We start from the raw sequence: 72,089 nt of genomic DNA on the forward strand, positions 1-72,089 counted from the left end.
ATCACAAATTATCTTACAAGTCTTGGACAGCATAAATGAATGCCAAAAGTACAATGAATTCCTTGTTTACTCAACCAGTCTGCATTAGAACACACAATGGATCTTAAGAAAGACTGATTCAAGGGCTCAGTTTCAACATACAAATTAATACCACAAGGTGCAGAAAAACCCATGTCAACCTAAACATACTAGCACTGTGGTGTTTTTTTATTACCACTAAAAAGTTGTGAATTTTTATACATTCAACAGAATTAAACAAATCGTATACTAGAACTTGGATACTAATGAATGACAGGATGCTACTTTTTCTGAGGGAGCAGTACACAAGTACTACAGGCATATATCTGACTGTGTGGGAGATTCCAAAGACCGAGCAGCCTGTAACGTTTTTAGACGCACATACTATGGTAATGTGTCAATTCTACGGGAGTTCATAAGACTGATTTAAAACAGCTCTAGGAGTAAACCAATGCAGATGTGTCTTGTTAAACAAATTAATTGTTTAAATGTTTTAAAAGCTGAAGTTTAATTTAGACCAATATGGTATAAATGGTCTAACTGGAGTTTAAAAAAAAAAAAAAACACACCTCAATACCAAAATAGTAATCGAAAATCAGTGTAATGTTGCAACTGACCCTACTAGTTCATCTCCCCAATGCTTTAATTTTTTTTCAGCAATGGTACCTCACAATACGATTTCGGATGATTTTGTGGTCAGAGTACTCGGCTAATTTAGTAAAAAAAAAATGTCAGTGTCTATTGCAAGCTAACAAATCTTTGAAAAAAAAGTAGATTTATAACTAACTTCACCACAGCATGCAAATAAACAATGAAGTAGTGTGACTGAAGCAGTCTTCGGCAGACAGATATTTGCAGATTTGTGTACATTGCAGAAGAATTTATGGTTCAACGTAAGAAAATACTACTGTTGACATCAAACAACTGAATCGATGTCCAACGTTTCATCTGCTTCACTGCTTAGCAAGTGTGTCAGACAAACGGAAGCCATTCAAAGCCCCAGTGGCATTTATGTTTAAATTAGTAGTTTAAGAGAGGTGTGTTTAGCTGTTTCAACTGAAATAAATGAATTCACTATTTGCACTATTACGAGTACCTTGTTGCGTTGTTTAAGACAGGATTGAATAACAGAGTGTGAATCACTTGGATGCAGACACAGTTATGTACTAGCAGGTATGTGGAATGCGAACAGAAACAAAACAATGAATGTATTATGAACAAGTTCCCCAGTATAGTCCTCATCTGCCAGAGTAGTACTCCTTGACCCTGCATTGCCGTTCTGTAGTTCTGAGGGAAATGTCATATTTAAAATGATTCAAGGGTCTTATCCAGCCAGGGATGCTCAGTGAGGGCCATTCTATTCCAGGTTCATTTGTTCCAACTAGGGAAGTTAGAGTCTGTAACTTCAAAAGTTTAAAACAAACATTTAAACATGTTAAATTCTAAAAATATTGTGTACGTGGGTAAGACTTTAAATACTGAATAATGAACTTTACACCTATACTTTCTGTATAAATACAGCTGACATCTACATTTGACATGCCTACCTGGTACAGTGGTTACAGTTTATGAAAACGTCTAGACATTTAACTCATTTAAACTTCAATTCAATAACAACTAACCCATAACTTTGTGGCCCCAAAGTTGCAAAATATTGATACAGTACAACTGGATAGCAATGAAGAAATACATCCTCTAAATGTTATGGCTCCTAACACAAATGCATTGCAAAAAGACTTGCTTTTTTTCAAATCACTTACCTTTTAGAGTATGTATTTTCACTTCTCAGTTTATGAATCATTTCTGACCAGGGACATACTTTGAGTGGAGATACCTGCATTGAAAAGGTAACTATAGGAAAGTATTAAATAATGATAGACACCTGTTTTATTTGGTGCGATTTTCCTTAGCTTGGATATCTCCACCCTGGCTGTATTTGGTCAGCTGCTGGTCAGAAGCAAAGAATAAATTGAACATTATCGCAATAAGTAGCAAAGCCTCTGCAACCTTTTGCACAATTAACAGGTTTCATGATGTTTCAATAAAAAAACAGAGCTGGCTCAAAAATAGATTTTACTCTAAAAGGCGAGCGATTTATTTGGTATTTTGCGAATCCCTGAAAAACAAATGTTGAAAAGGAGCAAGCCTCCTTATATTTTACCTAGTTTCAAGCCATTTTCAGACACATTTCAAAAAGTCTTGCAAAAAACTCACACAATTGCACCTATTGCATTTGCATCTTGATTGCATCTATGCCGGCAGAATACCATCACAACCCTCACAAAGCCAAAGGGATCATGAGAGACTAACTTTCAAACCTGTCAGTCAACAGCTAGTTCTTAGGGCAATGGAAACCACTTCAACATTCACAAGGAAATGACACCATCTTCAGCTAAAGAACTGGATTTGGCTGAGTTTTGTTTCCTTCCAATTTTCACTACATTATACATTATATAACAACCTGGTAAAGTGACAAGAGCTTAATGCATACTGTAGGTCTCGTATTGTACAATGAGAAATGTGATACAGTATCATAAAGAGAGATTCCAGCTGTTCAAGCAACAGCAGAAAGTGGAAATATCATGGCTATTCACGTTACATAAAGGATCCTTGACTTGGGTAAGGGATTGAACACCAACACCGTGATGTATTTTTATTTATACCACTGATGTTTCTAAATTTCCAGGAATTATTTTTACTGTATCTCATGAACGATGAGTGTCTGGATCTGCACTGCAAATACATTCTATTACTAAGCATACTGCATTTTATTTAAAAACACTTTACAAAAATGCTAATAAAAATCACAAACTACTAGAAGTTAACTTTGATCATATTTTTTTACTTGGTTATTTTAATAGATGAATTTCAAAAAAGACTTGCCAAATATGTGCAGCAATGTAGAGTCCAATTTTTTACAGTAAACCACTTCAGGGTGTGCGGTATGACAGTTCTTGTACCACTTTCCAACTGGTTAAAAGGAAATAGAGATCATACTTCAACACCCCGTCGGGTGCTTACACAGCACTCTAAAATAAGTACTTACAGATTCCTGGGAAGGTAACAACATAAAACTGCACTGGGTTAACTTCTAAATACTTCTCTTCTGGAAACTACTGAACAGAGTGAAAATGAACTGAATCACCATTTCTTTGCTAGTTCAGTTCATTGAACTCCATGTTTCCGCTCTAGGCCGGTGTCCAAGCTGTGCCACTTAGTTTAACTGTGGACGTGCAGAGGTGCAGGTGCCATCTTTCCAATCCCAAATGCAAGCCATTCTTTCAAGGAAGTATTCTGTTTGCTGCTGAATGTCTATTATGTTAAAAAATGCAAATATTCCAAGACTTTCCTTTCATGAGATACAGAACAAATGTTCTTCACAAAAACAAAGATCATTTTCCAACTAACGGCTGACCTTTAAAAGGCAAAATAATTTTAAACAACAGACCCAGGCCATCTTCCACTTCATTAACTAACTGGGAAAATGGTTGGTGCTGCCTGTCAACATTACATAAGCTGTTGTCAATTAGTCAGGTTTTTCTCCTCATGAAATTGAATATTGCAAAAGATGATTCAGTGAAAGCTGATATAAAAGAGTGTTCCTGGTGTTTGACTTTTTTTTTTAATCTTTACTGTAGTCTTCAGAACAGAGAAGAGAGTCAAAATATGTACAGGCATCACAGGGAGTGCTCATGTTTATTTTAAGTTCCTTTCAAAGACCACAAGGATGATGTCTGTTCAAACTTGGTTTGTTTGGGCAGTTTGTTTCTAATAGAAATAAAACTTAACTGGCTTCATATGGAAACTAATCTGATATATGAAAAGGCCCTAAAAGAACAGATATTTCTAACTAAGAAAACCATAACGCTAAATTTATCAGACCTTTAAAGAAGTGCACTTTTTTGTCCTATGCTGTATCCTCAATTAATATTATTTGATAAATTATATTATTGCCTATATAAAATAGCAAATGGTACACTTACAGCCCAAAGTCCAAGACAGGACAGTAATTTGAAATAATCACCCAACAGCCAGTCTATCACAGAAATAAGCAACCAATGTAGACCAGTTTCTGTCCTATATGTCTATAAGGCTTTATACATGTTTCTTTAATTCTGTAGTACTACAAAACAAATAGAGCAAAATGATTTTGGAACCAAACTTTCTTTCACAAATGCTACCGCTTCCAGCCAAGTCTCCAGCAGGACCTTAACCTACCTGGAATATGAACACCACTTGCTAGTATTTTCAGATACCTTCCTAAGCAAGTGTCCTTTAAATAAATAAATAAATACTGTTGGACTAAATATAATGGAATGTTTGACCTTTCTTTCTGACTTAAACATATAAAACAACTGCTATGTGTAAAGTAAAAATATTCTCAGTTGTGTAATTAAAGAGCTCCAGTATGCACAGCTAATTAAAAGCAACAGACTGCACTTTTATCTAGTTCTAGAATTGTTGTAACAAGCATGCCCTTATTGTTTTGTAAGAGACAGGAGTATTCATGCATTTACTATATCAAGGCTGTGAGGTAATGCTCGCTACTGTATCTAGAGGGTCACCCTGCTGACTTGTAAACCATCATCTTTAAAACTTTAATAGAAGGCAAATAACACCAGCAGCTGTGTGCTACTCACACAACAGTGTTTTATTTTGGCACAAGGGGGCTATGTACATGTGGCATGCAGTCATCTTTCTCTTCTCAGCTTCACTATGCAATATCAGCAGTTACTAATTGCCTTTCTCCAGCACTGGCTCTGTGTCAAAAACACAAGCAAGGAATGCAGTGCCTCACTGCTTGAATAACCTCGACAGCAAAGCAATACAAAAATGATCTGGCAGCCACTTCAGCCCAGTCCTTCGTAGTAAAACAAAAACAGAACTGAACCAACAGAACCACATTCCCATCTGCCATGGGGACCATGTTAAAAGCAATATGAAATGAGTCCCTTTAGTTTCCATCAGCAGCAAGATTACATTATGAGTCATTCAGACTTAGTGAAGATTGCACTGTGGCAGAATTCAGTCACTTCTACCTAATGTGCATCCAACTCGAGTGTTAACTGCTGGGGACAAAAAAAGTAGGTAGGTAAATTAATTTAGAATACAACTATGTAATATAGGAGAACTTTGACCCTTGTGTAACAAGATGGAATTGGCAACAGCCCCAGTGATATTGGAATAGAGATATAGAATGGTTTTGAGGTGACAAATCCTAGGATACTACAGATCAAATACAATATGAATCACATATTAAACACTTTTCGTGTTTAGTTGTAAATGATGGTGAAATTTAACTTGGTTACTAAAGCAGATATGTTGTATGCAATTAAGACAGTTCAGATTATTGTTCCTTGATAAAATAAGGGTTTTCCAGATTTTTTTTTTTCTTTTGCCAAAAGACAAGTTTGAAATGGGTTTGCTATTGATCATTGTGGTTTTAGTGCCCCTTAAACCTTAACTACCGGAGCAGAATTAACAAATCAAATACTGCACCCTACCAGAAAACCCCATTAATAGTATAGAGCTGACATGTGACTGTAATCCTATTTATTATCTCCTTGAAACAATGGGGCAGTTACAATAGCGTTTATACTTTAAATCACCAATTACTGCACACTGAAAATGACAATTCCCATTTGATGTTCACAGAAATCCGAACGGTCCTCAGCCTTCCAGTACCGTCACACGAGCATGCTAAAATCCAGCAACTAGCATCTATGCCCCAGACATGGGTTCTTGATCCAGAGTCAGCAGCACATTGTGGCACTGTATTCACTTAATCCATAACTAGGAGTTTCGATTTTAGGTGTAGGAGTAGAAAAGTCTGACTTCTACCCACAAGAATAAATAAGTGTTAAAGGTTGTGTAAAAAAATGGTTTGTTAGTAACCATGTCAAGTAATATATAGCAAGGATACTGTCTTGAATAAGTCATACTGTAGTTTTTGTTCAAACAAAGCTATTTTCATTTGTTAATGTATTAAATAGAAGTGCTGCTGCTTTAATGCAATGAAAGCAAACTCACTGATGTGAAGAGTATGTCAGGCCCTACATTAACATGGAAACTTGTTGCCTAGGTGAGAGTCCTTCTCTACTTTGTAAAAACAGAAACCTGATACACATATCACCAGCTGTGCTTGATCAGACAGGAATAATAAAACAGTGCCAGAGTGTGCAGGTTACTACAGAATACAGCCTTGGATTCTGGGAGTTAAGAAAACATGTAGGGTTTTGTTTTGTTTTTCTGAAAGTTGTGCATGGTTTTCAAGTACTGAATTACAAATGATGTACACATTTTCAAAATAAAGATTAATTTAACACATACAGTAATCTGCTTCCTAAGAGAAGAAAAAGAAAGAATTACCCCAAAGAGCCTGGTCAGTCAAGGTCAGGGTTCAAGAATTTCTACAGTGGGACAGTGTTCAGCAAGCCAGGGTCTGCGTATAGCAATGCGGTATTTGCCACCCAGACAAATAAAGGGTTTTATTCATTAGTGACGCCAATCCATCAGTGTTTCAAAGCAACACATTCACCATAAAATCAGAAATGTCAAAATAGCAGCGATGTAGTACCAAGCAAAAAAAAAATCAGGCAGAATGTCAATACTTGTACCACTTCATCCTTATGTCAATAACCAGCAACTTGATGATACAAATCATGTATTTATTTTATTTAGCTTCATTTCAGTATTGTTTCCATTTCTTCAATGGTTGTAGTCTTCACATTGGTTTGTCTTAAGTTTATTTCAGTATTACTGATTATCTATGATTGAGTGTTCATCATTTTCAACAGAAGAAGCCTCACACTTAATTCTTGTGCAATCCAATGCAATGTTAAAGATGTCAATTCTGAAAATATTATGGAGACAAGGCAGGCGGTAATTGACTAATGTTATGTTTAGGTTCCACAGCAGGTACTGCAGTGTGATGCGATATAAATGAACACAAGAAGTTGCCACAAGAATTTACAAAGCACCTCAAGTCAGCCACCTCTGCCAAACCACTTCAAAGCTTTTGGTTGAGAACTATTTTTTTTTTTTCTCCTAACACACACAACTTTGCAGGCTTAGGTCAGCAGATCACCTGTCTCAGGTTCCAGCAGATTTCTTGCACATACAAAACAACAAAAGGATTACAGTCTGCCCACGGTTATCCATTACCCAGATACACGTTAATCGTGTTTTACCACACTTGTATTAAGAATACAATCAATTCTCATTGTATATAACAAATTAATGCACTTACCCGTCACACGCGATTTCCGACTTAACAAATTTTCTGATACAAAGTCCATCTCTTCAATGTTACAATTTATTTGAATATCCGCCACAGCCCGCATAAAAAAAAAAAAATCTCTCCAATGCCAAATCAGTCTGTCTTATATTGTGCAGTTACACAGCGTTTTCTCCAGTTTCACCCAAACGAAAATGCAACCAAAGCAAAGCAAACGAGAAAAGCTAGGGGAATGCAACAATTAATCATTAAACAGTTTTAGATACTGTGATTATCTGTGATCTTTTGTTGCTTTTGTGCATTTTCAATTGCAAGTGAACTGTGATATTAGGGCCTTATCAAGTACTATAGTCTGCAATTTTGAATACTGACTTTGGATACTGTTTTATTCTGGAAACCTTTTTTTTTTTTTTTTTTTTTTGATCTTTTGGTTTTGCTAAATTGCATTACGTTGTACGCAGTTTTTCTGTCCATGGATAGCATTTAGATTTCCATTTGCTGTTAGGTCTTTAATCAAAAATGTTATATACCGCTACAATATGTACCGGATTTAAAAGTGTGTACTATATGCATTGCAGTTAACATGTCGTCTCTAGTTTTGGCAAGTGATATTTTCAGAATCTTATCATTCTGAATTAAAATACTACTTCTGTTAAATACAGTACTGCACCAACAAAACCAATGCAGTACATCTAAATGGAAGCCTACTTATTTTAAAACACAGTCCTTGATACGTATTTTTGATATTTGAACAGGCAAAATGAAATAAACAGATACGTCACACGCGTTTAACTGTCGCTGAAGTCAATTTTATTCACAAACAATACCTATCCAATCTAGCAGATAAAATCAAATTTTTTATATATCTTTACTGTGACAGTTCAACCAACTATTTAAGCATTAATCAATTAAATCCATAATCTTGAAAATTACCAACTTAAAAATAAATGCTCATTACTGTAGAGACAGTTCATTCTGTAAACGTGTGCACCAATGTTGACAAATATTAAATTTCGTCCAAAGTATACAGAACTAAAGATTTGTTTTTTAAGACAGGTCTTAAAAGTAGTGGGCCCTACTGTGAAGCAAGTGTAAAGGCACATTTTCAGAGAGAAATTTAATACAATGTAACAGTACTGTAAACATCTAGAAAACTAAGATATAGAACTGTATTGCTCCCATTAATTTAAGCTGTGAGTTAAGTTTTTTTCAGAAAATATGGCTTTGCATTAAAACTCATATGGTTAAGACACAAAAATACTGTTCAAAACATAATGCCTATTTAAAAACATTAGTGGTTTTACTAAGCATTTAAAAAGGATCATTTGACAAATACTTTTTTTTTTTTCTTTAACTCTGAATAATCTATCCCTTTAAAAAAATCTAAGAAAACAAATTACATTTACAACCTTTGTGCTGCTGGAGTAAGAGGTTTCCTATATGGCTCGCAAAGCAACAATGGCAAGCAGGTTACAAGGGCAGACAGCCTAAACTACCACTCAGAAAACTACTGATAAACTCAAGTGCTGAGCAGGGTAAATGAGGAAGAATGTACATCAATATTGTGAGTGTAAACTGGAACATGATTGTGGTACACTAGCTGTAACTTGGAAGCACATCACCGTGAAATGTAACTCCCTTTAAAAAAGAACAAAAAAAACATAAAGTTGTGTTTTTGAAGAGGGTTTGTCATCTATTTATCTAGTTTAGACACTTCAAATAAAAGCGTGCAAATAAGGAGCATTTTCAATCCTAGATGCATGTGTTTATTAACATTAAACGTCATTTTTTCATCACTGGAAAACAAGTTGCTAACAGCTGCTGAAAAGCCCAGACTGCCCTTGGAGAGAGAAGCTCTACACTTAGACAAAATTCCCACTTCATGGCAGCTCAGGTTCCCTAGTTTTGCCTACGAAGACAAATTATTCAGACATCTTTATTATCTTAAAACACATATACTGTATGCTTCTCCCCACCCCCAATGAACTGCATGCGCATTCTCAGCAGCTGATTCCCCAAATCACTGCTGGCAAGCACATTTCTTTTACACAGTGTAACTCTGAAAGAAACATTAAATACAACTATCAAAATTGGCAAGAAATCACGTCAGCTTGGAATGTTTCTACCTGACCTGTTTAAGCAGATACTACTGAATTACCAGAGAAAAAAAAAAAGTCTGCGAATACCGAGGCGATTTGTCCATTTAGTTCAGTAAACCAATTATCTGGCATCTCATGAGCTGCACAGTTAGACGTATTTGTTATGAAACTGTTGCATTGTAATTATTTTTTAATAAAAAAAACAAAAAAAAAAAAAAAAAAAAAACAAACACACACTAAAACCTCTGTTGATCGCTTAAGAAAAGCATATTTAATTCAGTCTATAAAACCAAAAAAAAGCCACAAAATACCATATACTATAAACATAATGTAAATCACATGCCATTTAAATAAACATCCATAAACATGTAGCACTTCATCTAGAAGACTAACAGACCTGTATAGGTTATTCTGAATAATACTGTTTTTTGTTTACTACTAAATTGCAATGAAACCAAACTTTATTTTGATTTCTAAGCCTTCTAATAGCCAACTCTCCTCCAATAAAGCAGGAAATTGGCTCCAAATCCAGGCTGATTTTCTCAGGATTCAACTGCATCATCATCATCATCATCAGTGCGTGCACACACACACACACACACACACACACACACACACACACACACTGGAGTAACTTGACCTCGCTGGGAAGGAGGATGGTATCATACAACTGAAATGTGAGGAAGCAATCAGCCAGTGGGCTGGGTGTTTCATGTGCACAATGCAGTGAATGCACTGAATATCAGTAGCTAGTTTGATTGTGTAACTGGCATAGATTAAAATATTAATTAATTAAAGAAAGTAGCGTAGACCTACTCAAATTACTTGATCTGTTCCTCTACATCAGGGGTGTCAAACAGAGTTTCTGGAGGGCCGTAGTGTCTTCTGGCTTTCGTTGCACCTGATCTTTTAATTACTTGGTCTAATTATTTGAAAAATGGGACAAATCTAACACTTCTTTCCAGGCCTCAAAATGTTTCACAGGTAGTACCTTGAAACAAGTGCATTTTATTTATTTATTTTTTAAAAATCAACTGTAAAATACCTTGAAAAACATTAAATATGCCCAACTGAACATTCGATCAATTAAGTTAATTGATAGCTTAAGCTGGAAAGAAAAATCAGAAGACCCTGGGGCCCTTGAGCACTGGTTTGTGATCCCTGCTCTACATGAAGATAACTGGTATCCAGCAGCAATGCTTGGTGCTGACTGCTTGATTGGCATTAAAAAAGAAAATTTAAAAAAAGGAGAAAAGGGAGGTGGTCCACCCATCTACCAGACTCTCCACACAACACTTTGCTACCAGGTAGGAATGTAGGCTTAGATACTTCCCAATTGATTTTTTTTTTCTCCATTTTAGTATTTCTATAGTATTTTCACTTTAATTGATAGCGAGCTTACTAGTCCAAGACAACGACTGGATTTTGAACTTGAGAAGCTTCACAGATCAAGCTTAAGTGATTGGATCAGTTTGACGCTACATAATTTATTTTCTATTGCTTCTTGTTTTTTGTTATTTTATTAGCTGTGCAGTGGAAGAATTTCTATTTTTGTTTCTGCCTGTAGGTTTCATATAAATATTATCAAGCACACCCTGTTTTCTTAAGCTTTCAATTTTATGATACAGAATTGTTAATGCTCTCCTAATAATGATGACATCTACAAACTCCAGGAGCCTTCGGTGTTTGGAAATCTTAAAAGCATCAGCTTGGACGTGGATCTTGTAAACGCACGCAAAGCAAAAACTGAGGGGATGCATGAGTACTGCAGGACCAACTAAGCAAGCAATAGTACAGCACTGTCAACTTATTAGAAGGCCAAATTAATTAAACTAATGTAATGTAGAACATTCCCTAGAAAGTTTTCATTATATATATATATATATATATATATATATATATATATATATATATATATATATATATATATATATATATATATATATAATTCAATTGTTACTGTATGAGGCTTTAAAAAAATAGACAGAGATAGTTTCCTATTTTAACCTTGGTTAGGTGAGACATTAGAAAATGGTGTGCTTTTAAAATGATCACTTAAAGAGCAAGTAGCAGAGTTCCGAAAAATATAGCGTTACATATCCTACAACTGCTTAAATAACGTACTTTTTTTTTCATTGTTAACATCTTGACAACTTTTTACACTTACAACTTTTAAAGTCTGTTTCAAAGTTCTTTTCAAAATGGTCACTCTAGTGCACTGGAGTTTGAGATCTGTCCTTGAAACACTGCAGGAAGAGAATTAAAAAAAAAAAAAAAAAACACACCCAATGTTCTGGCTTTCCTGTTCTGTGTCACATCATGGATCGTTATTGCCATGTTACGCGTTTGACAACGTGGGCTATAATCCTTATACTATCAGTGTACTAGAACAGCCATTTTGAAAAGAGCTTTGAAACACATTTTAAAATGGTACATTTATTTAAACAGTTGTAGCAACACGTGGGGATGCTATATTTTATCATAATCTTGCTACCTGCTTCATCATGCATTTGTGTTTTTTGTTTGTTTTTTAATAATTCAATTTCATGTATTTTTTAATATTCTTACACCTGTGTACAAGTTTGTGCATGTCATGCTGCATATACAATTAGGGTAATTATCTAGATAAAAATAGGTTTCACAGTAAATTATTTTTGGCAGCATTATGAGTTTCTGCTGCCAAATTTTTTGTTTAAAATAAGTCTGAAACGCTTACTGGATGCTTGTTAATGATTCAACTAGTTTTTACAGCACTTAAATTTTATAAAAAATGAGTGTTATCATCAAAACACTTATTACTAACAAGCCCAGTCAAGCAGGTTATTCAGAGGCAGACCTAATATCACATATTTTTCACTGTGTTAATAAAAGGCCTATTCTATTCTTTGTGATGTGTGCATGTTGATCTGCTTAAGGAGACCCACGCCTTGTTTTGGATCCAGGATGACAGCTAGCTGAGTGCAGACTGTTCAAGTATACTATTTGAGGCTCCCTAGATTAAACCAACTTGGAGCGCAAGAGACAAAGGTTGAAACCGAGGTCTTGACCACACTTAAAACCGGCTTAAAAAGTGCCAAACTGGTAGTGTAGACACTAACCTTACTCAAGAACCGGACTCTATACCACCTCAGGGAGTACTCTCAATTGCGGTTCTAAATTAGGTTGCATCAGGTAGTACAGTCTTTCATGCTGAAATACTGAACTACATTTTTTGTGTATCCTCTAATATCCCAAAATGCTTATGTTGTGGCTCATGGACATTACAAACACAGTACTCAGAACAGACGCCTGAAGGAGCTGGGAACGACCATCAATATTACTGTACCGTATACAACTTCTGAGGCTTGTTGCAAAATGGTGTATCATGGAGAGACGTGATCAGATGCCGAAATCAAGGCACATTGATACCTGGAGCAATGAAATCAGTCAAGGAGAACTTCAGCGTTCAAAATGAAACACACATTTTAATAAAATGTATCTTATGTTTAAGAAACAAAGCCATAACGTTCACGCTAAGAAGCGCTAGGTCTTCCTTTGGCACAGGGTCCATATTTGCCGGGTTGTAACATAAAACACAGTGTATGGTGGGATAATGTCATATCAAGTCCCACAGTCCACTGCACTGCTAGGAACTGTAACCAAATTATTTTAATAGTGTTTGTACGCATTAAGCTTGACTAAACATGTAACAGCACTTAAGTGTGGATGCTTTGAGCTGAATTAATTAAAACATTTTTGAATACGGTTAAGTAGTGTGGACAGGGCCTTAGAAACCATGGAACTACGATTCAGTGAAGCATGCAATGATGTTAACAGGCATACCAAAAACAAAACACTCAAATTAGGTGTTAGGCATACAAACATTTGAAAAAATAAGAATCCAACACGTGAGATGTTTGCATTTTCTTGTTCTGAAAAACTACCAGCAGAAGGAGATTAATAATGTTTCTAAATTCAGATTTAGCAAAAAAATACTACATTAATGCTTAGTTCATTAGGATGTTTGAAGTACACTACAGAGATCAAGCAGTGTCATAAATAAATATCCACATTTCTGCTTCTACAAACTATTTTAAAAAATATGCAGAGGCAGAGAACAGAATGTAACCAAAGCATGCAAACTTGGCATAAGCACAAGTAAAATAATTAGCTTGCTTTGACTGAACAGCCCCAGATGAACCAACAGATGCAAGTTGCTCATCCCACAAGCGACATGGCAGATTTGTTATGAGCATCTGGTGGCTAAAATATTCCAGCCCTTTTTGATCACCCCCATCTCCCCTCACTCAGACATCCCACTAAGTCTTCTTTCCATGCTACAGAATACGTTCTTACAAAAGCAGGGGTCAGGGGTTTATACTTTCTTCATGTAGGCAAGGATAGTCACACTGGTGTAACCTCCTGTAAAAACTCTATACCATAACATTAATAACTGTTACTTGACTAGTTCATTCAAACATTTTCAGTAAATGAACCTTATTTTGGGGGATTCCTCGCTTAATTCTAACTTGGAATTTGAAACTATAGATATGCATTATGGTATAATATGACAACACTGTAGTCGACCTGCATTCATTCTTTGTGGTATTGGTACAGTTAGACATGGCCTAAATAATTCCGTCAAGCCTTCTGTACAAAATATTTTTTTATATGAACTGAAGCAAAAGCATGCCCCTGTATTCAAGCTAACAGAAGGTTTCCCTTTGTTTCTTATTAATTTACATTTTTATTATGAAACAGGGTTTACAGTACATGTAAATACCAACAAACAATATTGAAAAGGCCAGACGTTAATCGGGACAGGTAACCAATGCCCCTTTCAGCATTCTATTTACATGTCTATCTCTGGCAACGTTGTGTTCTTTACAATACGAACAGGCTGGAATAACAACGAACTGCTGATGAAATTAGAAATCAGCTTGTAATGAAATTGTCAGATACAGACAGGTCAAAGAAAACCCTTTTCAGCTTGAACTAAACAACATTACCATTCTATATTCCTGTAGCAACTACGCAAACTCCCCCCTTACTCCAAAGATAGAATTGCCTTGTTGTGTCAAACTGTCTGCCCAAGCCTTCTATGTTTCTGTACACTACACGTTATTGCTCAGAGAGTTGGAGGAGAGGCTGTCAAAATGTCATGCAGAAATTACCACAGAAATGGACATCAATGAGAACTGAATTACTAAAGTTGAAAAACAATGTTCCTTATGATGCCAGTGGTTATAAAGACAATAAAAATAAAGACGCTATATGGTAAGAAATAGCAGAAGAATTGGAAACTGATGGTATGTCTCTCTATTTCACCTTAATTTTAGTCAAAGTGACGGGGAGCACAACACACTGGTTTCGTATTTCTGTAAAACGACGCTTCTTTGTTTTAATAATGTTGACCAATAACAATCATATTCACAAACTGAGTGTTTTATTAAAATTGAAAATCATTAAATTTTATATTAAACTAATTCTCAGTATTTACAAATAAATGTCTATAGATGTATTATTTTTAAATAACTGACATGTAAAACCATATCACATATAAACATTCACTATTAAAATGTTTTTTTGTTTTTTTAGTGTGTGGTGTACGCAGACTATTTCTTTATTTTATTTCGTCTCCACAAAATGAGTAAAATCAGATAGTATTTTCTTTTCATGTATGTGTCTTTTGCTTTGCTCCCAATGTGCACAGCCCTTAAGTCTAGGTCAGTGGCGTAACTAACTGTCAGTCAGCCATGTGCACAAATCTTGATCCAACACAAGCACTCCCCCATACTTCACAACCTTTGTTATTTACAATGGAAATGGAAAGCCAAACCGTTAGATGTAAATCAAGAGAGTCAGTAACAGCACACAAAAATGAGAAAGAGCATAAAAAAGCTTCAATATGCAATAATTGCAGTGTAGCATTTTTATGTTCAAATCACCTCTAAAAAAGGTTCCCTCACAAAAAAAAAAAAAAAAGTGACACATCCATTTAATAGTAACCTACAGCAAGACCTACACATCTCTAAACAACTCCACAAAAAGTCTACAATGTCTGCTTTATTCAGGGTCTGCAAAACTGCTTACTAAATATTCCAGAACAGCCCATCTGGAGAGATAGTTAGTGTCTTCTCTTCAGATAAAATGTGTGAACTACCATAAATTCCAGACACAATCATTTAAGCGAAACCCAGACAACAGTGATAAGGCCATATGTGAAGTGAAGGCTGTCTCCGGCACAATTCAGCAAGAGGCCCACTGACATGACAAGGGCATTCAAGATGCTCACTTTAATAATCAAATATTACTATATTACACAAAAAAAAGTGTGATGATATAATAAATATGACGGAATACAAGAAAAAACCCTAAAAAAAACAATGTTCTGTATCACTTTAAATCAGACTAAAAAGTCACATTTGGAGCTATAACCAGATAGGGATGTAAAGGCGGCTTCTTTTTACCCTTCAGAAAGTCTGCTTGCCAAATACTGGCTTTGAAAAATGTTTGCCAGTAGCCAACAGCAGGGACAAATAAGAGATAAGAACTGCATTATGCTGAAATCACATCCTGTACTATCTCCACCTGAGGGAGATCATTCAGATATCACCTTATAATGGAGTTTTTTATGCAAAAGATTCCTCCCACAATCCTCTAATGCCATTCTTTGTTTTGACTAGAAATTTCCCAACCAAAGGGGAAATATCTATTTCTTACTGCTAAAGACTCTTATGGTTAAAAGAATCCTCTAGCCAGTTCACGGCTTGCACCTATTCAAACTTGAATAGTTAATTTTGTTCAGCATGAAGAGTTCACTTCACTTCATAACCTTTGTTTGAATTATAATTTACAAATACATTTAAAAAAACAGCCAATGAAAAAACAAACCATTAGATGTAACTCAAGATAAAGTAACAGCACAAAACAATTTGAGAAAGAGCACACTAAAAAAAAAAACCTACAGTATGCAGCATGTCAAATTGCAATATAGCATTCATATGTTCAATATGTTCTTTAACTGATTGGAATTAAAGTTGCAGTACCCCACAACAATGTTCTGTTGTACCTATTTAAAATCAGGGATCTTCATATCTGGTGCAGGAATGTATTCTGCAGGGCTGCTCTGGTTGAGTAAAGCGTATTTGAGCACATACATGTTCTTGATTCCTTACACTAGCTGTCGCTCAGTTTCCAGAAATCTCAAGTTCCCACTGTTAACCTTCAAGGTCGCCTATGGTAGTCCAGCATATTTCAAGGATTTGCTAGAAAATCATAATTAAAATGATTAGGGCTACTTAGGATTGTTCCAGCTCAGATTACAAACTTAAATAGTCCAGAAATTGATGTGCTGTGTGTATCAGTGAATGAGGCCAGACACCAACCCTCTCCAGGATGCTCTACCAACTCATCCTGACACAAATCCTGAGCTACTGGCCTAAACAATGCTGTTTAACCCGCTGCCTTGGGGCAGGAATACAAAAATGTAAATAGACGGGATGCTACAGAGACGGGGTCAAACAGCCCATACTGTATTTCATTGTGCACTATAGAAAACAATAAAGCTTTAGTCAGTTTATCCTCTTGCATGCAGCCTTTGTCCGAACAGTATTCCTAAACCACCTTATATTACATAGTGCTGAGATGAAAACAGGATTTTCATGTTTGGATATACGCTCATAATTTTAATATTTGTTTGGATATTCGTTTGTTTTTCAAAAAATAATAAAAGCCATTGCTATGAATGCAGACAGACAGCATAGCAACAGTGGTAGGAGGCGTGGCCATGGCCCCTGTGTGAGTGCCTTTATTTTACAGCAAGACCTCACAATATGTAACACATTAAAATAGAAAAATTTGCTAGGAGTAAAGAATGTGTAGGACCTTCTTTACCCCAGTAAATGAACTACAAAACAAACAATGCCAAATAGCAGTTCAAGTTAAAAGTTGTTTTGTTTATTCCTGAAATAAATAGTACATTAAAGTTGAGAACGCTTTTTTTTTTCCTTGCCAGTGGCCAGACACATTTTCATAAAGTAACATGTTTACTTGTGCCTTTCTGTAGCTGAACAAGCAAACAAAAACTGAAATGAAGCTTTAAAACACTTCAAATAAAACAAAAACGTGGAAATGGTGTTATAAAGTGAAGGGGGGAGAAAACTTGTTTTATTACATTCCACATAAGTCACAATAAAATATATATTATATATAGTCTACATAAAAATCACTACACAACAATTTCAGGAAGTTGGGTAATGTTTAAGAGAGGCATTTCAATCCCATGAGATTCTAGCTCTGTAATTGAAGAAGTTTCCACTCCCTTGAATTAATACTTGGTGGAAGTACCTTTGGCAGCAATTACAGCTGTTAGTCTGCTGGGATAGGTCTCTACCAACTTTGCACTCCTAAATTTGGCAACATTTTACCATTCTTCTTTACAAAACTGTTCAAGCTCTGTTAAGTTCCTTGGGGACCGTTGATGAACAGCAATCTTCAAGTCATGCCACAAATTTTTGATTGGATTTAAGTCAGGGCTCTGACTGGGCCACTCAAGGACATTTACCTTTTTGTTCCTTAGCCACTCCAGTGTAGCTTTGGCTGTGTGCTTTGGGTCATTGTCATGCTGAAAGGTGAACTTCTGTCCCAGTTTCAGCTTTCTTGCAGAGGGCAGCAGGTTTTCCTCAAGGACTTTGTACTTTGGTCCATTCATTTTCCCTTCTACCCTGACAAGTGTCCCAGTCCCTGCCGATGAGAAACATCCCCATGACATGATGCTGCCACCACCATACTTCACAGTAGGGATGGTGTTCTTTGGGTGATGTGTGGTATTGGGTTTGTGTCAAACATAATGCTTTGCATTTAGGCCAGAAAGTTCCATTTTACTTTCGTCAGACCACAAAATGTTTTGCCACATGGCTACAGTATTTTTTTGCATACTTCAAAATGGGATTCAAGGTGGGCTTCCTTGAGTAATGGCTTCCTTCTTGACACCCTACCATAGAGGCCAGACTTGTGGAGTACTTGGGATATTGTTGTCACATGCACACTTTGACCAGTCTTGGCCATTAAAATCCTGTACCTCTTTCAAAGTTGCCATTGGCCTCTTGGTAGCCTCTCTGATCAGTCTCCTTGCTTGGTCATCCAGTTTAGAGGGACGGCCTGATCTAAGCAGGGTCTTGGTGGTGCCATACACCTTCCGCTTCTTAATAGTCTTGACAGTGCTCCAAAGGATATTCAAGGCCTTTGATATTTTTTTATACCCATGCCCTGATCTGTGCCTTTCAACAACTTTGCCCAGGAGTACTTTTGAAAGCGCACTGGTGCTCACGGTTCAGTGTTTGCTTTGAAATGCACTACCCAGCAGAGGGGACCTACAGGAACTGCTGAAATTATCCTGAAATCATGTGAATCACTACAATTTAAAACAGGTGGAGGCCACTTGGTGTGTGACTGAAGGCAATTGGTTACAACTGAGCTAATTTAGGATTGCTATTGCAAGGGGGGTGGACACTTATCCAACCAAGCTATTTCAGTTTTTATTTAATTAATTTTCTACACATTTCTAGAATATTTTTTTCACTTGGAAGTTGTGGGGTAGGATGTGTAGACAAATGAAAAAAAAAAAAAAAGAAAATAACTCATTTTAATTCCAGGCTATAAGGCAATAAAAGGTGAAAATGTTGAAAGGGGGTGTAGACTTTCTATAGGCACTGTGTGTGTGTGTGTGTGTATATGTATATATATCACTTCACGCTCTTTTTCATTTGCCATTTTTTTAAAACTGTCGCGCAAATTCTGGTGAGATTTTTGTATCCGAATACATGTCAAAAAAAATTTGTTCGAATATTTGTCCTAGCACTAATACTATAACCAGTGGGAAAACAATGATGACGTGAAATGGTATGAATAGGTAAAAGTAAAACCACCATATAAAAAAGCACATGCCTTTAGTCTGTATTACTATACATGACATTAACAGTATGTAATGACCTTAAATTACTCCTAAACTGACAGGTAAACACTGTTTGTATGGTAAAGTTTAAAAATATGTATTTGATATTACAGTAATTTAATACACAAGCGTGTCAGTTTCTTTCAACAGGAATTGGAAAAATGTTCTGTTTAAAATGGTTTTACTCAAAGTCTTTAGTAAGCTGTAGTCAGACAAGACATTCTTTTAACTTGCCAGAGTTTTAATCTTGTTCCTAATCACTTCCTGTTACAAATTTGAATAGTGCACAGGATGTCTAACTATGCACCAAGCAAATTGGCTAGGCTGTACTAGAAATTATGGATGTTTTGTTACGAGGAGCAGAGACAGGCTATATTTTAAATTTTCCAATCCATTGCTTATATAGTCCAACACTTACTTTCCGTAAGTCTAACTTAGTTTCTCTCTCTTGGGTTGCCGGAGGCAATTTATCCATGTTATACAAACAAGTGAAATATTATAAGGATTAGGATTTTATGTGTGTACGTGCACATTAAAAGTGTGAATTTGTTCCCAGTTCCTCGTATTCCTCAGTGAAATCCTTCAATAATCGCAGATCTAAAATTTTTCTTAATAAGAACACACCTGGCATAGCCATGAAGTGTTGCTGAAAGGAAATAAAACATACTACTGTACGTCTGATTAAAGGTTTGTTTTGTAAATAAAAGTAAAACATTTTAAACTTATTATAAACGTTTTTTTTTTTTTTTTTTTTTTTTTTTTTTTTTAGTATCAGTCATTTTAACGCTGCACTTATCTTGGATTTTGTTACTGCTTTAAAAACAGCTGACATAATATCCATTGCCCCATTTTCACAACAAAATTGCTAATTTCCTGGTTTGGCATTAGGATTATAACATCAAATTGATTGCAATGGCACATTAGATGAGCCAACATTTCCAACAGAGCAGTAAACTGGAAGTAATTTTCCCTAAACAAACACAGACCAATGAAGCTGTTTTACAGCAGCTGGAGGTGACTTGGCTACAGCCAAGTCACAAGCTACAGCCACTAGGCCCTATCTTAAAGGCACTAGAAGCATGGGTAGTCATGAAACTTCTGTAAACCTACACAGAAGAATATATGCCTCTTGTTATTTTTAACAACTGTTACTGTCAACAATTAGCGGTATTTAAATAACTATTTGTCAAACAAGCTTGTACACTTGGCTTTAGAGAGCAAGTAGTAGTGCAGAATACTGCATAAGCTTACACATGTGCAGATGGACACATTTAATTAACCAGTTTTCCATCTGTTAAACTATCTGAAATCTTATTTTCCATCAGGAAGCACAAGAACAAATTGGGTTGGGGGGAGGGTTGGGAGTTTCTTTCCACCCAGTGAACCTAACCCTGGTGTACAAAGTCATGCCTATAGGTATCTGCCTGGCCTCAACTGGTGCCCGACTGTAGGGAACCAAGCACAGTGCTAAAGCACTTCCTGTGAGCCAAGACTGGCAACTCAGGGTGACCTGGATTTAAACCAGCAAGGTCCTGAACACATGCCTTCACTCCGCATGGCAGTACTTTTACCAGGTGAGCCCCTGGGGCCTGGATTTATGGTGCAAAAAAATACAGCGACCAACATATTCAGTTAGCAGTGTTACCTTAAGCCAAAGGAACACAAAGCCACTTTGTGTCTTAGAACTTGGTTTCAGGCCACTGCATGGCAACACCAGGGAAGACTTGGGGTGTGAAACAGCAAAGTTGCCTCAAACCAGGTTTCCCAGTTTCATGGAACCAGGTTTCAAGCCACTGTTCCATAAAAACTGTTCCCTCAGCTTAAATCTAATGGTCACTGTACTTTAAGGATTTTCAGGGAAAAAAAGACATAAGAGATCATGTTATGTGCTTTATTTCTTGAAGAAAATCTTAAGACCTGCCAATATTTACACTTACAGATAAATGAAATCCCTGTTTATTACTGGGAATATCTCTGAAGTCTGAATACCATTCCATTCCAAGCATTGCATAATTGGCACCCTGTGGTTAACTTACTTAACCAAATATTGATTGCCTGCATCTCTGGTAAAATAAAACTTCACTGTAGTTGCTAAATAAATACAAACAATTACTTCTAGTTGAAAGGCTTTTGTTTATGTGTACAGTGCTGTAAATCCGAGATGGATTCAGATCACATCAATTCATTACTCCCCACAGTGGTTTAACTTACACAGATAACATAAGTTGCTGACAGTTCTTTTTAGTCTCAAATAATGAGTCTTTGTTGGCATTATGTACACGAAACTTCAGACTATAACCATTTTATCCAGGCTCTGAAGAAACAAAAACGAAGGCTAAAGGCTTATTCACACCAGACGGGATGTGACAAGTGAACGTGTAGAATGACACACACAGCCATGACAAAGAAAATAAAAACATGGAGTTTTGATACAAATCATTCACACTGCCTGTGATACAACAGGCAACACTGAAGCGATGAGAGAAAAATAGGATTGCTGTCTTTTTTAGATTTCTCACACAACAGCTAGGAACTGACCAATAAGAGGAGAGTTGACTACCACATCAAGTGCGTATGCCTGTCGCCACTGCTGTGCAATGGAGTGTCACAACATTATCGCAGGACAAAATACATCATGTCCGGTGTGAATAGGCCATAAGTCTTTATTAAGATATGAATAGTTCTCCCCTGGAGGTTAAGAATGGACTAATTTTCACAAATAATAAGTACACAAATCACAAAAGCATTAAAAAAAAAAAAAACACATTGAAATTCCAAATCGATTTTGCCAACATACAAGTCTTAACTTTTTTTAGGCAAGTTATAATTTTTAAACAATGATAGCACATACAGCAATATATTGCTTACATTTAAAACGTAATATTAAGAAACAGTATAGTTCAAATCAATGGCCTCACATCTTTCACGTTTGTAACAGTTCTAGCCACAAAGCACTGGAATTTAAGTCAAGGCACTTGCCTTCTGTGGCATGACCCCATTTAACCCTGAGTGCCCAATTCCTGCTACAATTTTAAATCAGGTACTGCAGTTAATGTTTCTTAATTAATGACCCTGAAACAAAACACAACCTTTAATAAATACATATAAATCATCTAAGCCTTCAATGATTCAATTCCAAACCTTTTCATGGTTTTAACAATACCAATGAAAGATATTCTCGGTGCAAGTTTTCTGATACTGTGTGACGAACCGAGTTCATTTAATTATTTAAAAAGATGGGAATTGGATTGTGGGTAATATGATGCATCTTGCTTGACCACTACAACAACCAAGTTGCACTGCTTCACACATCAATGAACCACTCTGTGAAAACGATACCAGCGACTCCCAGCTACCTCCATCCATGGTCAAATGCATCCAAGGGAACTCTTATTTTTTTCTATTCACCACTCTTCTACGCATTTATTGTTTGATGCAAATTCACTAATACTGAGGACTGTCCAAAGGTACATCTGCTGTACACAAAATCCATTGACTTCATCTATGGTAGAGTCCACATGAAGATGATCGATGGATTCTGTTCTTTAACTCTTTGGATTATCAATATTGCATGCTGTGATGTGACTGTGTTTTTACCAAAATGCAAGTTATGTTTCCATTGTGGACTCAACTGGGGTCTGTAATGCCCAATAATTAACCATGTGAACCTATTTTCAAAACAGAAAATGGCTAGTTACTGTATTTACTGTGTTTCCTGATGCTAAAGTAAAAGCAAAAAAAAATTCAAACACCAGAGAGAAGGACAGTAGATTAACATGTAGCAATTACGCTTATTATTGCAGAGACCCTCAAAGCACACAGTGCTTCAATACATAAGTGACATTTGGTGAGCAGCACTAGAATGGCAAAGACATTTCAGCCTTAAACAATGTGATGTTTAAAATAAGTAGTATACTTGTATTGGCTGTACAACTTTTTCAAAGCATTGATGAATTGACCTTGGCTATTTGACACGTTACTTTTTATGAAACTTCTTACCCTACCAGCGTCATATGTTTACGCATTTTCAAAACGATGCCCTAAACCAAACACTAAAGGTAAAATACTACAGATTCAAGACACTGATGTATTTCTTTATATTATATATTTTTAGATTTACTTTTTGCAACAACAAAAGTGGCATTTACCAAAAGTGCAATTAACTTTCTAGTACTAAGCACAGCGGAAACACTTTCTCTTTTTGCCGCCCACCCTTTGAAGTATGGTAGGTTTTGATGATTTAAGTGTTGACGCTTAGGATACAATTTAAAAGGATTAAGCCTTACACAAAACAAACAAATTCCATCTAAACGCTACAGATTTGCAGTTTAACTGAAATACACTATTGCTGTTTTGTTTTAAAAGTCTGTTCGGTATTAATGAAAACAATACCAGTGACTAAATAAAGTAGAATTTTTTTTTTTTTTCACATAACTTAACATTTAATTTTTCAGAATTAAATTGATAACCTCAATAACAATACCAAACACACACTCAATGTAAATTAAAATCTCAACTGTGGAGAACGGGATGTTTTAGAAAATAGTTTACGATACTCAATAGGAGTAGCGTATTTTAAAATTATACTATAAATAAATATACATACACGTGCTCTGTTCATTGATACGCGTACACTTTCAAATACGACACGTTTACATGATTAACATATTTATTGCTTCAAAGCATTATAACATATTAAACTAAATAGTACTCACCTAGTCTTTATGCGGAAAAAAAAAAACCCGCCGCCGGTAGAATCCAAAGAAAACTGCCTCAAAAAAAAAAGAACAAAACAAAGTTGCCGTTTCGTTTGTATGTATTTTGTTTTTAAATGTTTATACGGCGTTTACCAAAAATGAATACATGTGTTTCTATTTCTTTGAAAGAACGGTACAACTAAACTTTGAACTCGTCTCCCTTCTGTCCTTCTCTTCTTTGTAGTTGTCACTAAACATCACCACCAGCTCCCAGTTTTAGCACATGCGCAAACCATTAAACCACACTCGATATTCCATACCTCAGAGCAGCACAAAGGGGTGTGTTCGTTATGAGTGACGTTCCACCTGAGCTGGATACATAGGTATTCAATAACTCTACCCGTGAAAAGCAACAATACAATCTCACATATGTGGAGGATATTAAATGTGCAGTCCCTAAAGATTTGAAAACCAGTAATACTACCCTTTATTTCGTTGTGCACATTTCAAACAGCCCTCCTGCTTTCTTTACTAGAAGGAATGGTCATTTCTCCTGGGATCAACAAAATATACTTAATAATATGATATTTAGTGACTTGCTAAGTGTACCTTACTGATGTGATATTCACGGTGGGAATTTCCCAGTGGTAAGAAGGTTTTGTGAAAGACTATATAACTAGTGTGACTAACGAGTCAGAGGAAATGACAAGCTGACGGGCGATTTCAACACAAGAGTGTTACAAACCAGCGCAACCAAACGGAGCCCACACTGAAAAAGCGCATTGCCCAGTAGAAAAACCACTTCCTCAGGCACCTAATTATTGCCATTATAAAAGGGCTGGTTTGTATTTTGCTCACCTGCTCCAGCTTCTTGGGTTACTTCACCTGTTTAATAAGTCCCTATCTGCCGGTTCCACATGACTGGAAGCATTATTGGATTACGTGAGCATTTCAATCTGGTGACCTCTGCCTTTGTCTTGTAATCCATTTCCCTTCACCTTTTCTTCAGCCTATCACTTCTCCAAATATATCAACTTAAAGCTTAAACTCTTCTAAAACAGTGGACTGATAATCCCACACCAAATGATTTCGTTTTTAAAATGACGGTATTACCCATTAAGAAGAGGTCTCGTTTTTCAAGGGGTCATTTCCATCGTGAACAGGCCACGTCAGCAGCTGCTAGTTGTCAACTAAATCAGTAACAGTTAATACCGTGCTCAGCAATTCAAGAGACCCACAACATGTTTTTGCTAAATTGTATGACTTTGATAAAAATGTCGTAAGGCCTAGAAGCTAAATGGAATAATGGCAAATCACATGTAGGTATTGTAATCGTAAAACAAACAAACAAACACAAACCAAAAAAAACCCCAAAAAAACATGACCATGCATTGTAAAAGGGTCATATAAGCAAACTGTACAACAGTACAACTGTATAACTGTGCACATTTAAACGTTCCCTATATTTTCTACACAGTAGAAAATAAGGGTTTGCACATTGCATTACACCAGACCACAAACACACATATGTTAATACATCCAAAACAGTTTTATATACGGTAAACAAGTAAATGTGGTTTTACAGAAACAGGTTACTGCTAAGAAAGTGCTTTGGTGTTGTCGCTGGGTAGTGAAACATAGAAGTGTGACAAGGGAGACATCTTGTGGTAACATGAGGAATTACACTTTCTTTTATTCAACAAATTTGACTTCGCATTATGAATGGAGATAAAATATAACCATTGCCAGATCACAAAAAAATACTGATATAACCTTAAGATTTGGGCTCCTGATTTTCGGTTTTAACCTATAAAGCACCTAAATGCAAATACTGGCAATGGTTACTCAATTCACGTGGACTTCACCCCTTTCCCATAGAAAAAAAGAAACTAAAACAAAACCACCTTTCCCAATGCAGCTGGGCAATGTCCCTCCTTCCTGACTTCTAGCTATGATTGACTCGTTCTGAATACTTTAAACCCGCCCCAACTACTGAGGGCATTTACATTTTGGATTGGAGATTTCGTTGTGGAAGACAGCCAAGGAAATAAGGTACAACTAAATGTGCAAGCAGATGTAGTGTCTGACGATTTATTGCGACAGAAAAAAAAAAAAAAAACACAAGCATTTTGTAAAGTAATCGAAAACAATAATTTCATACAGAATAGAAAACGAAAGCACCGAAAGAAAAAAAAAAAAAAAACGAATTTACATAAAACTATTTTTTTTTTTAAAGAATCCTTTAGGATTGCTCAAAAACCTTTTTAGTCCCATAATGTCCTATAGTACCACTATAGGATGCTATAGGACATTTCTGCAGCGCACATACACTTAATTCTTAACAGTAAAGTATAAAGTCAGACCTCCTGTCGTATTGACAGTGCCCACCAGAGTTTCGGAAGCTACTTTGAAAAAGCAGCTAGCTAAAGCTAAATGCTACTTCTAAAAAAAAGTAGCTAGCCAGGCTTAAAGCTACCTGGAAAAAAAGTAACTTGCTACTTTCAAAGCTACTTTTCCACTAATGAAAAGATACTATGGTTCTAACATATATATATACACTGTACTTCAGAACTGTGGCGTTTTGGCTGATGCTATGGTTATCATTATGGCATTAATTTAGGGGTACACATGCTGCAATCCACTGCAGAACAGCTCTGTGTCCTTAAGCCAGATCCTTTTATACACTTAACCATTTGGGTGTGTGTGTGTGTGTGTGTGTGTGTGTGTGTGTGTGTGTGTGTGTGTGTGTGTGTGTGTATATATATATATATATATATATATATATATACACACACACACACACACACAGTACTGTGCAAAAGTTTTAGGCAGGTGTGAAAAAATGCTGTAAAGTAAGAATGCTTTCAAAAATAGACATGTTAATAGATTATATTTATTCATTAACAAAATGCAAAGTGGGTGAACAGAAGAAAAATCTACATCAAATCAATATTTGATGTGACCACCCTTTGTCTTCAAAACAGCATCAATTCTTCTAGGTGCACTTGCACACAGTTTTTGAAGGAACTCGGCAGGTAGGTTGACCCAAACATCTTGGAGAACTAACCACAGTTCTTCTGTGGATTTAGACAGCCTCTGTTGCTTCTCTCTCTTCATGTAACCCCAGACAGACTTGATGGTGTTGCGATCAGGGCTCTGTGGGGGCCATACCATCACTTGCAGGACTCCTTAGTCTTCTTTATGCTGAAGATAGTTCTTAATGACTTTCGCTGTATGTTTGGGGTCGTTGTCATGCTGCAGAATAAATTTGGAGCCAATCAGATGCCTCCCTGATGGTATTGCATGATGGATAAGTATCTGCCTGTACTTCTCAGCATTGAGGAGACCATTAATTCTGACCAAATCCCAAACTCCATTTGTAGAAATGCAGCCCCAAACTTGCAAGGAACCTCCACCATTCACTGTTGCCTGCAGACACTCATTCGTGTACCACACTCCAGCCCTTCGGCAAACAAACTGCCTTCTGCTACAGCCAAATATTTCAATTTTTGACTCATCAGTCCAGAGCACCTGCTGCCATTTTTCTGCACCCCAGTTCCTGTGTTTTCATGCATAGTTGAGTCGCTTGGCCTGGTTTCCACATAGGAGGTATGGCTTTTTGGCCGCAAATCTTTCATGAAGGCTACTTCTGACCAGACTTCTCTGGACAGTAGATGGGTGTACCAGGGTCCCACTGTTTTCTGCCAATTCTGAGCTGATGGCATTACTGGACATCTTCCGATTGCGAAGGAAAGTAAGCATGATGTGTCTTTCATCTGCTGCAGTAAGTTTCCTTGGCCGACCACTGCGTCTATGGTCCTCAACGTTGCCCGTTTTTTTGTGCTTCTTCAAAAGAGCTTGGACAGCACATCTGGAAACCCCTGTCTGCCTTGAAATTTCTGCCTGGGAGAGACCTTGCTGATGCAGATAACTACCTTGTGTCTTGTTGCTGTGCTCAGTCTTGCCATGGTGTATGACTTTTGACAGTAATCTGTCTTCAGCAACCTCACCTTGTTAGCTGAGTTTGGCTGTTCCTCGCCCAGTGTTATTCCTCCTACACAGCTGTTTCTGTTTCAGTTAATGGTTGTGTTTCAACCTAATTATTGAATTGATGATCATTAGCACCTGTTTGGTATAATTGTTTAATCATACACCTGACTATATGCCTACAAAATCCCTGACTTTGTGCATGTGTACCTAGAAGAATTGATGTTGTTTTGAAGGCAAAGGGTGGTCACACCAAAAATGGATTTGATTTAGATTTTTCTTCTATTCACTCACTTTGCATTTAGTTAATTGATAAATATAATCTATTAACATGTCTGTTTTTGAAAGCATTCTTACTTTACAGCATTTTTTCACACCTGCCTATATATATATTTAAAAAAGTGATTATTATTTCTAGAAAATAAAGATCGTCTCATGTTTAACTCGATAGTGTTCTTGTTGCATTTGGCACATCATCAGATAAAGCAAACAACAAGAATTGTACTCCAACCCTTCTAGAAAATGTGCACTTTTTCACCACGGGAGACAGCAGAGACACTGAGCAGTGTTATTGAGTCGAATAAATAATTACATGTTTAAACTAGCTCCATCTTCGTACTGTGATGTCATGTTTTTGGGGGGTTTTTTGGGGAGAAAAAAAAAATTCTGAGTCAAACTAAGCTGTTCAATTAAATACTTATTGAAAGTTATGTTAACAGTTCATAAATTCAATGTGTGTGTGTGTGTGTGTGTGTGTGTGTGTGCTATACTAACTGCCAGCATTCGCTGCGGGACATACAATGAAGAGTTTTCTCTTTTTAATTGAAATGATTGTTCCACTTGTTTAATTGTTGTACGGTTGCACTTAATTTAATGTACATGTCTCTTGTCTGGCAAAACTACACAAAAAAGTACCTCGCTACAGTAGCGCCGCTACTATTAGCTCGCTACTTCCCAACACTGGTGCCCAGATGTTTTGTTTGTTTGTGTCATTAACGTGTTGAGGGTCTCCCGGACAGCGAAGAAGTTCCAGCAGTTTGGTGACTCAGGGGGTGAAGGGGACAACTAGGGACGGGTCCTACGGGGTGATAAAAGGGGGTTCCGCGTCGTCGCGGGGTGTAGCAGCTTTTAAACGAAACAACACGACAAAAATAAACAAAAATTAAAGGCCAATTATGGGAGAATAACCGCGAGGTTACAAGGGGTAACAGACGCGAGGGAAGAATACTAGTGACGGGACGCGACTGCCTTTGCTGTATCGTATTCGTTAACGGATTAAAACGCAGTACAAAAAGCAAAAATCCCGAATAGAAGCTGAACTTTAATTTAACGTCAGTCTGACACGAATCGTTTCAAACTGCACCAAATCTTAATCCAACATGCAAGAATCCCAAACTGGTTTTTTATTCCAAATCAACCCAACATGAAAAGTTAATCTTTTTCTTTTTTTTTGGTTTTGTTTTGTTTTTTTGCTGCTGTTATTTTTTTAATCAATTTTGCTTTGCCGCATGGTTGCTGAATAAGCTATAAAACGAGTGCTTTTTGACCACCTGTATTCACAACAGAGATATGTCTGCGTTACTGCTTTTTCAAACGATCACGTCCCGCTTTGTTGCAACATACAGTGATTTTCGTTTCGGTGAAATAGTTACACAGCTCACGCTTTTTATGAAGGCAAGAGTCGACCTCACTGCAGATGTGGCATCCCAATCGCACAGACCGGGATGTTGACTGTGGTTGTTTATATTATATATATATATTTTATTTTTTGTTATTTGGAGTCCAGGGGCCAGGTTCGTTATAAGGAAGGGCTTTATATATATATATATATATATATATATATATATATATATATATATATATATATATATTATATATATTATATGTATATTATAATAGTTGTGTATAGTGCTGAAGAAGAGACTTTGAAAGTCAGACCTGTCAACAGTCCCGTATTCACCGGGAGTCTCCGGTATTTTGAACCCTTCCCTTACACCCCTCCTGGACGGATTGCGTCCCGTATTTTACCCAAAACGATATTGTTAAACACCCTTATGTCAACAAATCTTTAATATCTGCAAAAGTCCTGGACAGTGTGTGGCTACTGCAATCTGTACCTAGCAGGGTTTATGACCCAGTGTGCTGCCTTTCAAAACAATCCCGATCCATTTCAGAGGGGGTGGGGGAGTACCAATTCCTTTTTTCTTTCTTTTTTTCAGTAGTTATAGGGTGTTTTAGTTTATTTTTATTTTTTAGTAGTAGTTCTAGTTTTTCTTAGTTGAACTGGTGGGGATAGAATGATTCTAAAATTCTAGGGCATATACATTGACACCAGTCAATCACGCAGCTCACGCCTCCGAAAACTAAAGCGATGTTTTAAAAATACAAGCCCAATTCCGCTTATTTTAAGCAGACCTGGCAAATGCGGAGCCCTGTGGCAGCCATGCATGCATTCAGCGCGCGAGGCAAATTCACATACCTGCACAGCCTGAAACATTTCCAAAGGGAGGCCCAGCAAAAATAAAGTTTGAGCACCCCTGATCTAAACGTCACATTTTGGGATCATTGACTGACTGATTCTTTTAAGTGGAAGCTTTCAATTATTTGAATAGGCTGTATATAAATAATAGTTAATAACAGCAGTAAAAGTAACATACTGTATTTTTTTTGGAAACAGCTTTAAGAAGCAAAACAGTGTATTGATTACTGACTTATTCATTTCTCATCCAAGAACTTTAAACTAAGATAAGCCGTGTTTCAAACCAGGGACTGCTTATCTTGCAGTCCACGGCTCTCATTCACTGCTGTTGATTTAACTGAGGTAAGATAACATTGGGTACAGTGCCAAAGTTCAAGCAGTGTACCTGGTTGTGAAATCCATTCTCAGCAGTTTTGTGCCCATGCCTCACAAAGCGATGTTATGAAATCCTCTTGCCTGAGTCTAAAGACCCTGGCGAACTCCTGCCCCTCGGTTAAAAACTTGTTTTTCTTTCTGATATATATATATATATATATATATATATATATATATATATATATACACACACACACACACACACACACACACACACACACACACATACAGGTACAGTTATTTATACATTTTTAAAAAACAGTCCTACTGAGGCCCTAATGAACCCAACATTTAAAGCAGGCCAATTGTCTCTTTGCTGGTCAAGTAATACATTTTTTTAAAGGTTGAAATTCTACTCTCTTCTCCTAGATAGAGTGATTCTTCAGAAGTGGATAATGTGTTTTTTGATGTGCTTGAACATGTGTTTTTGAAAATGTAGTATTTGTTATAATTTGCCTATTAAAAGGTGTGGAAAGAACAGGTTTATATGCATGCAATGAAGGAGATCCTGCCAGCGTCAGGGTTGATGAAGCATAGATTTAGTTGCATGGAGTGACAGTGTTGCTCTCTAGTTCATTTATGATTAAAGGATGCATCTGTTTGTTGAATTAAATGTATTAGTTCAGTTGAGATCAATTGAATGGAACGATAGTTAGCTGTTGGTTTTTGTTTTGTTTTTTTAACAATCATTTTTTATTTATTTTCCAATTTTCTCCAAATTTTGGAATGTCCTGGCTCACTGCTGCAACCCCCAAACTGACTCGCTTTTTTCACTCTGCGAGCCCGCTGTGCAGCCGTATCCAGAATTTACAGCGTTGGAGTACCACACAGTTCTGAATTGCATACAGGCCGGCCTGAAGGCGCCAGGCCAGCCACAGGAGTCGCTGGTATGCAGTGAGCCAGGGACTCCACAGCTGACCTAACCCCTACTCCCGTCCACAGTCGGCAGTGGCATAGCTTGGATTCAAACCGGCGAGCTCCAAGCTATAGGGAGCATCCTGCACTCTGGGCGGAGTGCCTTTACCGGATGCACCACTTGGGAGCCCATTAGCTATTGTTTTAAACAGGCTTGGGACCTTCTGAATGTATGGACCTTGGGTGGAAGATAATGGAGGAACAGGTCGTCAGGTAGAATGCCCCCGGAATGTCCGCAGCAACGTAAAAATATTCTAATGGCAATTTTCTTTCTGCCTAGTAGCCTATATATGTTTTTTTTTTTTTTAACAGTCGAATTTTTCTGTATGAATTGCTCATGAGCAATAACATCCTTTGGTTGTGAATAATGACATCTATAAACGATTGACCACATTAGCATGAAACTAGACGTTAGTGTTTTTGTAAACAAACAAAAACAAGGTGTCCCAGCCGACAGTGCAAGGGAAATGGCACACACTGTTGGATATGGTATTTGAAACAAATAGTAGTGCTTGTATGGAATAAGTAACGATATAAAGAATATAGCTGTCTGTTCCAAGCCTGGGCTCGAATCGATAAAGAAAAGGCCTGCTCCTGTTTGCACAGGCAATTGCAGAGTTCAAAACTGACAGCAACCTCTACAAAACCGACATCTCTTATAATTATGGATTTTAAAGCATTTTCAAACATTAAAAAGTATACCAACATGGGCAGGAACAAAAATGTTTTCTATAAATAGTTCTTGCTATATGAAAATAAAAATATACAGTTCTTTGTCAGGCTGACTCAAACAATTGCAAACATGATACAAAGCATGGTGTATTTATTCAGAAACTTGGCAGGCCAGTGTTGAGGAAGAGAATGGAAAGCAGGCAATTTTACCAGATGCTTCTTCAGCCTTGCAAAGGGAATAACAATCAATATCAAATAGCTCTTTAAACAGAGTTAAGCTAATGTGTGTGAACTATTCAACCAAATAACATTCTCCAAAAGGGTATTTGTTTTACTCTGACCCAAAATGAATACTGATTTACTGTAAGTTTTTGTTCCAATGCTAAGCACCTTTTTTTTTCTTTAGAGAATGACATGTAGCAGATGTTTCAAATGTGTAATCAAAGAAGAATCTAAATGTTGTTTTTTGCTTCCAAACCTATAACAGAGCACAATAAGAACTGCATAACCTCCTACTGCTGAAAAGTAACGCTTGTGTTGGGCTCCTGGTTATAACAAATGGTTTCAAGGAACCTTGTGAACTCCACGGTTAAAAACGTGTTTGGGGACACAGCAGCAGTAGAATTATTATATAAACAATTAAAAGTTAACATTTTCTTTCACCAGCTGTTTGTATGAACATAGACCCAAATCTGTTTTAAGTGCAACACAGATAATTGTGATTCAAAAAAGAATGATGCACACACTTAAAACAAGCATCTTTAAAGCACAATTAAAAACTAAAAACAGTCCACAAATATACTTTATTGTCGTCATTCAACAAAACTAACGTTAAATATACTCTAATGTCTACATAGTAAACATAGTCTAGTGCATTTTAAAATAATTTTGTTGAGCGCTTTATTCAGCATTTGCTCAATCACAAATCAGACTACATCTCCAACGAGTTATTTTCCTGGTTACTTGAACTTCGCCCCACTTTTGTTTTAGCAAAACTTTTGTTGTATGCGGCCACGCCCCCCTTTTTTCTACGATTTCACTTTGGATTGGTGAAATCTGTTTGCACACCCCTAGTTCCTGTTTTGAACGGCTGTATTAGATTTTTTTTTACCACATACCAGTTTCACCTGAGACAGAGAAACGCAAGCCAGCTGCAGTCACCACTAACAACATCATGTCAGACAAAGGTGCATTTGATACCAATGTTGTCACCCTTACGCGATTTGTACTGGAGGAAGGGAGGAAAGCCAAAGGGACGGGAGAACTGACAACGCTTCTCAATTCACTTTGCACAGCCGTCAAAGCCATCTCGACGGCCGTCAGGAAAGCTGGCATTGCCAACCTGTAGGTATTCATTTATTGTCAGGGCACAAACTTTTTAAATGTTTTATCCAAAAAAGGTTTAAGCTAACAACAAAAACGAGGCCGCAGTTTGTTAAATCTCAGGTTTTTTGCACGGAAAGCGAGAGAACACTGATTTATTAAGAAGTTAGGCCCACTTAGTGTTGGTAAAATGTTCTTAATGTAATGTGCACGGACTGGCCCAATTTAACGGTTTGCTTAAACTAATGGTATGTTTGCCAGTTCTTAAAACAATGGAAAATACAACTTGTAAAAATATGTTTAAATAGTAACAAAATACGTTTGTTTTTCATTTTAGAAAAAAAAAGTAAATATGCAAACTTTCCGCTGGGTCACCTTAAAAGTACAGTGTACTGCAGGTATGGTATGGTTGCATTAGTTTGTGAAAAAGTAGCGGCTTTGTTCTTAATCAGCTTTTTGCGTTTACTGGAATAAAGGTCTGACGTCTTGATCATCATAAGTACAGTACTTCCTCAGAAAGATGGCCAACATCAAGGAAACACAGATATTGACATAATTAGCATACGCTAACAAAGGCAACGTCCTTAACCAATAAATCCTTTAGTTTAAATTTGCAAGACCAAACGTTAAAATGTGTGTACCAAACACATGAACAGGTGCAAATAAAGTATAGTGAAATATACCGAAAGTATCTACTGGGTTTGGGCCAAAGGAAAGCGAGGTTTGTTAAACATTCATTCATTTTAACTAACTTTTAAAATGTAAGGAATGAATAACCTGGGGTTGTACTTTACCCAACTGTTGACCAGCTCTGTTGGCAATTGGAACAAATATTTACTGGCCTGTTACTGGGCACCAAGCATGTTCATTATGTACTGTAATGCCCAGACAAGGTTTACAGCATGTAGAGTAATGTAGTCATGTGGACAGTAGTTAGTTCACTTTAGCACTTTGCAGTGAAGGAAGGGATTTTTAATGGTTATTTTTTTTATTGTTGAACAAGCTCACCCGCTTCTCCACAGGCACCAAGCCTCCTGCACCAGACAGCACTGACCTGCATGCACCATTGCTGGGCATTGCTGGATTTTCCCTCAGGATAAATCAAAGAACTACAGTTTAAACAGACTAATTATCAGGAAAAGGGCTACCTGTGTTTTACATTTTGTTTAGAATAACTTTTTTTGTTTTTCACACTACAAACTTATTTCTGCCTATCTTTTGTAAAAGTACATATGTAGAGTTGTTGCCTGATCTTTAAACCTAGTGTTATGTGTTCAAGATACTTAGTTAATTAGTGATTATTGGATTAGTAATAGATAACTGGCTCTAAACCACTTCGGCATCATTGTTAACAGACGGTTCCTTCTCTTAGTGCAGGAGAGGTGCTGTCAGTAGTCAGCCAATCAAACCACTTGTCTTGCAGCAGAGGCAATACGCCTTATTCATGCAGCGGTCATGTTTCGTTGAAAACGAGGCTTGGTGTGCAAGCAACTGTCATGGTCGCCGCAGCTACTGTTAGTATCACTAAGTAGACGAAATCTTTGCTATGTGTTCCTCAAATAAAAGTTGAAGAAATTGATGATTGGATAGATAATAATGCGAGGATTCCGAAAAACATACAGCAGAAAGGGTACAGCAATTGGATCGAGGGTTATATTCATGAAGTAGAAGGTAATTTAGCAAGCGTATTTGTGATCGAAAAGCGAATAAGCTACTACTAGCCTATACTAGATTCTTAAAGTATGTTTAGATCTCGCAGTTTTAGTTTGAGAATGTTTGCTTTAATTAATATTTACCGTGTTGATATTAAGTACTTCTGTATTGTTTCACGTTTATTGGTTTGGTGTAAGCATGTGTTAATTGTTTTCTAAATACAGTTAAGAGGCAGGAGAATGGCTGTAGCGTTCCGGTCAATGAAAAAGAATGAGTCTCCTTACGGCAGTGTTCTTCAATAATTTTCAGAGGGGGACCACTTTTGCCGATAAGACATCCGTGTATTTGTGTATTGTCGGCGTCGCACTAAGGTCCACCAGGAGCCGCCAGTGGCCCTCGTGCCTTGCAATGAAGAAAACTGCCTTACAGGGTGCAGGTAACGCCATAACCGATAACCGAGGCTTGGTTTGTTTCTCCAAACTTAGTTCTGTTCGGTTATTAATCCCTTTATTAAGATTCTGTTCAATTGTATACTAATCCGCTGTTCCATTGGCACATTCAATGTTTTGTGTGTAGAACAAGTGTAAGTATAATAATAAGAAATCATAACCTGTAGTTTATTTGGAGTTAATTGTGTAACTCAAGCATATTTTTTGTTAATTTGCGTTACTAAACGTTTTTGTAATTTTGTTCAGTTGTGCGTAATAAAGACTCTTTTAGTACACTCAGTGTGGCACATACCTTTTTTTTTTAATAGAACCTGGCATTGCATCCCACAAGACACGTTCCCTTTAGTATCTTACTTATCTATTGATTAGGACTGATCGGAAGTGCTCGATTGGCTATCGGACAGTATAACTGAAATGTAATCAAATTTGTGACTGTAATGAAGAATATGTACATTCACACAGAAATGAAAATTGAGATTTCTCTTCAGAAAATTGTTATTTTAAAGCTAAATAGGCTGTTGGAGTTTTTTGCTGGAAAAAGTAAAACATAATTAAATAATACAGGCACATAATTTGGAGTTTTAACATCTAAAAATGTCAGTGTGCCCTGGGGGATACAATTAATAACTTTCTAAAAATTAACATATTAAAAAAAAAAATAGTGAAATGTGTTTGTGATTCATATGTACAATACATACCTCTAGACAAATTTTCCTTAGTCAAAATGGCAATGTGAACCTTTAAGGGTTAATATAATGATTCACAAGTCTTTGCCCCAACCCACCTCCTTTTCAAAGTAATAATAATAATCATGCCCTCTGTATGCAGTCATCTCTCTAATTAATATGATTTAGGCATATTAAAAAAACAGGCCTAAACCATGCCCACTGTTTGCAGGTTGGACTGTCCAAGGAATCCACCGTCTGTTTACAGTCTGCAATCAAGACCAATGTTTCTCCTTATTTTATGTACCCGTTCCTTCCCAATTTTTTCTTGTTTAGAAAATCGATGAAATTATATATTTTCAACTGATTATTTCTTAAATCGGAACCACAAAACAGAATGCAACAGTGCAATGCCATAACTTCTCTCCACTGCAGTTGGAGACATCGGCAGCCAGAAGCTAGCAGCTGCCCTCCAAGCCTTTTTTTTTAGTCTGGCGTGAATAAGGTCTATGTTGGCTTTGTGTGGGAGCGTGGACACCTACTTCACAACACTCAATAAGCAGAAATACAAATGCAAGTCACAGTGAGCTGATTTTATTTAGATTTGGCACTGTAGAAACATAGCAGCCTATGCTAAAATCATAAAAGTGTGTCTCCAAGTTAACGAGTTGTGGTTTGCTCAGAGAGTGCACAGCATGGGTTCATGGAACTGTTCCACTAGATACTTTACTCGGGTATCAAGCCTGCCCTAGAACACTTCAGATTTACATCGAGGCCCATATAGCAAAAGAAAAAAAAAAATTATATTTATCTCACAAGAAGCTACTTAGAACAATAATTCTGAACACAATTGACATGTATGATTGGGCGACCATTAGGAACCTTTTAAATTATTATTATTTTTTTTATTTAGTTGTCTCCAATTTTTTACCTCGGTTTTCTCCCCAGTTTAGTGTGCCCAATTGTTATTTGTATCCTCGGCTCACCGCTCGGAACCCCCCCGCCGACTCGGGGAGCAGAGGCTGGAGCACACGTTTTCCGAAACGTCCTCCTGCCAATCCATCATTTTTTGCATTGCGGATCCACAGCGAGGCCGCCATACTTAGGTGTCCGCCGTCCTCCGGACACATCACAGATCCTGGCGGCTCCACTGCCAGAACCACAGTGTCCGCCTTAGTCGGGCCACACAGGGATCGCATGCCGGTGAGCCGTGGATTCCCCTACTGACCTAAGCCCTCCCGACCCGGGTCGCGAGTCCATTGTGCGCCACACGCCCCCAGGGGCTTCCTCAGGCAGTCGGCTGTGACATAGCCTGGACTCGAACCTGCGATCCCCAGGCTATCGGGCACATGCTGCAGTCCACGTGGAGCGCCTTTGCTGGATGCGCCACTCGGGAACCCTTTTTAAATTTTTTTAATAAAAAAAAAAAAAAAAAAAGTAATAAGAAGCCAAGTCAATGACCTTTTGAATAATGTAATGCAAAACAAGTTTATGCCTTTTTATATGTTGTCAGCCTGAAGTTTATGGATTATCTTTCCGCTAAATCTCTTAAGAAGAGGAGACATGATTAGAGGATTCGGCAGGTTTTCAATGGTGTACCTTTCAGCTGACGTATTAATTTTAGTTGACAATAACATCCAGTGTAGTCATGGACAAACCGCAAATACTTCCTTAGTCAAAAAACTGCTGTAACATGCTTACATTTCAGACTAACAGTAGCATTTCCTTGTTTACTGTCTGCTCGCTTCGACAGACCTGTCTCTAATCTAAACTGGATCCTGTACAGACAAATAGGCCAGTGGACGAGTACACTTTCATTACGTTTTCCATAGTAAAACGCCAGTAATTGCACATACACACATATTCAAGTATAGTGGTTTGGCAAAGAAATGTTATATAATAATGCATTGTCTTCTATCCATAAGCCACAAAATATAAATTATTTGTATAACTATTCTTAATTGGTGCTAGCCTTAATCATTTGGAGGAACACAGTGCAAAAGCTACTATCACTGTGCCACTAAATAAAATATGCATGCAAGTTGCACGTGATTGGTTGTGCACCGTGTTGCATTAATGCACTTTACTCATTCACTTCTTGATTCATACAGTACTGGATAAGTGGATTGTTCCATGTCAAATCAACACACTCACTATTAACCATTCTCAAGACATGGCCCATCTTTGATTGATTCACTGTTCGTCCAGCTGATCTTCAGGTGAACTGTGTCTCTGCTGTTGAACGAGCTGCAATAATAGCTCATATTAAAGGTTTTACATGCTCATGTTTCAAAACGTATACCTGTACCAAAGCATATCATATTAATGTAAACCTTTACAGCTTATTGAAATATAATTTTGCTTTCCAGCTAAGCGAGCACATCCAGTTTCTATTTTGAGGAACACACTAGGCTAATTGTCTTCATGCTGTTTGAATTTTCTGCTGTATTGTTTAGTTTATTTGTACAATCTGAAGAAAGTCTAGGCATCTTTACAGTAGTTTAAAAATGAGTCATCCAAGCAAAAGTATTTAAACTGGCTGTGAAAGAGTTAATCCCCTGGGTGGCAGTGATGTGTTTCATGTGGAAAATCTTCTATTTAAATGACTACTAATAAACAGTGGACAGTTACTCATTTGAAAAAAAAAAAGCTAGAAGATATATGAAATTGTGTTAAAGATGTGTCAGCTTAAACTGAGGGGTTTCCCTGGTTGCAACGATCAAATCTAATGTCACAAAAAAGTCAAATGAATAGTTCTCAATAGGTGCAAAATATAGAAGTCACAATGGGCATGCACAATAGATAAGGAGTCAGATAAATGACATGCTTGTTATTTCTTTGCAGAAATCTGTATTTATTGACTGATGGACAATGAACAGTATAAAGTGCATCAGTGATTTATGCAAAACGGACATTTCAGACACTCATGCAACTTTCCTCAGTTCTATCTCAACAGCACTGTATGTCAACACGTGTCGATCACTTTGTAACCTGTAACGTTCCCACTCTTCAGATATGGCATTGCAGGCAGCACCAATGTTACCGGAGACCAGGTGAAGAAGCTGGACATTCTCTCAAATGACCTGGTCATTAACATGCTTAAATCCTCATTCACCACCTGCGCTCTAGTCTCGGAGGAAGACGAGCAAGCCATCATTGTGGATCCTGACCAGAGGGTTGGTATTTCAGTGGTCCGAGTTCTGATGCAAAAGAATGAGCTTCAGTGACTTTTTTTTCATTCCAAGATGAACCTACATGTTGTTTAAACATGAGCCACATCCATTTATGATGGAGGCTTTGTGCCTGTGGGATTGGAAGACTGATAGCTTCTATGAGAGTCCATAACTCACTGAAATATATTTGATTCTTATTCGAAGTGTTTATTGTTGTGTATGTGTGTATAATTATGAAAGAAACCACAGGTACAGTTCTGCACTGAGCAGAACAGACTCTTTTAAAAGTGTTATAGCGTATCTGTAATACAGTACTATATTAAAGCTGTTTATTTCATTTTATTTCTATTTTTAGGGTAAATATATTGTATGCTTTGACCCTCTTGATGGCTCTTCAAACATTGACTGTCTTGCTTCAATCGGCACCATTTTTGCTGTGTACAGAAAGGTAAAGTCATGTGTGATGCAACACGATGCAAAACAATGCACTTTGGACCAAGTGAGCTTGTAGCTACAGTTATCATACTGCTGACCCCCCAGTATTTGGAAGGAAACAGTTCTTGTTTTGTGTGGTCATGATACAGGTTTAAAATAGGCCACGCCGAATGAGGGATCCAAGATGCTGTGGATAAACTGGATGTAATGGATCTCCTGTCCACATTATTGGGTATTAGTATCAGTGACAAGATCATGTAACTTATGTCCGTTATCCTTTTATTTGTTAAAAATATGGTCTGTACAACATAAATATATGTTTGAGTTTAGTTTGATTCTGAATAGGATCTTAAAATTAATAAATGTCACTGTGTCTGAGGCACAATTGATTAAGAAAAAAAAATGCATACGCTTACATTTCACTGATTTACTAAATCCAGTCGCGTCTATGATATGTCTGTTAAAAGTGTGGGATGGTTCTGTTTGAATTAAATAAATGACATCTGGGGCTCCCGAGTGGAGAATCCGGTAAAGGCGCTCTGCGTGGAGTGCAGGATGCACCCTATAGCCTGGAGGTCGCCGGTTCGAGTCCAGGCTATTCCACTGCTGACAGTGGATGGGAGTTCTTGGGGCAGCGCACAATTGGCCGAGCGCTGCCTGGGTTGGGGGAGGGCTTAGGTCGGCTAGGGTGTCCTCAGCTCACTGCGTATCAGCGACCATTGTAGACTGGCCGGGCACTTGCAGGCTTGCCTTGGCTTGTAACTCACTGCATTGTCCGCTGATGCTGTAGCTCTGAGTTGGCTGCATGGCGGGCCTGCAGAGTGAAAAGAAGCAGTTGGCTGACGGCACAAGTTTCGGAGGACAGCATGTGTTCGTCTTTGCCGCTTTCAGGTCAGCACAGGGTTGGTAGCGGTGAGCTGAGCCTAAAAAAAATTATTGGATATTTCAGATCGGGAGAAAAACACGGTAAAATCAGTTGGCAACTGCTACAAAAAGACATCTGTATTTGGAGCCATCTTTGTTTAGAACAGTTGAATAGAACCCATCTTAAATCTACTTGCAAAGTTACATCAGCTCAGAATAAGAGCAGTGTAGTGCAGTGTCAGACTCGATTCTTGCCCTGTCTGACTTCAACATTCTTCCTTTGCAGACCACAGACGGTGAACCCAATGAGAAGGATGCTTTACAACCAGGCCGGAACATTGTGGCAGCGGGTTATGCCTTGTATGGCAGCGCCACAATGATGGTGTTGTCCACTGGAAATGGCGTCAACTGCTTCATGCTTGATCCAGTAAGTGACAGCTTCTACAAGATCATTCTCACATTTGAAATTCATGCAAGGGAAGCAGATATGCAGGTTAGCTTGATTGTTTGAAAATGAGTGAAAAGAACCAACTTAAAAATGAAACCTTATTTAACTACATATATTATTGTTATAAAATATGTTCAAAATTACGAAGAGACACAAGTAATACAGCTATTGATTCTTTATAATTCCTGTATTATAGGCTATTGGAGAATTCATTCTGGTAGACCAAAATGTGAGGATTAAGAAGAAAGGAAAGATTTACAGTCTTAATGAAGGATATGCCAAGTACTTTGACCCTGCGGTTACAGAGTACATACAGAAGAAGAAATTTCCTGAGGTAAATGTATTAATGTGCAGCAAATCTAATTTACACATCATGAACATACACAAGCCTTTAAGCATTTGCAGCGTTTTCATTCAATCTGTAATTTCGAATACATTTTTCATAATTTAAAAGTTGAGATCTATTCACAAAGAGTTAACTGTTTTGATTAAATAATGTTCTGTTCTAGTTTATATCAATTAAGTAGAGCTTCTTCCCCTATGTTTTTCCCCACCTACGAGTCTTTTCAATGGGCAGATAGACCCTAACTGGTTAGAACTTAACTCACTGTAGCACATGCTGTGCCATTCATCTTTACTCTAAAATGAATATAAATACAGCTTTTTTCTTTACTAAATGATCCTCTAAATTCGGCAGGATGGTAGTGCCCCTTATGGTGGGAGATACGTAGGCTCCATGGTTGCTGATGTGCATCGTACCCTAGTATATGGCGGCATCTTCTTGTACCCAGCCAACACCAAGAGCCCCAAAGGAAAGGTAAGGACAATGAAGTATATTTATTTATTAAAGTGTTTTCAAAGTATTACTAGATCTCACCTAAACAAAACAAGAAAATGTGGAAACTGACTGCCTAGGAGCTTTATGATGAATTCAGCCGATTTAAACTGTACTTTACCATCTTTAAAGGAAACTGGAGTTTTGCCATTACTTGTGTTTTGCAGTAGGAGATGCACAATGCTTTGAACTAATATAATTTCCAGGTACAAATAACGCAAACATCTCTAGAACCCCAGACAAACTCATTAGCAGTCCATATTGCCTGCTGCGACACTCCATTAAGTTAAAAGGGCATTTAAGTCAGTACAATCCATACAGTTAAGTGTCCAGCATCTGTTTTATCAGTACCATTGCTTGGAGATACAAGATACCACAGCTGCTTGTTTTTCTAATGTTTGACAGTGTGCTGAGATTACTGCTCTTTGAACATTGAACACAAGGCCCTGTTTTGAAGAATGTGCAAAGACTAAGGAACAAAAACGTTTTAGTTGAATACAGTTAGAAATCAACAATTTTATTACAGGAAAGGGAAGTTAAATAATTGTTAGGCTGAGTAGGTTATGCCGTTGAATATGGTTATTTTACTTTTCTATTAAAACCCCTTGCTCTATTAGGGCACTATGTTGAAGCCAAAGCAAAGAAGAAACTACTTGAATGTTCAAAGGTCAAATGTTCTGATCATATGTTGTTTTCTAAGGTTTGTTGGGAAAAGGGATGACTTCCAGCATTAAGAACTGTACTGGGTCCCGTATGGCTCCACCATTACACTAATACTTCTATTTTCCTTTGCTTTGAAGCTGAGACTCCTGTATGAATGCAACCCCATGGCCTACATCATAGAGCAGGCTGGAGGAATGGCCACAACTGGAAGTCAGAATGTGTTGGACATCAAACCGGATTCCATTCACCAGCGTGTGCCTGTGGTGTTGGGCTCCCCAGACGATGTGCAGGAATACATCGACATTTTCAAGAAACACGCCGGCAAGTAAAGCTGGAAACAATTCGGGTGTGACTGAGACAAGCCATGCAGCTGGACCAAAGAGGAAATCTGTGCAGCACAGCTATTTCAGTGACTGTAAACCCACCTAACAAACTGAAAAGAATGTCACTAGTACAGTCAACACCACAAAAAACTATTCCATGCATTTTTTAAATGCTAAATGGGATTGTTAAGTACACTTATCTGTATATTTGGACTGTCTAACTGAAGGAATATCACTGTAATAATAAAGGACATAAAGCTGCTTGGAAATTGTTTTCTTATTGTCTTAATTAATTCATTGTTATTTTTAAATTGGCGTCTGGCAAATAACAACAGGGAAGTTCAGTTTAAAGTTCCTCATAAATTATCAGATATTTTTTATTTTGCACAAAAAATGTTGTCCTTTAAGTTTTTTGCATTATTTAACACTTTAATGTCTAGTTATGATGGATCTTTCAGATGTTCCTAAAGCAGTTTGTTGTTGGAGCTAGTTTCTTCCTGTTTTCAAAAGTCCATGTGATTTTTCTTTTTTTTAATTAAATAATTAGTTAAGATATAGTCAACATAAGTTACCAATCCTAAGAATCAAATAACCCCTATATGGACTAGATTTATTGCACTAGTCAAGCCAAAATGCTTTTAAGATGCTTTAATATTTTATATTAGAGCTGGCAATTAATCGCAGTTTACTTCTGTGATTGAACGCGTTCATTTCTTTGGAGATTCATTTTTTTAATGTTGTGTTAATCGCAAGTTTGTTGCTTGTTATTTCTTGATGTTTACTTTTTTTTAACTTATTTTTGTATTAATATAGCTGGCTTTGCGTCAGTCGCTTCCTGGTCTCCCCTGGTAATAGAGGGGCGGGGGAAGTGTGCAGAAAAAAAAAAAAACTTCCTGCCTTCCAATAAGTGTATCTTTCTGTCACAGCTCATGTGCAACAGTGATATGCGATGTCACAAAAGAATCATACAGAACGTATCAACGCCTGTTTTATACAGCATATTCTTCTCATTCGTGAAATTCGACTACTATTACAGGTAACACTGACTACATATTACAAAACACTGACTACATATTACCGGGACCTGAAAACTTCTCTGTTAATCTCAACCTGACAAATACTGTGTCGCCAAAAGAAATAAGTCATGTATAATAATTTACACATGTATGTTTATATGTACACTGGCTCTCAAAAGTATTCACCCCCCTTGGACTTTTCCACATTTTATTGTGTTACAACATGGTATCAAAATGGATTTAATTAGGAGTTTTTGCCACTGATCAACACAAAAAAGGGCCATAATGTCAAAGTGAAAAATCAAATCTACAAATTGTTCCAAATTAATTACAAATACAAAACAGAAAATAATTTATTGCATGAGTATTCACCCCCTTGAGTCAATATTTGGTAGAGGAACTTTTGGCAGCAATTACAGCCATGAGTCTATTTGGATAAGTCTGTACCAGCTTTGCACATCTGGACACTGCAATTTTTGTCCGTGCTTTGCAAAATTGCTCAAGCTCCATCAAGTTGGATGGGGACCTTTGGTGAACAGCAATTTTCAACTCTTTCCTCATATTCTCAATTGGATTGAGGTCTGGGCTTTGACTGGGCCACTCCAGGACATTGAACTTTTTGTTTTTAAACCACTCCAGTGTTGCTTTGACTGTATGTTTGGGGTGATTGTCCTGCTGGAAGATGAGTCTTCTCCCAAGTCCCAGGTTTCTTGCAGACTTCAGAAGGTTTTCCTCCAGGATTTCTCTGTACTTTGCTGCACCCATTTTGCCCTTTATCTTCACAAGCTTTCAAGGCCCTGACGCAGAGAAGCATCCCCATAGCATGATGCTGCCACCACCATGTTTCACGGTAGGGATGGTGTTCTCAGGACGATGTGCGGTGTTAGGCTCGCGCCAAACATTTGAGGCCAAAAAGCTCTATTTTGGTCTCATCATACCATAGAATCTTATCCCACATGCCTTCTGGCAAACTAGCTGAGATTTGATGTGAGGTTTTTTTTTCTTTTTTTCCCAACAATAGCTTTCTTTTTCTACTCTCCTATAAAGGTGTAGTGTAGGTGAAGTGGAAGGTGTATGGCACCACCAAGACCCTGCCTAGATCAGGCCATCCCTCCAAACTGATGACCAAGCAAGAAGGAGACTGATCAGAGAGGCTACCAAGAGGCCAATGGCAACTTTGCAAGAACTACAGCCTTTTATGTCCAAGGCTGGTCAAAGTGTGCATGTGACAACAATATCCCAAGCACTCCACTGATTTGGCCTGTGTGGTAGGGTGGCAAGAAGGTAGCCATTACTCAAGAAAGCCCACCTTGAATCCCATTTGAAGTATGCAAAAAAAAAAAAAACACTCAGGCGATTCTGTAGCCATGTGGCAAAAAGTTTTGTGGTCTGACGAAACTAAAATGGAACTTTTTGGCCTAAATGCAAAGCGTTATGTTCGGTGCAAACCCAACACAGTGCATCACCCAAAGAAAACCATCCCTACTGTGAATCATGGTGGTGGCAGCATCATGTGGGATTTTTTTCATCAGCAGGGACTGGGCCACTTATCAGGATAGAAGAGAACATGAATGGAGCAAAGTACAGAGAAGTCTTTGAGGAAAACCTGTTGCAAGAAAGCTGAAGCTGGGATAGAAGTTCACCTTTCAGCATGACAATGACCCAAAGCACAAAGCCAAAGCTACACTGGAGTGGCAAAGAAACAAAAAAGTAAATGTCCTTGAGTGGACCAGTCAGAGTTCCAACTTAAATTCAATCGCAAATTTGTGGCATGACTTGAAGATCGCTGTCCATCAACGCTCCCCAAGGAACTTAACAGAGCTTGAACAGTTTTATAAAGAAGAATGGTCAAATATTGTCAAGTCTAGGTATGCAAAGTTGGTAGAAACCTATCCCAACAGACTCACAGCTGTAATTGCTGCCAAAGGTGCTTCCACCAAGTATTAACACAGGGGGGGTGGAGACTTATCCAATTATGATCTTTCAGTTTTGTATTTTTAATATATAATTTTTTTTCTCAATAAAACCTTTTTTTCCTCTTAACAGTGTGGAGAATGGTGTGTAGATAATTGGGGAAAAAATCCTTATTTAAATGCATGAAATTCTGAGGCACTAACACAACAAAATGTGAAAAAAGTTCAAGGGGGTGTAGACTTTCTATAGGCATATATATATAGACACACATACACAGTTAAGTGGTTTAAATGACATTAAAACTTTGAATGCTCATGCCTTTATGGATTTGTTAAAAAAGTGTTCTGTAATGTACCAGCAAGCCAGCACAACAAAAATGAAACAAAGCAATGCCTATGATCTGTTACTAATGACTATCATTTTTTGATTTTAAAAAATTTATTTATAAAACAGTGTTTTTATATATATATATATATATATATATATATATATATATATATATATATATATATATATATATATATAATTAAAACTGATAAGAAAATACAGTATCATTTGAAATGCATTAAGGTGAGTAATAAACTGACTCCATTGTGATTTAGCAGTTGGTTCAAACAATTTAACAGCAAATGCTGGAGTTTTTCTGTATAATTGAGTGAATACAGATACAACTATAAAGAAGGAGCAACAATATGAATCCAGAGTTCAAACTAATTTTGACTGTCAGAAGATTATCATTTTCTGATCTCGGAATGACCAGGGACATATTGGATCAGCTGGTCTTGAAGACCCATGTAAGTCCTTATTGATAAGAAGAACTTAACAATAATAATAATAATAATAATAATAATAATAATAATAATAATAGCATCAGTAATGAAACAAACAAATGAGATGGATGCAATAATTGTATCAATTAAATATGTGATTAAAACCAAGTTTAACAGATACAGATATTTAAACAAGCAGAAGCTCTGTAAATTTGGCCTTATATTGCAGACACAAATATCAAGTAGCTGCTTTTTATTACACGAACTTGTAAACACAGTTTGAGTGTGTCAGGGAGTTCTAAGCTGCCTGTATTTAGACCAGGCGACCTTTTAGTAAAAGTCAACCTCAGCCCTTGGACTATTGACATTTACATTATTTTACATTACTAGACACCAGAGGCATTTCAGTCACATGGTCTATTCGTTTTATAAATATAACCTTGGCTTTGTGCCCTGTCTGAACCAGCTCTGAAAGGTGAAAGCTTAGCTGCAGAGAGTTACTGCTCACAACCTCCTTGTGTCACACACTTCTCTGTGTTGTGGGAAAAGCTAGAAGAAAATGTCGGATCAAACTCCCTTCGATACAGATGTTATCACCCTGACACGGTTTGTCATGGAGCATGGCAGGAAAGCTAAAGGGACCGGGGAGCTGACTCAGCTCCTTAACTCCATGCTGACTGCTATAAAGGCCATCTCTTCAGCTGTCAGGAAGGCTGGCCTGGCACACATGTGAGTCCTCACATTCTGATCCTATAGTAGTAGAGTGTGTTGCAAGTTTTTGGGGAGATATAGCTTTTGTTATAACAGAATACATATCTGAGATGTCATTTGAATAACAAATGGATCAGTTGTTTAAGAGACCATTTATACAAAGTTATGCTAAATATGGCAGGATGTGGGTGCACTGTTGGCAATGCGATTAATACAAAAAGGAAGCACTGAAAGGGGGTCATGTTTGAAAGGTCAGATCTCAAAGTATTGAAGGTATCTTTTTGAGACTTGCTACACATTCAGAACTGCTCTTCTAGTTTAAGAGGTGTCAATTTGATGGAGCCAGACATAGAATGTGCAAATATGTCAATATAAATAGGTTTTAAGATATGACTTCTAAATAATGGCCATCGTTCAGTGATCACTTTCATCATTCACATGGAATCATTGTAGGCTCAGCAACTTAAAAATAATGAGATTTGAGTGCTAATATTTGGGGATTCTTCCTAAAACCCTTCTAGGTCCATCCATATGTAACATCTAAACAACTGGAGGATAATGTGGGGTAGAACCATTGGAGCCGAATGACACAATATAATATTATTATTGTTAAAGCGTTGAGGAGAGGCGGATACAGCGTGGAGTATGGATATAGCTGTAGCAGACTTGACATGGAAACTTCTAACGGTACTCTTATAGAAATGTTTGAATGGATTGAAATAAAAAACTACCATTCCCCCTTAGTACAAAACTGTTGCAATGACATTATAGTTCCACTGCAATGCCAGTGATGAGAAGAACAAAAGAGTAGAAGAACATGTTAAAATTTACAAACTAGAGGAGGCCATTTGATCCACCTGAACTCGTCTCATCCTGGTACTGGTTGATCTTAAAACTTTTTGGGTCTAGTTGGGTCTAAAAGGATGGTTCTGCCTCAGCAACAAGGCTAGCTAACCCAATCCATCCCCTCACCACTCTCTGTGTAAAGAAGTGTCTCCTTCCCTCTGTTTTAAGTCTACCTACATCTAATTTCTAACTATGTCCTCTGGTCCTTGTTTCTGTACTAAACTTAAAGTACTGGTTAGGGTTAACTATGCCAACCCTTTTAAAAAATGTAACGACTTCAATGATGTCCCCCCTAATGCTGGTTGCTCTTCATTGGACTCTCTCCAGGACCACAATGTCCCTTTGGTACTGTGGTGACCAAAACTGGACAAAAGTACTTTAGGTGTGGTCTCAACTTTGTATTATACAACCTCATCATAACTTCTTATAGCCACTTGTGGCTATCTACACAAGCGCTTTGTGTGCCTTTTGTTATTGCTTCTCTGTGGTGGTCTGTTTGCTGACAGCGATGAGTCTAGTACAACACCCTGGTCTTTCTCTTGCTGAGCCTGTTCCAGTTCTATACCCACTCATTTGGTATTTGTATCCCACATGTTTGTGATCAGCATATAACACTTCAGATTTGTTGACATTAAATTTAATTCCCCATTTTTCTTCACAGTTCTGTATGCTGTCTAAATCTTTTTGGATTTCTTGTCGGCCATTCCCTGTGCTTTGTGTCCTCTACAAATGTAATATGTGTACTAATTATACACTGATCTAAGTTGTTTGTGTAGATAAGAAGCAACAGGGGTCCATGCAGGGAGGCTTGTGAAACCCCACTGAAAACATAGCCCCAGCTACAGGTTTCCCCTCTTATAAGAACTCTTAGTAAGATTTTTTTGAAGAATCTGGATATTGTTGTAATACACAACATCCCAGCCAAAAGTGTTGGGCTTCCAATTTTAGGCAGAAAGATACATTATACAGTAGGTAATATGCACAAAGTTGCAGAATTATAATTTGAATGACGATAGTTCATTTTTCTGTCTTCCCATGGTTAAGGTACGGGATTGCTGGCTCTGTGAATGTCACTGGGGACCAGGTGAAAAAACTGGATGTCCTCTCCAACGATCTAGTCATTAATATGTTACAGTCTTCTTACGGCACCTGTGTCATGGTCTCGGAAGAAAACGAACATGCCATTATTACTCCACCAGACAAAAGGGTAGGTTCATTCTGCCACAGAACCACCAGAGGGCGCCCTAACACTGTTTTAGACTTGGATGCTAATACCTGCTAGACGTAATTCTGTTTGTTTGTTCACATTTTCTCTGGAGGATTAAGGTTGACTGTTTTTATTTTATATAATTTTTTTCTTTTTTACCAGTATCTTATTGAATGTTTTTCTTTAAAAAATTAGTAATGAATGGTTGTGTTTAGTTTATTGGACATTCAAGAGGGATAGACAACACACTTATCGTATACCAAAATTACCTTTTTTTTTCCTGCACCTAGAAAACTGTGTAATAATTTGGTCAGACGGGTTAGTATTTTGAATAAATGGATAACCGGGCCTCACTTGTAGCAGCAAAACAATAAGGTGTTTATAAGAATGCTGTTCTTTAGCAGCGACTATGTATTGTATGTCTACAAACCAACCTCCCAGACACACAACAGTTTGTGCTGCTGAGAAGATACACGATCAGCATGGCTGATAGACTATACAAACACATATGTTTTGGTACAGGTGGTCAACCTGTTGTCTCAACAGAACCATCTGATTGCTTTACTTTGCTCTTTGGATCCAGTCAAATCCCCAGTCAGGTGTCCACTTGGAAAGATTAAGCAGTATTAGAAAAACAACAGTTGTCAGAAGACATGCATTCTATTTATTTTTTTGTTAAAGTTTAACCAGGGTAGCATTTTAGTACAATGCTGACTTGCAGAGAAGAGAGAACACTTATACATGTAGCACTGTCCAAAACACTTTAGTTTTCTATAATATACTCTAGTATATGCTAAAACATAATATTGTATCTGGTGTTTTTAGATGGAACTGTCATCATTTGTTTATATGGGAACACCTGCCATATCACTCTCAGTAGGGTGTAGGGCCACAATGGAGATTCATAGCTGCTGTAGATTCATAGCTTTAAGGGGGGTTACATTATAACATTATCCTTAATCTTGTCAGCAATAAATAAATAAATCATTAAGTAATCTTATTTTTTCTAAAGTAACGGAATTCGCTATGGAAAAGATTCACCCTGCAAGTGGTACTTCTTGCATGAGGATAGCGTGTACAGTTTGTCACATAAACAGGACAGTATATGAAGTAGACAAGCGACACAGCTATAAGCAATGTATAACCCCTGTGTCTTTACCGTAGGGTAAATACATTGTCTGCTTTGATCCACTGGATGGATCCTCCAATATAGATTGCTTGGCCTCTATTGGGACAATCTTTTCTATCCATAGAAAGGTAAGTGTGTCCGTCTGACAGAGTGAAAATAGAAATAGGTCACCAAGTTCAAAACTCAGTACAAGAGCTAGTTACACTGTTTCACCTTTTCATTGCTCACCAAATTATCTGGGTCTTGAAAACAAAATATGTTTTTGGAGCCTGGTAACAAGGGGTTGAGTGAGTTAAGACCGAGATTAGATAATGCTTGCCTTTCAGTAACTGTGAATAGTATAGTGCATAGTACTCACGAGACACTGTATCAAGCTGCTAAAGGATATGAGTCACCATTCATGAGTTCCACTTCCATGCCTGACTTGAATTTCTACTTTTTACAGTACGTTCTTTACAATAATTACAACTTTCTTTTAAATTCAATGAGTCATTTCACATCTACCTGGCTCAAGCTGAACACTATAGCTTGGTTTGGGATTCAATGTTATTTAGATATTTTATTTGCATCTTAAATAGAGCCAGGTATTCATTAAGGCTTATGATGATGTATCATGGATTCATAGTCCCGGTTCAAACATGCCTACTGGAACACAATTGAGAAAATAAGAGAACAGACAATACAAACAGATATCCAACTACAAAACACAGATGTCCTGAGGGGTTAGTGTTGGTAACAATATTTATTGTGTATTAATTGTGAATAGATCTCTGCTCTTGTGGTATAAATTGGATTAATCCAAATCCAAATGAATATAAATAGCATATACTGAACAATGTACTGTATGTACAAAATTGGCAGTTGCTATGCATGAAATATTCTACTCGCTGGTGAGGACAAAGTGTTGTAGTAACTGTTACAGAATGTGGTGTTTTACTTAATAGGTTTATCAATTTCAGTACCATGTACAGCTACAGTACTGTAGAAGACTGGCAGCAGATAGATAGGTAGATAGAGACTGTCATATAAAGTTTTGTTTCTGAAAACAATTGATTTGTAGAATAATTATACAAATAGAAGGGTTGTGCCACTCTCCCCTCCCCCTTCCCATTCCTCCCAGACCTGGGAAGGCGAGCCCACAGAGAAAGATGCCCTCCAGCCTGGTCGGAACATCGTTGCTGCTGGCTATGCCCTATATGGAAGTGCCACACTGGTTGCCCTCACCACCGGACAAGGAGTCAACTGCTTTATGCTGGATCCGGTCAGTGCTCCTCTTTACAAATACAAGGCAGGTTAACCTGCTGTATCATATTAAATAGATACTGGAACCATAATATTGTGAATAATAGTCCAGTGTATTCTATCCACACTGTTAGAATTGACCAGCATTCATTTTAAGCAAATCAGTGCTGCTAATTTGCAAGAGCTGCTTATGTTAAAAAAAAAAAAAAAAAAAGATATATCTCTACTCACATATGTTATGAAACATATTTTCAATTGAAATGCAAGAGTATTTTGAGTCTTTGCCATCAATTGTACCATACTGCGTGGTTAGGGATTAATTCATTTAATTATTATGCTCTAGTGAGTATTAGATTGAGATTGCCAAATTAATGGGGAAATAATTTGAATGAACCTACTGTACCATGCCTCCTAGTTATTTGAAACCCTGAATGGCAACTTGAACATAAAGGTCTCTACTTCTACCAGCATGTTGAAATTTCTGTGTAATCTAGTTTGTGAGGAAGCATGTTTGAAAAAGATAACACCAATAATATGCTCTGTCTTTCAGGTGAGATGTTGTAAGTGACTCTGCAGCTTATGTATAATTCACACACTCTAGTCTCGTATCTTGTAAAGCGCTGTGTGATGGTGGTCCGCTATGAAAGGCGCTATATAAAATAAAGATTATTACCATTATTATTAGTGACAACAATTAAAAAAAGGATGCAAGCTGTGACCTAAAAAGTGATCCCATTTTATTTATGCTTAGGCTGTAGGAGAATTCATCCTTGTGGAAAAAGATGTGAAGATAAAGAAAAAGGGGAACATTTACAGCCTTAATGAAGGGTATGCCATGTACTTTGATCCTGCAGTAACTGAGTATTTACAGAAGAAGAAATTCCCACAGGTAGGATTACAAAACCTGCTATTAGAAATGAACATTGAATCATTACTAACATTCAACTGATATGTAACAAACTCCATGTTCTTTCTTGAGCTCCATGTACATTCAAGCCAAACACACTGGGTGGCTTGACCTCTGAAGCCTAACTACAGTTGTATCAAAAACATCCAGAATGTTTCTGCTATCAGATGTTACCTTTTGTTAGACAGAGGACCTTTTCAAAACTACTGTTTGCTGTTTTTAATAACTACAGTATAGTTGCAGCACATCATATGGAAGTAGTGCTTTGTTGTCCTTTTCAACACTGTACATATGGACGTCTTGCTTACTAAAATCCTTTGCACACTTTTGAAGGTTAAACAAGCGGTCTGAGTGGGATTAATGAGCAATAACAGATCCACTCCTGGTTGTACTGTTTCAAGGTTAGGGCAGTGTTTATATATATATTGAAAATTGCTTTAGATTCCCATGAACATAAGTACAAAAAAAAAAAGTTAAACAGGAGTGACTAATATTCGGCAATGAAGATATATTTAATAAATGGCTTAATGGCAGTATAAATCAACCAAGCCAAGCACATGAACTCACTGATCAACAACCGACTACATTTCAATATCCCTGCCATTCTATGCAGACATGCCTTGTCCTACTTCAATGTAAATAAACAGCTGCACCTTATCAGCTGACCCATAAAGCCCTCAGTATAGCTGCTGTGTATCAACTTCTCTGCATGAGCCTGCTTGAATCCAAACAAGCTCAACTACACACAACGCCAAGCTTACAATGAAGCCCTTTTATTATATACAGTGGCTCTCAAAAGTATTCGCCCCCCCCCCCCCTTGGACTTTTCCACATTTTATTGTGTTACAACATGGAATCAAAATTGATTTAATTAGGAGTTTTTGCCACTGATCAACACAAAAAAAGTCCATAATGTCAAAGTGAAAAATAAAATCTACAAATCTACAGATTTCCTTAGAATGTTCCTTCGTCTTCATGATGCAGTTTTTGTTAGGAAATGTACTAACCAACTGTGGGACCTCCCAGAGACAGGTGAATTTAACCTGAAATCAAGTGAAACACCTTACTTGCACACAGGTGGACTCCATTCAACTAATTATGTGACTTCTAAAGACAATGGGTTGCACCAGAGCTTATTTAGGTGTGCCATAGCAAAGGGGGTGAATACTTATGCAATCAATTATTTTCTGTTTTGTATTTGTAATTAATTTAGAACAATTTGTAGATTTTATTTTACCCTTTGACATTATGGACTTTTTTTCTGTTGATCAGTGGCAAAAACTCCTAATTAAATCTATTTTGATTCCATGTTGTAACACAATAAAATGTGTAAAAGTCCAGGGGGGGGGGGGTGAATATTTTTGAGTGCCACTGTATATATTTAAAACAAGTATTTTGTTAAACCATGAGCCATATTATGTATTTATTTATTTTTAAATCAGGTTGAAAATATCACTATACATTGATTTGAAGTGCTTTTAAGTATTCCAACAATGCTTTCAAAGTAAAAAGGTTTATAAACATTGTTTCGCTATACCAGTTAATGGTATTTAATATTTGTACTCTTAGATTTTTTTTGCATACTAGGAAATATATTTTTGATTAGGTTTTTTGACTCAGTGGGATAAAAATATTTTTATAGATCAAAACCTTTGCTAGTTTTACTGTTAAAAACAAAACCTCAGTGTGCATCTTTTAGTGTAGAAATCTACTTCAGTCATTCACAAGACATCTTCTTCTCTGCATGTTACCAGCTCCTTGTTGTTTACTGCTTTCCACCACAGACCATGGTCAATCAGTTATTCTTTATTAGGTTATTTGTTCAAAAAACAGCGAGATGACCTTCACCTGGCTGCAGCCCTGTATTCAAACTATTGATTGGACCAAAGACCAATCCAACACAATGCATCCACCCCAAATGCAATAGAAAAGACCTCAAGCAGATGCATTTCATAAACAGGGTTTTACAAGCTGTCTTTACAGAAAGTCTCAAGTAATTGTATTTAAAAAGGTTTAAGGTAAGGTGTTAAAATTAGTTTGATATTCATAGGATTTTTTTTTGGTTTTTTTTTGTTAATCAATTATCTAGTCTAGAAAAGCCCCATTACAATCAAAACAGATTTTACAACAACAACCTTGAACTCATGGAGCAGAAAATGACTAGTTATTGTTAATAATTAGCAATGTCTTATAATTTGAGTTGTTTACTTGGCAAAAACTCCAATTAGTGTTTTTTTCTTCTTCTTTCATAACAAACTGTAAATTTAAAAAGCCAAATTGTCCTTGTAAATTTTGCTCATCGTTACTACCCTATCATTCGTTACAATGTATCTACAGGATTACTATATTTAGTAAAGGTGTGAAAGGTTAAAAGCAGAACAGAGACTTTCCAAGACACACACAAAAAAAAAAAAAAAAAAAAAAAAACATTTAGGATTTACAACATTCTATTAGCATATATATTGAACAAAGAATGGAGTCAAGATTTTGCTTTTCCTTATGAAATGGTTCAGCTGAAGATTAGTATGGGAATTTAACTTAGCAGTTTAAATGGAGCAAAAAAATGGGCTTACACTTTCATTTTTTTCTGAAAAAATCAACCCTATAAGAACCTACACTAAGGACCAGTTCAATTTATGTTTAGCAGGGAAAAGGCATTTTATAAAATATAGGCAGAGATTGTTTCAAATTTGATTAAATTAAGCCATCATGAATTTGGCATCAAGATGAAAAACAGTTATTTCATGCATTTATGTTTGTTGAACTGGGTCCTGCAAAGACGTACATAAACCTAAAGGATGGTCGAGTGGTGACATCACATACCAGGAAGTAACCACACACAAGCAAGGTACTACGGGTGAGTCGCAAAAGGGCTCTTTCTTTATTAATTAGAAATAAAATATTTAATCAAAACAAAACACTACACACAAAACAAAACAAAACAAAATGGCACTGGCAAAAATAAACAGACACAATATTCCAGCAAGTAGCATGCTGGTGTACAGCCACCATGAGTAGCAATTGTTATTTATATATCTTACTTCTCAAGTTCCTCCTCTCTGAACAACCAACCTACTATGAGCGGCTGCTTTGCTTTTATATACGTTCCCTAATTACTTAACTAATTTGGGAGATGGTCATGTTACGCACAAGTTTAGCTGGATGGGGAATTTTAACCCCATCCATGCTGTAAAACAATAATAACAAAACCCTATTTTAAACAAATACACCGTACATTAAAATATGAATACAATAAACACAGGGGCAGGGTGTACCCCGTCACAAGCGAATATAGCATATTAGCTAATATACAATGTGAAGGTGATAAACCTCAGTAGCCTAGGACAGTAGCCTTATTGTTATTGTTCATTTATCCATCTTTTCTGTACAGTTTTTTTTTTTTTTTTTTTTTAGCAACCAGTACAGACAATGATATTTGAATGCAGTGCATTTATTAAAAGAAGAAAAAGAAGATATGTATTTAAAAGCTTCCTTCTGGATTGTGGTCATATTTCAGCTTGAGACTGGAATCGGCTATAGACTAGTACATTTGTATTAGTAACTAGAATACAGGCAAGTACTTACTGTAGACCTCACAAATGCATAAACCTGTAAGTACCAATGACTTTACATCCATTCATAATAGTGCAGTAAAAAAAGCATTCAAGTGCTGTGTCTGCTTGATGCAATAGGTGCTGTGAGTTGCTCATTAACTTGTGCAAAGTGACAACGAACCATAAAGGGAAAGAAATGTTGCTTTTCATGTTACACCTGTGTCATTACCATTGATATTTTAACATCAAACACACACAAAAACAAATTGAAATCCTGGATTAACCACACTGTATTAAAAAATATCCCTTTGCTGAGCAGGTGACAGATATAAAGTGAAGCACCTGGTGTGAATGTGGCATCTGGTGTTGCATTGTGAGGATATCACATATGAAATAGTCTGTATTACCTCTTTATTTCCTAAGGTAACTGAAATTTGCACCTCTTACAATAATAATGTACAGATGTGTGGTAACGGCCAGTCTTTGTTGTCGCGAATGCTCCTTACTCAGAAAGCAATGTCTGGAATGCACAGTACAATGTTTGTTTAATTCCAGGATGGCAGTTCTCCCTACAGCTCCCGATATGTAGGTTCAATGGTGGCTGATGTTCACCGAACTCTAACATATGGAGGGATCTTTCTGTATCCAGCCAACAAGAAAAGCCCTAAAGGAAAGGTAAGCTGGTAATACTTATGACCACAAAAACAGTAGCCTTGCTGCCCACCACAATGTCAATGTGCATGGGATTGATCAAAATTTGTAAGTTGTTCTCTAGATGTAGGCTACGTAAAATTGTAAAGTGCCATACATACTATCAATAACTTACCAAGCTTAACAAAAATTGGGAAAGTAGTTCTCTAGATGTAAAACTACAACGCGTGACATACCCTACCCCACTGCTGAGGTATGTAGCCCCTTGGGATATAATAGTGTATATTCAAAAAAGCTACTTTCAAAATTGCATTGCAGAGGTTGAATTTTCATAGTAGCTTCATGGGCAGGGTCGTAAAGTTCTGAGCATGTTTTTGCTGAATTAACAACTAAAAAAGTAATTAATCAAGGTATGGCCAATTTATACATAATCAAAATGAATGATTTTAATGTTCTAATTATTTACCTGAATGTAAAAGCACATCATGGTTTATTTGGTTTATTTACAGTTACAAAATTTTGTCTGAGCTGGCGCTGTGTGTTATGCAAAAATTCCATAAATTAGTCAAATTAAAAACTAGGAATTAAAAACACAGATAATATTACTGTTTTCCCTCGCCCTTCCAAAATCTCTATGTGAAGGGAGTTCCAGTATTCCTGCCGTGACAAGTGAAAAGGGATTTGATTAAAGTCACTGCACTGCAATGACAAAGCATGTTGTTGTTCTGTTGTTACCCGCAGCTCAGGCTGTTGTATGAGTGCAACCCCATCGCATTCATCATCGAACAGGCTGGAGGGATGGCCACCACTGGGACTCAGCCGGTGCTAGATGTACAGCCAGAGTGCATCCACCAGAGGGTGCCCATGATCCTGGGGTCCCCCGACGACGTGCAGGAATTCCTTGCCTGTGTACAGAAACATCAGAAAAGCAGCTAATCTCTCTGTCAGGGCCACTCTCCTCTGTAATCTCAAACACAGTAAAAAATAAAAAGAACTACTTAATAAACCACTGCTTGTTGGGTATCATCATTACAATTATTTTACAACTTAAAAACAACAATTGAAGCTGTCAAGTTTAGTAAAAGAAATACAAATAATAATAATAATAATAAATAATAATGATATACTGTAAAACTAAGACGGAATTACTCATTCAGGACAATAAATGAACTGGAGGAGGCTGTGTGTTCCAACGGTTAAAGAAAAGGGTTTATAACTATGGAGGTATCCTGGTTCAAATCCCAGCTCAGCCACTGACTCACTGTGTGACCCTGAGCAAGTCACGTCTTTCCTGTGAGACATTCTTGTAAATGACTGCAGCTGATGCATAGTTCACACACCCTAGTCTCATATCTTGTAAAGTGCTTTGTGATGGTGGTCCACTATGAAAGGCTCTATATAAAGATTATTATTGTTATTATTAATAATAGTGATTTTCCATAACATTGTTATACTGGTGTTTTCGGTAAAGCATACTAATAACACACATTACATCTACAGCACAAATATAACTTACCACATTTTCTCCTGAAGTGCAACTTGATTGAGTTATCTTAACTAATCTTTTATTTTTGTTGTTTATAATACCTGTATATCATTTACCTGTAACTTATTTCATACCCATACCAAGTCGCTCTTTAACAATTAAAAAACAGAGAATTATAAAAGTTAATGATGAAGCCATACATTTTAATCGGAAATTGTATTTTTACAGATGGTGACTGTTCATATGTTTATACTAAAATATATCTATGTTATTTAATTTCTTAAAATTTTGTTACAGTTGCCGACAGTTCGAAAACAATCGGTTTAGAGTAAGACACGCGCATTCTGTGTATGAAAGATAACTCCTCTTAGAAATGTAGACAGTACTACAGGAAAGGTAGCTCCACTCAAAAAAAGCAGACTAGTAAACTAATGTAATACACTATTATAACTAGGCTCTTTTATGTATTTTTTCATGTAAGAAACAAAAACCGTTTATAATTACTTATCGTATAGTCGTTATTCTGTAATTAGTGCTTTTTTAACTGGTGAAAAAGTGACATATGAACATTTTACCTGTGGTACCATTCTATCATTGAAGTCATCATGGCTTCGCGGTCTACACTCCCCAAAAGGCTTAAACTATAATATCTGTACACACGAAACCTGAAAGGCAAATATTCCATGGGATGCAGGATATTTCACAATACCTATAACAGTATTATAAGTGGATAAACACTTTAAAATTCACCTCAAGTTTAACACAGAAGATACGTGAAAATGTTGAGCTGCTGTTTAGGCACGTGACGTGTCCATCACAACACATTTGAAATGTAGCAATCAAGGTTTTTACCAAGTCAGATTTGGCGCACTGCTATACATTGGACACAACCTATGTCGTAATTATTTATCAACGAGTTAATGGTAAATGTTGCTAAAAAGAAAAGTCGGAGATTAATTTAAACCAGTTTAAAAAACCTTGCGACCTTAACGTACAATTCAAAGCCTGCTGAAATTGTTTTAGGGGGAAAATACCCCGGAGTTTTTTTTTTTTTTTTGAGGTGAGTGAGTTGTCATGTCGATTTTTATGTTTTTCTGTGTTTGTCCCCAACACATTTAGAAAAGTTAGCACCTCGCCCTATACATATTGACCTTTATTTTTAAAGCGAAGTTTTATGTGTGTTTGTGTGTATGTATGTGTGTGTATATATATATATATATATATATATATATATATATATATATATATATATATATATATGTGTGTGTGTGTGTGTGTGTGTGTGTGTGTGTAATGTTGTAATGTTAATGGCTATTACGTTGCCAAATAGGTTTGTCGCAATATCCCGATTAATATTCACTAACGATCATTCTGACATTAATAACACCGTGTAACATTTTTTTTTTTTTTTTTTTTTTTTTTTTTTGGTTCCTGGGTGGTAAGTGTTATTTCCTAATTGCTTTTGCCTCAAAAGTATAGAAAATGGTTATTATTCCCCACAAACTTTGCTTTTGTGACCAGGACAGTGATATTTTGAAATTTACCTATTTCCAGAACATTCCAGATAGATTCAGTGCTGAGTAAACTTTGAGTAACTTCTAGAACTTTCTAGAACTTTCCAGTAATATAAATAGTAGTATAAATACAGGGGCCTTAAGCCCACCAGTTCAGTTTAGTTCCAGCTGCCTAAGTGGATACATATCTGCATTTTTCTGAGATGGCATCAAGAGGCTGCAAGCATCCGGCAGATGCATTTTGCTATGTCTGCGCCCAATTTATCAAGACAAGAGCGAAAAAGTACTCCGTGGAAGAATCTGCTAAGATGTGTGTGGCCTACAAGACATATTTCGGCATGCCTGTCGGGGATCAAGACAAACCCTGGGCACCTCATTTCACCTGTGAGCACTGCAAAAAAACTCTGGAAGGTAAGATGGACAATTGTTGCTCCAAATTTTATGTTATAAAATTTGTTAAAACTTTTAAAATTGTAAAAGTTTTTAAAAAATGTTGCGAGAATCTCTTACACATCTCCTTCATCCATCGCCCCGGTGCCACACTGCCATGAGCTCCCCGTACCCACTCCTCCGGAGAGAGAGCAGCCGTCTTTAGAAGAGAGCAGCAAGTCAGAGAGCGAGGAAGATGATGTAGATCCAGATGACAATTTCAGAGGTGGAGCTGAGGAGAGAAGCTCATACTACCCCAACCAAAAAGACCTCAACGACTTGATTAGAGATCTTGGTCTCACCAAGTCCAATGCCGAGCTTTTGACGTCTAGGCTAAAGCAGTGGAACTTGTTGGATGAAAGTGTGCAAGTCGCAGATCAGAGGAAGCATCACCAACCTTTTTCCAGCTTCTTCACCCGTCAAGATGGTCTCTGCTTCTGCCACAATGTGACCAGTCTGTTTGAGGCAATCGGAATCGCCTGTAACCAGAATGAGTGGTGCCTCTTCATTGACAGCTCATCCAGGAGCCTCAAAGCCGTGCTGCTCCATAATGGTAACAAGTACCCGTCTCTTCCCCTGGCTCACTCGGTGCACCTCAAAGAGGATTACAACAGCATCAAGACCTTGCTGGACGCCTTGAAGTATGATGAGTATGGCTGGGAGGTCATAGGAGACTTCAAAATGGTGGCATTCCTGATGGGTCTCCAAGGCGGTTTTACCAAGTTTCCCTGCTATCTTTGCCTTTGGGACAGCAGGGACACCAAGGCGCACTACCACAGGCGGGACTGGCCACAGCGGACCGAGTTCTCTGTGGGGAGGAAAAACATCAAGTGGGAGCCACTGGTGGACCCCCAAAAGGTGCTGATGCCACCACTGCACATCAAATTGGGCCTTATGAAACAATTTGTCAGAGCTCTAGATAAGGAGTTGGCAGCCTTCAAGTACCTTCAAGACTTCTTCCCTAAGCTGTCTGAGGCAAAGGTCAAAGCCGGTGTCTTCGTCGGACCACAGATAAAGAAGATCCTGGAGTGCAATGAATTCCCCAAGAAGCTCACTAATAAGGAGAAAGCAGCTTGGAACAGCTTTGTCGCAGTGGTTCGGGGCTTCCTGGGCAATCACAAGACCAAAAACTATGTGGAGCTGGTTGAGACTCTGGTGAAGAACTACGGCACAATGGGCTGTAGGATGTCCCTCAAAGTCCATATCCTTGATGCTCATCTTGATAAATTCAAGGAGAACATGGGACCGTACTCGGAGGAGCAAGGCATGCGCTTCCACCAGGATATACTGGACTTTGAACGTTGCTACCAAGGACAGTATAACGAGAACATGATGGGAGACTACATTTGGGGGCTGATTCGTGAAAGTGATTTACAGTATAATCGTAAATCTCGAAAAACTACTCACTTCTAAATCTTTTGTAGTCATTTTTGTATTACTTTAGTATAAATACATGTTAATTTGGATTCATATGTTGTTTTTTTCTGACTGAACGAAAAGATACAAATTCACCCGTTTTCTCATTGGAAATAGGTAAATTTCAAAATATCACTGTCCTGGTCACAAAAGCAAAGTTTGTGGGGAATAATAGCCATTTTCTATACTTTTGAGGCATAAGCAATTAGGAAATAACACTTACTACCCAGGAACAAAAATTGTGTTAAATAGTGTAATATTTCGCAGCATTTAAATGCCTGCATCATTTAAGCAGCTGCACAGCATTTTAACCTACATTGAACCAGGTACCTCCATTATAACTAGGGTGGGTGAAGCAGGCGTCTGGCTATTTTTCCTCTATGGAGAACTCGACTCAGAACTCTCTGTGGTACTCATGAACTTTGCGGTTTTCAACTCATTGTATAATTAAATATAAAACAGTGAAGCTCTATCTTTATGTATTATGTTTACTCTGTTAAACATAAAGAGCAATCGCAGTACTCGTACGTTAACTGTTTTTGTTTTATTTCCCTTTAAAAACTGCTATTTCTGAAAGAAAAGCATTGCTTCAAGCATATTCAAACTGATTAAAAATATTAAATTAAAATCTAACACGCATGTAAGTATAGTAATTGTAGAAGACATAACATGTGCAATGTAATCTATTTATTAAATTCGGAAAGCTAAAGTCAGTGGTGTGCCACACTTAAAACCAAGATAGCCGCTCGGGAAAAATGGTAGCAGGATGGTGCGTAAAAAAGAAAGCATTTTTTTTCTGTTAAACATATCTAGAATTAAGTCAAGTAAAAACTGTTAACCTATTGTTTTGAAATCTAAAAATACATGTGACCACCCTAACGAATAAAGTCTTCCTCATAGACCACTATGGGGTGGTTTCACTGACCTTTAATTAACACTAATCTTTGGCGACGTTACGGTAACTGTCAGGTTTGCGTTAATGATCTGTGAAATCCGCTGCAAGTGTGAGCTACTGGATAAGTCTGGGATACGGTACTATAGGATTGCTGCAGGCCTCATATTGGCTGTAAAGTCTTGGGCAGATAGTAATTAAACGTACAGCTATTTTTTTGGTAACCTAAAGATTTTTATTTTTTACCACCTTTTTTTTGTTTGCCATTCGCTATCAACCTTTGAATGTTTCTTTGCCTGGTTTAAATGCAGAAAAACCCATCAACACCCAAAATAATGCAAGATGAGCTATGCATGTAAAATAATTTTTAGATTTTAAAGTCTAAATGAGTATGTTTCTAACTTTTAAATTTATTTTAGACTTGACCAACTTCTGAAATGTCTGGACGAGGGAAGAAGCTTGCGAAGCCGAAATCCGAAACAACAAGCCGTTCATCCAAAGCGAGTCTCCAGTTCCCTGTGGGCCATATTCACAGGCTGCTGCGAAAGGGTGGCTATGCACAGAGGATTGGCTCGGGTGCGCCTGGAGCCTGGAGCTGGCAGGCAATGCTGTCTGACAGAATGGGAAGCATAGAGTTAGGCCCAGACACATCCAACTGGAAGTAAGGAATGATGAAGAGCTCAACAGACTGCCTGGAGGGGTGACCATCTCTGCAGGGGGAGTCCTGCCCAACATTCATGTGCAACTTCTCCCAAAGAAGACTAAAGCCCTCTCCTGACAATGGTAATAAAGATGCTCAGTCTCAAGAGTTTTAGAAATGGAACTCCACACTGGGGCAGTGTTTATTGTGGGTATTTTGCTTGTTGTACTTTTAATATCTGTAAATAGAGATTGTTTTTTATCCAGAAGGTGTGCACTTTCGTCTGTTTTGAAACTGGGTTTGGGTTGTGGCAGACTTCAATTGCAATTTTAATGCAGAGGAAAGGTATGATTTAATCTGTAGAAGCAGGGCCTTCCCCCCCCCCATAGCTCTAGTTCTTTGCCTTCCCACACTTTATATATATATATATATATATGGAGTATTTTGGCGAGCCCCAGTGTGGTGCCTTCTGGAGCATTACTCACTCTTATGACCTTCTGACAGTGCTGGCTAATATTGTACTATCACATAGCACAACAGACTGAAGTCCTCTGAAGTAGGTTAATTCTAATACTCAAACGTGTACTAAAGCATACCCTGACCAAGTCTCTCTAGAGAAACCTGTGTAACGGCTGCAGACCGGGTGCCTCCATACTATATACTCCATTACATGTAAGTGTTGCATAAAGTAATTTGGACAAGCTGCCCCTATTTACTTACATATCCGGATACAATTAATAAACTATGCTGGGTTGGTTCTCTTGATAGCTGTATAAATGTAAGTGAAAATAAACAGATGGTCTCCATATATCCTGAGATTGAGACACTTAACATACATTCTTGGTGAGTTTTCTCCTAATTACACAAGCAGTTATACAGATGCAAAACTATAAAGCATGACATACTGTATGTGTGTCCCTTCACGGTAACAAGATTGAATAGAGACAATGTTGTACAATAGCAGAAAGTGACAGACTTTTTTGTTCTGATGTCTTTAACTACTGATAGAAGACTTGTGTTATATTTTTCAATCATTAAATCTGGGTGTAATTTGCTGTTGCTGCAGATACCAAACTCCAGGCAAACAGAAGGCCTCCCCACCATTCTCCCTCCCCCGCTATACCAACACACAGACTTCCAAAACAGTCAGGCCTTCTTTAATTTATTCCCTGTCTTCCTGTTTCAGTTTAAGGCGAACTGCAGTAAGAGCAGTTTAGTGCTGGGGTAGACAAATTCTGCACTTTTAAGTCAGGAATTTGTTCCAACCATTACCTTAATTAGTTGAATCAATTAAACCCCTTAACAGGCCCTATACCGCTTAATCATTTCATTATACCTAATGACAAATTTAGGACTAGCTTTAGTAAATTATTCAGCTGACTAGAAGCATCTAAACTTTTTAAACTTAATCTATAACCAGTACACAGTAGTTGCATTGTGCGTAAGACACCAACTTACTGAGGACTAGTACGCCACTGGTGGGTTTTCAGTGCATCCAGCTATAACTTTAATTTCAGTAACAATTAAACAAGACATGTTACAACACATCACTTGAGTTGCTTGCAGATGAAAACCACGAGCAATGATCTTGCACAATGTTTGATTCAAGCAAGTAATGACTTTGACAAGAAGCTTGATGCACATTTACAACAATAAATGCATAAAGTCTGTTTATTTATGTGGATTTCCAGAAAGTATTATACTATACTCTATAATCAGCAATATGTTTTTCTTTACCTGTTTAACAGAATTCTGAAAGAAAATTACCCCATGTGGATATGCTGCTTTTTATGTAACTTAAGTTATATGGTTAATTTAATCATTTTAGCAGTTAATATATAGTAGTTGAAATAATAATAATAATAATAATAATAATAATAATAATAATAATAATAAAAAGTAATAGCTGTAACAATGTCAATAGAACATAGAACCAACATACAGCAGGCAGCTAGCAGGGCCCTGACAATGTATTATCAGAGGCACACTCCAGTCTCATCAAATGGAAATAATGGTTTGGGTTAAACTGGACACTAAGTGCACGGAACACATACATGCTGAAAAAAATGTAACGGTTGATGCTTATTTATCTTTTGATGCTGAATTACCATAAGAAAAAAAATGTAATCAATGCCTCACAAACATTGATTAGTGTGTTCTGTAAATTAAATGAGTGTGCATTGATTTTAAAGTCCTTAAAAATGCTATCAGGTTTTATACTAATTATTCCTACATGCATATAATTTTATATATATAGACAGACAAAATGGACACCGCTCAAATGTATTTGTTTGACAATTTCTTATTAAAAGAAAATGAGTCAGCACAGCATGATTCCCAGCCATGTCTGGAAATGAAAACAAATCATGCTCTCAGCAAGAACTGTTGCAACAGGAAATGCTATGAAGCTACATCACACGGGTGAAGGGTAACACGCATTCAAAACATTTTACGTGGAACTGGCCTCCCTTGAGATACCTATATTTGATTACCGCTACAGTTTACTGTTCAACCCCCTCCCCCAGCCACTCTCTTCTATGGATACATTCCTGAACACAGCTTAATCACATCCATCTGGAAAAACAAGCTGTACACAGACATGTGTAAAACAGTACTAAAGATTTACTGAGCCATTCAGCTTCAGTCACATAATGGCAGTACATTTCTTGACAAAAAACAAAAAAAGTTGAAGTTATGGCCTTAAAACAAAACAAATTAGCAGATACTGAAAACACACAATGCATTCAAAACCAAGCCGCCATTTGGTTTTCCAGATATATTGTTATAAATCACCAAGCTGCAAATGTAATTGGAAAGATAGCCAGGGGAACTAATCTTTGACAGAGAAACAAGGGGGAAGCAAAGGATTTTCATTTTCCAGTTTAACCAATACTTTATTTCATCTTACAAGATGCAGCACAAGGTTTGAAACTAATCTGTAAACACCTGTGGTAATATTAAAGCTCTAAAATGTCTGAAGTCCAGACCAGGGTTTCCTCAAGCAACCACTTTAAACCCTCTCATTAACCTTAAAATGGCTGTCACTGTCATCATGGTTTGGGCATCTTAAATTATTACTAACCCCCCCCCTCCCCTTTAAAAATGACTTTTTATTGGCCAAACCACCAATTTAAAAAAAACATGTATTTAATGATGCAGCACATGAACACACAATATTCAAAGAGTGTGCTGGACAGGCAGCCCAAAGTGAACCCTTTCTCATGCAGTGTTCCCTATATTGAAGATAGTCTATATATAAAATTTAGCAGATGCCTTTATTCAAGGCAACTTACAGGGATAAGGGCGTGTGAATTATGCATCATTTCATTCAAAAGACAAGAGCACAAGGTTTAAATGACTTGCTCATGGTCACACAGTGAGTCAAAGGCTGAACCAGGGACCGCCCGGTAACAAGCCTTTATCTTTAACCACTGAACTACACAGCCTCTTGTTCAAATGAAACCCCAATAAAGAGCACTTCAGCCACTTTGTTTCAAATCTTTATTTGAACAAAATAAGACAATTTTGCACAGTAAATCACAATCAAAAAAATCTGAACAATTCCCTAAAACAGAAGACACTGTGCAATGTAAAACACACCAATTTATACAGGAAAATATTTCACATTAGTATTTTGAAAACAAAATTAAAATCAGTAAAAACATCTGTAAAAGTGTAGCTCTGTAACAGTACTTTCACATAGAAATCATACCGACACAGAATACCAGGACTTAAAACCTACATTTTGTACATGTTTAAGCATTGTTTGGGCCTTAACATAAATCATGGTCCATTAATCTTGCAAAGATCTTTTGAGACTAGATTCAGTAAACAGATTACACCAGAGGGTAGCTTGCTGATGTAGCAATTCCACAGTGGTTCTTCCTATCTTTAGCCATGTAGATGAAGCCTTTGTCACCCCATTTCTCACTCCAGCTGCAAGAGAAAGAAAAAAAAAAAAAGTCAGCGTTTAGATCGATTTAGCACATCCAATTTGTTTTTTCACCCTTCCAAAATGTTACAGCCAAGGCATTCTTACCTGTTCTTGACAATCCAGTATTTCTTCCCATCTACATCTTCTCCCTGGAATCCATAGCCTACAACTAACACACCATGGTCCAACTCCTCACTACTGCACTCCGGTTCATAGTAGATACCTGAAGAAAAATTATAAATCAGTTTACAATCCAAAGTCATTCAAATAAAAAATGCATAACCATTTTCATCTCTAGTTTGGAACATCTTGTAGCTTTGAATACCTAAGCTGTTAAAAAAAAAAAAAAGAAGGTCAGGAGAAGCAGCATCTTTGTAAAATTACAACACTGGGCTACCAAACGTGAGCTTGAAGAACAGCCAAATGGGCACCAGTTATTTTCTACCAACGGTTATACCCAATACCAGTCTACAGCGTTTCACAGATCAATAAACCAGTGTTAAAAATGATTAGTCTTACCAGACTGGTAGAACTGGAATGACTGATGGCCAGCATCAATAGCCACAGAAACTGGTCCAACAGATGCAACTGCTTTCATCAGAGCACGTTCTTTACCACTTGGAACATCTACAAAGCCAGTGTCATTAGCAGAGTTGTAGTTGGGGTCATAATGGCAGGGCTGGTCATCCTGGGAAGAAAATTACATTTAAAAAAAAAAAAAAAAAAAAAAAAAACCATGCAACTAATTCTAGACCATAGTGGGTTTAAAACTTACACTAGAAAGCTAAATTAACATTGTATTATACATATGATCAGATTTTAAAAAACACCTTTGTTTACAGGGAAAGGTTCAAATTTAATTTACAACCATGCAATGTTCTAATTGGGTTGACAGTACTCTTCACCCACCTACTAAAATTCACAGGCAACACTTCACAGAAATCATATACATTGGATTAAGTTTTCAAAACCTTGGGATCTCAAGCTAAATGGGAAGTGTCCACCAAGATTGAAAGTTGTACATAGTTTGTCCACTTACAGTTCCCAGATATGGGTAGGACTCTTCAGAGTCCAAGCCATTGTTGTCCTTGACATACTGGAAAGCCTGATCCATTAAGCCACCATTGCACCCCTCGTTACCCTCGGGACGAGAGCAATCCACAAGATTTTGCTCACTCAATGAAACCAGCTTGCCAGACTTCCTGAAGTGCTGACCCTCCAAAGCACCAGTGGTACTGAAAGCCCAGCAGGAACCACACTGACCCTGAAATGAACAGCAATACATATGACGACAAAAAAAAATAATTTATAGGTAAAAATGTCGATTTCAAAGTACTGGAAGGAATAACATGGCAGGATTAGCTCAGCTACTAACATTGCCCTCAAATAGGACACTAGTCCACTTAGTGTCCCTCCTACCATTAAAGCAGGGTAGTATGCAAAAACTTGATACAAATTGGCCATTGTACAAAATGTCCAGAAACATCTGAATACCTGATCCTTGACTGGAGTTACATATCCTTTCTCCCGCCAGTCAACCTGTTGTGGTACCTCAAGGAAGTTGGGCTCAAGAAACAGAGAGCCATGGAACTTCCTTTCCACAGACTTATTGTACTTGTACCCATTCATGAGCTGTCTGAACTCCTCATTTGTCTGAATTAAAAAAAAAAAAACCCACACACCTGTTAGTATGCAAACACACCTCAATCTTCCTAATAGCAGTTCAATAAATTGCATTTTAAGACTAGTCTACATCATGGCCTACAAATCATCTTTGAAGCAAGTAGAATGTGAAGCTCACTCAGTATATTTTATAGAGGAATCTACATGCACTGAACACACGTGTCATTCACAATCACGTTTTCAAAACCAAGCATAAGTAGCATTAATGAGGCAAAAGTATGTCAACCACAATTTGAATTACCCAGAATCCTATCAACACATCAAGAACCATAATGTGATTGATATTTAAACCACAGGGTCACAGTTGAGAAACAAGTCTTCACACATTCCAACTTGGGCCAGCTCACTGTAGTTTTAAATTAATTCACCTACCATGTCACCAAAGTGGTTCATTCCCAGTTGATAGGAGTGTTTTCCCAAAGAGTGTTCCAGGTTGTGCAGTTCAATCTTCCGTAAGTTTTTCTCCCAAACCATCCTCCTCCAACCTTCTTCCTTCTAAAAGGGAAACTGTCTTGTTAGTATAAAGAATGTTTCTTTACAGGTGGAATTATTAAAATAGTTTGAGATCTTAACACTTGCCTCGTGATATTTCTTACTATGCCAACTCTTCCACAGATGCCAATGGTCATCCAGAAGTGGATCTAAACTTGGGGCAGCTGAAGCAACAGCCATGCAAAGGGAGAACAGACTCAAGTACAGATTCATGGCTGTGGTACCTGCAGAGAAAGGTAGTTCATAGTTTAGTTTATCCAGAAACACTTTGCAAATGCTACAATTGGGACCAATGCAATAAAAGCTAAAGCCCTTTAGAACATCTAGGTGGCATTGCATAGTAAACACACACGTTAAAAGTAAAATATCAATATTGGTCAAATTGTAAAATTAGGACAGGGGCGACAGTCACAACTATACATAGTTGTTTGCACTGTACAGTGGTTGCAATTGTGTTAAATTAAGGTTGTCTACAAAACCACCAATAGGATCTAAACCTCCATGGCCTACCGGGTAGCAGAATAGCACGGAACAAGGCTGGGTTTTACAACACTGTAGGCGAACACCGTAAGATTGCGTAATCGGACACCAAGATAGTAGAAATGCAACAAGGACGCGTGAAAACACCAAGAGACCACAGCTGATATTTACTTGAATATCAAGCCATAATTGGACATGAAACTAGTTAAATATCGAGGCGAAAACCATCTAGTTCCCCAGGGTGCACATTCACCATTGTTTAACTACGAGCCAGTGCCATTGGAAATAATAAAGTCAGTTTCACCGTTGTACAAACAGGGATCACGAGGTCCGGGCGTTTCCAAGCTGAATCATTCCAAGGAAAAACTAGGAATTCATCCAAAAGGGAAATTGAACATAAAACCGATACTAACGCTTTTTTAAAACAAAAAATAAGAAATAATAGAGCACGTGCAACAACCATGACCTAAACAAATCGATGATCCCCGTTTTCAGAACAAAAGTGAAGCCTCATACTGGTGAATAGCTAAAAAAAACGAGTCATATAAACAAAACAATCTTGAACTCGCTGTGCTGAGAACTACAAAAATAGCAGCATCGAGACCTGAACGGCACCTATTACGGTTCAAAACAAACAACCCACTACATTTTCAATAGAATGAACTACCCCTTAAATAAAGACTACAGGACATATCGTTAAACGTCTGCTGCCATCTTTACACAGTATTGGATTATGATGTTAATCAATTGTAACTGCTAGCACAGGAGTCTTTAAAATGTCACGATTATCTCACTTGATTGCAAACTATGTTACCAACTGCAAACTAAACAACCATTTGCTACACCGACGTATACAAAATACGCAAACAAACTACTGTCGGCAAACAAAAGGAAATTTCGATTTTTTTTTTTATTATTTTTTTTTTTTTAAAGATTAACTGCAGTTTATATATTGAAATATTTAGTTAGTTAAAGCATATTAACCACTGCCTCAGTGTATATAAACTCACCCAGTCCTCAGCAGGATCACGAAACAATGATTTTTAAAAGCAGCAAGCCGACCACTGTCTTTATACAGATTCTGCACATACAGCACACACCACACGAATTTCTTACTGGCTGGTGGTTCACTGCACGTGATCTCCTAGAACCCGCCCATGTACCCACTCCTGCATGAGACTTGATTTCACGTGACACTGTGTTGATAAGATAACATAAACTTTAAGATTATGAAATGAAAACATGAGCAATGTTACCGTTAGAAGAATTACTGACTAACATGTGTGCATTTTTTTATTTATTTTTTTTATTTGATGAAGCAAAACACCTACTTGAACTATATATAATCCATATTAGGTTTTACCAAAATAATTTGTATTGGTCTCGTTTATATCTATATATATAATATATCATATATATATATATATATATCTATATATATATTATATATATAGAATACTTCTTGGAATGCAAAAGGAATGCAAATATACCTACAAAAACAAGTAAAATAGGCGTTACCACCACCAACTGTTATTTTGAGCAACGTAATCAGTTTCAGCCAGGTAGTTCTGGTTAGGGCGAGGGATTGACATGTTTTGCAGTGCTCACGTGATATTGGACTCGTACTCAGCCATTTACCCTGTCTTGTGATTTTGTTTTTGCTAAATGTAGTACGCTTTGCTCATTGTTCTTCTCGTGTACAAACATGGAATTCTGAAGGTGTTGGAAAAACTGACCAGACGAAATATACAGACCATCAACTTTTTTGGTCTGCAATCAGTTTCTTAACTCGTTGTCATCATTGCAAACAATGTTTCTGATCTCATGTACTCATGCTGAAGATTCTTGGTTTACTCCTTGAAGAAATAGTGTGCAGTTGTCCTTGATGGGTCAGTTATAGTAACAGACACAAACCAACTGGACACTGACTAT

The 72,089-nt window shown here is 37.3% G+C and overlaps 3 protein-coding genes across 3 annotated transcripts; 2 read left to right on the top strand and 1 right to left on the bottom strand.

The window, feature by feature from the left end:
• The first annotated feature begins 33,515 nt into the window (after positions 1 to 33,515).
• On the top strand, positions 33,516 to 43,345 carry LOC121300302 (fructose-1,6-bisphosphatase 1-like). Its single transcript, XM_041228830.1, has 7 exons — positions 33,516 to 33,757; positions 39,517 to 39,679; positions 40,032 to 40,124; positions 41,262 to 41,402; positions 41,620 to 41,757; positions 42,121 to 42,240; positions 43,059 to 43,345. Exons 1-7 carry the CDS (start codon positions 33,588 to 33,590, stop codon positions 43,248 to 43,250), a joined length of 1,017 nt encoding a protein of 338 aa, XP_041084764.1. The 5' UTR covers positions 33,516 to 33,587; the 3' UTR covers positions 43,251 to 43,345.
• Positions 43,346 to 47,414: 4,069 nt separating this feature from the next.
• LOC121300312 (fructose-1,6-bisphosphatase isozyme 2) lies at positions 47,415 to 58,197 on the top strand. Its single transcript, XM_041228841.1, has 7 exons — positions 47,415 to 47,673; positions 49,546 to 49,708; positions 50,873 to 50,965; positions 51,958 to 52,098; positions 52,831 to 52,968; positions 57,096 to 57,215; positions 57,933 to 58,197. Exons 1-7 carry the CDS (start codon positions 47,504 to 47,506, stop codon positions 58,125 to 58,127), a joined length of 1,020 nt encoding a protein of 339 aa, XP_041084775.1. The 5' UTR covers positions 47,415 to 47,503; the 3' UTR covers positions 58,128 to 58,197.
• An 8,858-nt stretch (positions 58,198 to 67,055) lies between these two features.
• Positions 67,056 to 71,273, bottom strand: LOC121300322 (procathepsin L-like). Its single transcript, XM_041228853.1, has 8 exons — positions 71,168 to 71,273; positions 69,765 to 69,901; positions 69,558 to 69,680; positions 68,997 to 69,155; positions 68,542 to 68,766; positions 68,022 to 68,190; positions 67,608 to 67,725; positions 67,056 to 67,504 (listed from the first exon to the last, which is right to left on the bottom strand). Exons 2-8 carry the CDS (start codon positions 69,888 to 69,890, stop codon positions 67,405 to 67,407), a joined length of 1,020 nt encoding a protein of 339 aa, XP_041084787.1. The 5' UTR covers positions 69,891 to 69,901; positions 71,168 to 71,273; the 3' UTR covers positions 67,056 to 67,404.
• Between the last annotated feature and the right edge of the window lie 816 nt (positions 71,274 to 72,089).

The sequence above is a fragment of the Polyodon spathula genome, chromosome 2 (genome assembly GCF_017654505.1).
Source record: "Polyodon spathula isolate WHYD16114869_AA chromosome 2, ASM1765450v1, whole genome shotgun sequence".
NCBI classification, from domain to species: domain Eukaryota; kingdom Metazoa; phylum Chordata; class Actinopteri; order Acipenseriformes; family Polyodontidae; genus Polyodon; species Polyodon spathula.

Excerpts from the sequence above, each read along its gene's own strand:
- LOC121300312 (XM_041228841.1), top strand. The coding sequence starts at position 47,504 with ATGTCGGATCAAACTCCCTTCGATACAGATGTTATCACCCTGACACGG. Across the intron at positions 52,969-57,095 it reads AGAAGAAGAAATTCCCACAG|GATGGCAGTTCTCCCTACAG; the intron begins GTAGGATTACAA and ends GTTTAATTCCAG. Across the intron at positions 57,216-57,932 it reads AGAAAAGCCCTAAAGGAAAG|CTCAGGCTGTTGTATGAGTG; the intron begins GTAAGCTGGTAA and ends TGTTACCCGCAG.
- LOC121300322 (XM_041228853.1), bottom strand. The coding sequence starts at position 69,890 with ATGAATCTGTACTTGAGTCTGTTCTCCCTTTGCATGGCTGTTGCTTCA. Across the intron at positions 67,726-68,021 it reads ATTCCAGTTCTACCAGTCTG|GTATCTACTATGAACCGGAG; the intron begins GTAAGACTAATC and ends ATTTTTCTTCAG. Across the intron at positions 67,505-67,607 it reads TACTGGATTGTCAAGAACAG|CTGGAGTGAGAAATGGGGTG; the intron begins GTAAGAATGCCT and ends TTTCTCTTGCAG.
- LOC121300302 (XM_041228830.1), top strand. The coding sequence starts at position 33,588 with ATGTCAGACAAAGGTGCATTTGATACCAATGTTGTCACCCTTACGCGA. Across the intron at positions 33,758-39,516 it reads AAAGCTGGCATTGCCAACCT|ATATGGCATTGCAGGCAGCA; the intron begins GTAGGTATTCAT and ends CCCACTCTTCAG. Across the intron at positions 39,680-40,031 it reads TTGTGGATCCTGACCAGAGG|GGTAAATATATTGTATGCTT; the intron begins GTTGGTATTTCA and ends TTCTATTTTTAG.